The 72089-nt window shown below is 38.0% G+C and overlaps 2 protein-coding genes across 2 annotated transcripts; one reads left to right on the top strand and one right to left on the bottom strand.

Moving 5' to 3' along the window:
- The first annotated feature begins 21388 nt into the window (after positions 1 to 21388).
- On the top strand, positions 21389 to 34007 carry LOC104218296 (PH, RCC1 and FYVE domains-containing protein 1). Its single transcript, XM_009768752.2, has 9 exons — positions 21389 to 21997; positions 23063 to 23149; positions 24859 to 24948; positions 25475 to 25555; positions 25704 to 25898; positions 26024 to 28156; positions 31393 to 31539; positions 32643 to 33028; positions 33488 to 34007. The coding sequence occupies exons 1-9, from the start codon at positions 21944 to 21946 to the stop codon at positions 33618 to 33620; spliced, it is 3306 nt and encodes a 1101-aa protein (XP_009767054.1). The 5' UTR covers positions 21389 to 21943; the 3' UTR covers positions 33621 to 34007.
- A 1305-nt stretch (positions 34008 to 35312) lies between these two features.
- LOC104218297 (uncharacterized) lies at positions 35313 to 38325 on the bottom strand. The gene is made up of 3 exons (XM_009768753.2): positions 38171 to 38325; positions 36570 to 36607; positions 35313 to 35696 (listed from the first exon to the last, which is right to left on the bottom strand). The coding sequence occupies exons 1-3, from the start codon at positions 38241 to 38243 to the stop codon at positions 35583 to 35585; spliced, it is 225 nt and encodes a 74-aa protein (XP_009767055.1). The 5' UTR covers positions 38244 to 38325; the 3' UTR covers positions 35313 to 35582.
- Between the last annotated feature and the right edge of the window lie 33764 nt (positions 38326 to 72089).

The raw sequence follows: 72089 nt of genomic DNA, 5'->3' as shown, positions 1-72089 counted from the left end.
AGGGGTCTGTAAATTCAGATCGGATCCCCTCTTGGGCTTTTGGTTTTATCGAAGCCTCATTTCAAGCTTGAAAGCTTAGAGGCCTGTACCAGTTCGTTTACAGAGTCTTAAAGACTCGTGCAATTCTGGGCCCCAAGAAACTTAAAAAAATAGAAAACAAATACTAATTAAACAAGTTCTAAAACTAACATGCAAACACGAATGATTTGAAGAGATGAAAAAATAAAAATCAGAAAAATAAAAGAAATAGTAGAAGAAGATAAGAAGAGAAATAAAAATTAAATATTAAAAGGCAAAGAAAAGGAAAATACCTAAAAGAAAATCTCGGACCAGAACTGATGAATCTTCGAACAACTCCGATTTGACTCAAAACAAGTATTAACTGTATGTTCTCAACGAAAACAAACAATTAATACCTGCTTCAAGCCCTATCACTCAAAGAAATTGGAAAGCTTGACGGACTTCGTTTCTTTTTATTTCCAAATTCAAAACAGGCCGATTTGGTGAGGATTTAAGGAGAAATGGTGGTGGATTGGGGCTGAGGGAAGGCTTGTGGTTGCATGGGTAAGATTTGGGGTTGAACAGAGATGGCGCCGCCACCGGAGATAACAAGGGCGGCGCTAGGGTTTCCCTTTTAAATCAAGATTCGAGTCGTTTCGGACGGATTCGAAAGAAAAGAAGTGAGGATTCGGAACGGGGAGGTGAAGAGGAGTCTGGGGTGTTGATCTGGTATTGATTGGGATCGGCGCCGCCGGCCTGAGGCGGTGGGATTTCGGGGCGGCGTTAGGGTTTTAGGTAAGGGTCTCAAGAGAAGGGTGAGGTGAGGGAGATGAAACAAAGGGGGTAAGGGCGTTTGGACATATATATATGTTAATAGGCACCCAGTTCCGGACCGTTGGATTAAGGAGATCAACGGTCGTGATCAAAGGGTAATCAAACGACGTCGTTTTGGTTACTGGGGGGTGGACTAGTTGGACCCGGGTTTTTGGACGGGCTTGGGCCACTTTTGGATGGGTGCGGGGTGTTTAAGACTTGGGCCTGGGGGAAATTTAATTATAACAGCTCAAACTTGATTTTCTTTTATTTCTTTTCTTTTTTTTTTCAATTTCAAATCCTTTTTATTTTTAAATTAAAAATAACACCTAAATTAATTTCTAAACTAAATTAACCTACCCAATTAGGTTAATCATTCATCATAGTATTTACAATGATTAATTAAATCCAAAATTTAAAGAAAAACTATAAAAATTCAAAATTAAAGAGTTAAAATGCAAAAATAAACTATTTTTTTTTATTTTGTGATTTTCATATTTTATAAAACAAACTAATTTACTAATTAATCTAAAAAAATATAAAATTAAATACTAAATGCAATGCGTGATATTTTTGCTATTTTCACTAATTAAAATGCACAAACAAAATGCAAACATTTAATAGACAATGCCACAAAAATCCACAAAATTGCAAACACTGAAAGAAATTATTTTGTTTTGAATTTATGGGAGTAATTCATATAGGGCAAAAATCACTTGCTCACAATCATATCTTGCCAGACTTAGCAAATCATTAAAAAGCTTTAAGCTTTATTACTCATCAAAAAGCCTTAATATTTTACCTTATTTTTCAACATTGTCTTCATCACGAGAATGAGTTGAGTTATTTGACAATGTTGAACCGTCATTCATAACTTTGTTTGATCTCTCTGAACCTACCTCTTGGGATCTCCAGTCTGCTAGGTAGAGTTACCGCCATGATGACTTGTCTTAGGCCTTAACCCCATTCCCTTTGATGATCTTTCAACTGCCGCTCTAGATAGGCCTTTTGTAAATGGATCCGACACGTTATCTCTTGACTTTACGTAGTTAATTATGATAATACCACTAGAGAGTAGTTGTCTAACGGTATTGTGTCGCCGTCGTATATGATGAGATTTTCCGTTATACGTAACGCTCTCTGCCCTACCTATTGCCGTTTGGCTATCACAATGTATAAAAATAGATGCCAAAGATTTGGGCCAAAATGGAATAGCTTCCAAGAAATTTCGGAGCTATTCAGCTTCTTCACCGACCTTATCTAAAGTTATGGATTCATATTCCATTGTAGAACGAGCGATGCACGTTTGTTTGGATGATTTCCAAGACACTGCTCCACCCCAATTGTGAAAATATATCCACTCGTGGATTTAACTTCAGATGATCCGGTGATCCAATTTGCATCACTATATCCCTCGATCATGGAAGGATATTTGTTATAACGCAATGCATAATTTTGGGTATGTTTCAGATACCCCAAAACTCGTTTCATTGCCATTCAATGTATTTTATTTGGATTACTTGTAAACTGACACAATTTGCTAATAGAGCATGCTATATCTGGTCGCGTACATTTCATGATGTACATCAAACTTCCCAATACTCTTGCATAGTCCACCTGTGAGTCACTTTCACCTTCATTCTTTTGAAGTGCATAACTCACGTCAATTGGAGTCTTGGCAATTTTGAAATCCAAATACTTGAACTAGTCAAGTACCTTTTCAATGTAGTGAGACTGTGATAATGTTAGACCTTGTGGAGTCTTGTGAATTCTGATTCCCAAGATCACATCAGTAACTCCTAAGTCTTTCATGTCGAATTTGCTAGCCAACATGCGCTTTGTAGCATTTATATCTGCCATATTTTTGCTCATTATCAACATGTCATCAACATATAAATAAATAATAACTTCATGTCCTCGAGTGTTTTTAATGTAAACACATTTGTCACACTCGTTGATTTTAAATCCATTTGCCAACATTGTTTGGTCAAATTTTGCATGTCATTATTTGGGTGCTTGTTTAAGTCCATAAAGCGACTTAACAAATTTGCACACTTTTTTTTCTTTACCAGGAACCACAAAACCCTCAGGTTGTTCCATGTAAATCTCTTTCTCTAATTCTCTATTTAAGAAAGCTGTTTTAACATCCATTTGATGGATTTCAAGACCAAACACGGCCGCTAGTGCCACTAACACTCTAATAGATGTTATCCTTGTTACTGGCGAGTAAGTATCAAAGTAATCAAGGCCATCCTTTTGTCTATTGATAATAGGCTAGATTTATGTAATTTGGCGACTGCTTATTCCCCAGCTTGACTAGGTTTGACTGTTGTAGGATAGTTAAATGATGGTAAATTGTCTCTAATTGTGAATTTCATGATTTACAGGAGCGAGTTACGCATATGAGGACTTAGAACTATAATTGGATATAGATTGAAGCAAGGGAAGCCCTCGGAGCTGAGTACATGGGAAGAAGAGAGAATGAAGGGCTGAAATGAGAACCCAAACTAGTGCGCCCACTAGCGCGACCGCGCTAGCCCAGGAATTTGAGGCAGAATGGTAGGCCATATGCACGGCCTTTAGCGCGACCGCGCTAGTCCAGCTCCGGAAAAATGAATTTCAGGGGTAAACTTGGAAGTTCGGGGGCAATCCCACAAAACCTAAAAGAGGTCCAGTTCGCCCAGAGGAGGATTATCAAGATCTGGATAGCAAAGTTCAAGGGAGGAGAAGCAAGAGGCAAGGAGGAGACTTCAACATAGAGTTCTTTATTTCTTCCTTTTGTATTTTACTATTTGTGATGAATTTGACTATTGTTATGATGAACACTAGTATGAGTAGCTAAATATTTAGTCTAAGGTTTTGATGGACCCTATTGAAGGATGAACTTCTTGTTATGTTAATATAGATTGCTTGGTTTAATCTCTATTTGTTTCAACTACGTTCTTGTTGTAGTTAATTGATAGGATCCTCAATTAGTTGTGCCTATCTAGTATGCATAACTCGGTAGAGAGTGCATATTTAGGTAAGTGTTGAACAATACCACTCCCAGAGTATATGAGGGATCAATAACCGAGGGTTTAAAGGCGGGATTAGGGATAACGTAGCCTTGGGTACAATCTAAAGTTAGTTGTAATAAACAAAGCCAACTAGTGTAACTCGGGAGAATGCGTCTAGTAAATTATCGTGATTACTCGGGAGAAATTTACGGTAATAAGAGTACTCATGACTGATAGAGGCGATTAGGCGAATCTATGTGAAACATAACTGGAAGGGATTCCATCAATAGGGGAAATCATAACCTTAGATCCTTCTCTTTGTTGTTTACAACTTGATCATAGTTAGACTTTGTTTACTTAATTGCAGTCTGTCATAGTTAGTAAAAATATCCTTAATTGTTATTCAAAACGTTTGGGAAGTTGATTACGTATAATTAAGTGAGTCTGACAAGAGTAATTGATAGGTTAATTCTTTATGGGTTCGACTCTGGGCGAAATACTCCGATTATATTTGCAACGTCCATTTGTCCCTTTTTAATAAGGCATACTTGGGCGTGATTAAATTTTGGCTCTACTGTCGGGGACTTAATGGTGTTAGCAATTACAATTGAATGAAGTACAAAAATTCTTAGCGTGGTCAGCCTCTCTATATCCAATATATACATAGAAATTTTAACGTTTGTTGACTTGGTTGTATAGGTGCATGCCTAGAAACTCATCGAGAACTGATGAAATATTTGAAGCATTATCCGATGAATCGGGCCAATCAGAAAAACAAAAAACTGAACAATTCGAACCAGACATGGGGGATCACGAAGTAGACCCAGCTGCGCCATTAGCGCCCGTAGCACCTCTTGTGCCAGAGGCTGCGCTATATGACTGGGCACAACCCACAACAGAGAACTTAGCCACATCGATTTTAGTCCCGCAGATACAGGCTGAATCATTTCAAATCACGAATAACATGTTGCACCTGTTGCAAAACAAGGGACTATTTTCGGGGTCACAAATCGAAGACCCTCAACAGCACTTGAAGAATTTCCTGTCAATCTACAAAACTCAAAGGCAACCCAACGTAACTCAGGAAGCAATCAAACTGTTATTGTTTCCATTCTCAGTTACAGGAGCTGCCCAAACCCGGCTTAACTCACTCCTCATTAATTCCATAACAACTTGGGAGGAGTTAGTCAAGCAATTTGTGAACAAGTTTCCCCCACCCAACAAGACTGCTCAACAAATTGATGAAATTTTGAGTTTCAAATAGAGACTAATGGAGACACTGCAAGAGACATGGGAACTATTTAAAAGAATGTTGGTTATATGTCCGCACCACGGTATCCCAGATCAGATGTTGGGGCAGCGGTTTTACATGGGTTTGGCAGATGGTGTAAAAGGTAATGTTGATGCTTCAGCTGGTGGAGCATTTTTGAGCAAAACATGGAGAGAAAGCCAGAGTCTGCTTGACAAGATGACACAAAATTTGGGGTGGACAACCAGGAATGCACCTATCACTCTAGTAGTTCACTCAGTGCCTTTAGATCCATCCAACACTCTTGTTGAAAATATGGCCACGTTGATGACAATGAGCATACTCACCAAAAGAGTGGAAGAATCAAGGCAGAAGCAGCAGGTACATATTGTGGATACTACCAATGGGGCTTATGCACATCTTGCATTAATTAACCAATTGATAACTAGTGGAATGCAGAAAGTGATCATCATTACTATCATGAGGACATGAATTATGTGTCTAATTATGGAGGCCAGAGACAGGGTGGTCAAATTGGGGCCAACAAAATCTTCCGTACAGGCCAGTCCAGCCGCAACTCAACAATGGAAACATGGGAGGTATGAGACCTCACAATAGTATGACGCCTTACCAAAGGCCACAGGGATATAATAATCAAAATCAGCAGCAAGGGTATCGTCCTCCTCAACAGCAGCAGCATGGTGGAAGGCAGGAAGATGGGTTTGCTAGACTCGAGGCAATGATGCAACAGGTTATTGGGTCAAATGCAATCAATGAAAGAGTAGATACATATGAGTCAACTATTAAGAATATTGAAGTGCAAATGGGTTAGATTTTGATGTCTTTGAATAGTCGTCCTTATGGGACACTACCTGCAGACACTCAGATAAATCCAAAAGATCAAGGCCTAAAGTAGTTGATGGCAGTGAGTCTACGTAATGGCAGAGACTTAGACTTGGAGCAAGAGAGGATTCGAGAAAGCAGACAGGCTGAGACACTTGTACCAGTGCCCATTGAGCTAGATGAGTCAACGAGACTGACAGAGGTAACAATGCAACCTGCTAGGAAGTACATGACTCCCAGACTGAGGCTGAGAAAAAAAGCCGAGACAGCCCAGGAACTGGTAGTTGAGGTGGTAGTTGACAAAGAAAATACCCACATCATTTTAAAAAAGAGACCTCCCGCACCATTCCCACAGAGGCTGGCCAAATATCAAAAAGAGGAGCAATACAAGAAATTCTTGGAGATGCTGAAACAAATCCAGGTAAACATTCCATTGATTGATGCTTTGAAGGAGATGCCTGGTTATGAATAAATGATGAAAGACTTGATGTCCTAAAAATTCGATTTTCAAGACTTGGCCACGGTAACTCTTACTTAGACATAGTGCAGTGGTGACTAAACCAATTACTAAGAAGCTGTCTGACCCAAGGAGTTTCACAATTCCCTGCACTATTGGCAACTTTGCTTTCACCAAAGCACTTTGTGATTTGGGGGATAGCATAAATCTTATGCCTCTGGTGATCTATAAGAGGTTGGGGATTGGAAGAGCTAGACCCACTTCAATGTTGTTGCAACTAGCTGACAGGACCGTGAAAAGACCCTCTGGTATCTTAGATGATGTGTTGATCCAGGTAGGAAAATTTGTGTTCTCTACAGATTTTGTGATGCTAGACTGCAAGGTGGACGAAGAAATTCCCATAATTTTGGGAAGGCCGTTCTTGGCCACTGGGAGAGCTCTCATTGGTTGTGAGACTAGAGAGCTAAAGATGAGGTTGAACGATGAGGAGATAACATTCAATGTGCAGAAACCTATGAGGCGACCAAGTGAATTCACCAATTGTTCTCTTATTGATGTCGTGGATGTAATCGTAGAAGCTGATGATGAGATGCTAACAATTTAGGACTCCCTTGCTGCATGTTTGGTAATTTGGATGAGGTGATGGGGGAAGAACTGACAGAATGGGTGCTGGCTTTAGAGGGCAGAGGGTTTTGGGATAAAACTCTTGAATTCAAGCCCCTACATTTAGAAAATAGAGAAACTCCTCCAGCCAAGCCATCTATAGAAGAACCACCAAAGTTGGAACTGAAGCCACTGCCCACCCATCTCAGGTATGAGTTCCTAGGACCTAACTCCACACTACCTATAATTATCTCATCTAGTTTGTTAGATGTGCAGGCACAACAACTTTTGCAGGTGCTTAAGGAGTGTAAGACTTCCATTGGGTGGACCATGGCAGACATTTTGTATGCATACAATTCTACTGGAACAGGGACACAAACTTTCCAGGGAATATCAAAGAAGGCTGAACCCCAACATGAAGGAAGTGGTGAAGAAAGAAGTGATAAAGTGGTTGGATGCGGGAATCATTTTCCCAATCTCTAACAGCAACTGGGTTAACTCGGTGCAATGTGTGCCTAAAAAGGGTGGCATGACAGTGGTAAAAAACGATAACAATGAGTAGATCTCTACAAGAACCATCACAGGATGCAAAATTTGCATGGACTACAGAAAATTAAATCTAGCCACCCGGAAAGACCACTTCCCGCTTCCCTTTATTGATCAGATGCTAGACAAATTGGTAGGGAGGTCTCACTTCTGTTTTTTGGATGGGTACTCAGGGTACAATCAAATTTCCATTGCACTAGAAGACAGAGAGAAGACCTCCTTCACTTTCTCATATGGCATTTATGCTTTTCGGAGGATGCCCTTTGGCTTATGCAATGCACCCGCCACATTCCAAAGGTGCAGGATAGCCATATTCACTGACATGGTAGAAGACATAATGGAGGTATTCATGGATGATTTTTCAGTGGTAGGAAACTCATTTGAAGATTGCCTTATAAATCTGACCCGTGTACTGAAATGATGTATTGAGACTAACCTGGTTCTTAATTGGGAGAAGTGCCATATCATGGTACAAGAGGGAATAGTCTTGGGACGCCGTGTATCAAGTAAAGGAATCGATGTGGATCATGCCAAAGTTGACGTGATAGCAAAGCTGCCTCCTCCCACTTCAGTCAAGGCAATCAGGATCTTCCTCGGCCATGCCGGTTTCTACCGGAGATTCATAAGAGACTTTTCAAAAATTGTCAACCCTCTCTGTAAGTTGTTAGAAAAAAATCATCCCTTCTTGTTTTCTGATGATTGCAGGGTAGCATTCGAGGAGTTAAAAAAGAGGCTAGTCACAACACCCATCATTATTGCCCCCGACTAGGAGCAACTATTCGAACTTATGTGTGACGCTAGTGACTATGCAGTGGGGGCAGTGCTGGGACAGTGGAAACACAAGCTAATGCACCTGATCTACTATGTAAGTAGAACGCTGAGTGGAGCCCAACTAAACTACACTTTGACTGAAAAGGAGATGCTAGCTGTGGTGTTTGCATTTGACAAGTTCAGATCATATCTGATTGAATCTAAGGTAATAGTATATACTGATCATGCAGCTCTCGGGTACTTGATTGAGAAGGAGTCTAAACCACGCCTGATTCGTTGGGGCTGTTACTGCAAGAGTTTGACCTCGAAATTCGTGACTGTAAGGGCATAGAAAACCAAGTCGTTGATTATCTATCACGACTTGAGGGAGCCAAAAACGTAGTTGAGGTTGAGGATATTCTGGAAATCTTTCCAGATGAGCAGCTGCTCGCTACAAGTCTTGAGGAAGTGCCATGGTATGCAGACTTCGCAAATTACCTGGCAAGCAGTATAGTGCCTTATGACCTTTCTTCTGTACAAAATAAAAAGTTTTTTCGTGACTGCCGCATGTATTATTTGGATGAACCTTATCTGTTTCGAATATGTGTTGACAATATGATCCGGAGGTGTGTCCCCGAGATAGACCAATATTTGGTTTTGTGGGCATGTCATTCATCGGCTTATGGAAGGCATTTTGGAGGAGCCAGGACGGCCGCGAAAGTGCTAGAGGCCGGGTTCTATTGGCCAACAGTGTTCAAGGATGCTTACTAATGGGTGAAGGGCTGTAATGAATGTCAACGAGCCGGGAACATCTCCCATCGCCATGAGATGCCCATGAACCCAATTCAAGATGTTGAAGTGTTCGATGTCTGGGGGATTGATTTCATGGGCCCCTTCGTTAGCTCATTTGGCAATAAGTACATACTTGTTGCTGTAGATTACGTGTCCAAGTGGGTGGAAGCTGCATCACTTCCCACCAATGATGCAAGAGTGGTAGTAGGGTTTTTGAAAAAGAACATATTCACCCATTTTGGGACACCAAAAGCTATTATCAATGATGGAGGCACTCACTTCTGTAATCGAACTTTCGAGAACTTGCTGGCAAAGTACGATGTGTGCCACAAGGTGGCAACACCATATCATCCTCAAACCAATGGACAAGTCGAAGTGTCTAATAGAGAGATCAAGAGTGTATTGACTAAGACTGTAAATGCCACAAGAACTGATTGGGTGAAAAAGTTAGACGATGCACTCTGGGCCTATAGAACTACTTTTAAAACACCGATTGGTATGTCACCATATAAGTTGGTGTTCAGGAAGGCCTGCCACTTGCCAGTGGAACTTGAACATAGAGCTTGGTGGGCACTGAAACAGCTGAATCTAGACATTGAGGCTACGGGCGCAACGAGAATCACAGAACTGCATGAGCTCGACGAGTTTTGAAGTATGGATTTTGAAAGCACAAGGTTGTACAAGGAAAGGATGAAGAGGTTCCACGACCAGAATATTGTTGAGCAACATTTCAACCCTGGGGACATGGTATTGCTCTATAACTCAAGATTGAGGCTATTCCCGGGTAAGCTCAAGTCACGATGGTCTGGCCCATTTCGAGTGGTCGAAATATTCCCTTCAGGGGCTGTAGAGATTGCCTCAGAGAAAGACTCTCATACATTTAGAGTCAATAGGCAGAGATTGAAACTATATGTAGGCATGAATGAACCAAAGGAAGCGTCAGAGATCCACCTGACCGAACCTCAGAGGTCGAGCGAGCCTTAAAGATGCTTGTCTTCGTCGTGCCGCTATATTAAATCAGACGCTGAATGGGAGGCAACCCATTGATGGCAGTAGTTGTAATTTTGAGTTTAGGGAAATACTAACCAATGCAGGTGAGCTTGGGTAAGTTACAAGCCCATCGGCAGCGGAAATAACAAGTGAAAAATATGGGGAAAAAATTTATTCCCAGGAGCGCGCCCGCACTAGTGGTCGCACATATGGGCAAGTATTCTGCCTCAGCTCCAAAATATTAGCACGACCGCGCTACAGATCACACACATGACCGCGCTAGTGGCCGCGCATATCGCCTAGTCTTCTGCCTAGACTAGCGCGACCGCGCTAGTCCAGCGTAACTGATGCGTTTTTAGTATGTTATTTTAAGTTGCTATTACTTTCTTTTGTTATTTTAGTAAGTAGTTTTCCTTTAGTCTAAATAATCCCTAATATCTAATTCCCAATCCCTTCTCATTCCCAAATCCTCCCAACACTTAACAAAAACAAACGACCCTCAAAACCCTAAGCCCCCTTCTTCAAGAACTCCATCTTCTTCATCTCCCATCTTCTTCAGATTTCCAACCCACCTTCCCCAAACTTCAAGTCACGTTCTAACTTCTTTTCTCAATTCTCCTCCCATTCTTACTACAGGTATGTTATCTTTGTGCCATTTTTCTTTTTCTTTTATATATATATGTTTTCTGATTTCGTTTTCTTTTCATTTATGTTTCTTTTTGTTTCTTAGTAGAATTTGTAGCATATGTTGTTGTGATTGAGGGTGGTAAGGTTGGTGGAGTTGTAACTTGAGTTAGTTTCTGATTTTGGGAACATTGTGGTTGTTTTGGGGTGGTAACATGTTTGAAATGGGGTGTGAGTGTATAATGCCCACAAGGTGTTTGTGTAAATGCCTCAGTAAATGTAATTGTGTAATTGTGACCCATTGTGCGTGTGAAGTCTGAGTAACCGCATTGCGTCACAATTTTGTTTTGGGTCGTGCTAATGATGTTCCGTTTTTCAGGTATTATGGCTCCATTTAGGAAATGCCGCACCACGGGTACCTCTTCTAGCAGTCAAGCTGGATTGTCCAGGGGGCGCGGGTCAGCGCCTGCTCGTCCCTTCGATAGTAGTAGGTTTGTATCTGCCAAGGCTCAGGATCGTTTTGTGGATAAGGCGCCTAAAAAGTCGATCCCAAAAAGGGTCATTGATATAGGATCGGTCCAGCTAGGTTGCCCTCACATGTATACAAAGCTGGTGAGGCGGGGGTTACAAACTTTCATTGACGAGTCGGGCGAGTGAATGTGATGGTGATTAGAGAGTTTTATGCCAATGTGAAAGAGCATGTCGATGGCATAGACACTGTGTGCTGAAAGGCGGTGAATGCCTCTGTTGAGGCTATACGGACGATGTACCAGATGCACCCTCTTGTGGTTCCTTATGATGACTATTATGAGGGATATAGCCGATCACACATGCAGTGAGCGAGGTTCTTTGAAACAATTTGTATACCCGGAAAGGAGATAGTATGGATGAAGTATGGTCGGAAGTTTCATTCCTCGGTGCTAACCTTTGAAGGGAAGTGTTGGTTGTATATTATCAACAACCGTCTGATCCCATCCTGCAACACTATGGAGGTAAATGGACCTCGAGGGGCCCTGATTTGGTGCTTCATTAATGGTCACAACTTTGACGTGGCCAAAGTGATTTATGAGGAGATGTTCACCCGTTGCCCAATCAAAAGGTATGAGTTCTTCTTCCCTTCGTTGGTTACTAAACTTTGCAGGGCGTCTCGAGTGCCGAAAAATCTAGATGTCAATGGGAGAGTGCCAAGAGACCACAAGTTCCGAGCTGACCAGGTGACTACTGGTAAGGAGCCGATGGCAGGTGGTGGTGATGCTAGTGATGATTATGATGACTCTGAGGAAGTAGAGGCTGAGCAAGAGGAGGCGGAAGCCGAGCCATAAGCCCATGAGCAAAATGAGGCAGCTGCAACACAATCTGGGACAGCAACACTATCTAGAGCTGCTCGGGTTACACGGTTCACAGCTTTGGAGCAGGAGGTGTCTAGATTGTGTACCTCGGTCACTGACTTGGGTACCCCTGTTGATGCAGTGGCTGACAGGCAGGTGAAATCGGAGAAGAAAATATTGGGTTGGTTGAGAACTCTGGGTCGTGCTTGCAATTTGAACCCAGACACTATCACCGACCAAGAGTGATCCTTCAGGGAAGTTCCTTTACCTCACTATTCATTATTTTGTATGCCATGGGGACACGCCTTCATTTTGAGTGTGGGGTGGGGGTTACTTGAATGTATATATGTATATGTAATAATTTGACTGATTAATGTTCCTTCGTTTCTTCTTGATTGTTTTTGGTGTTTTGAGTAATAGTACATTGGTTAAGTTTAAGGTAGGTAAGTTAACTTAAAAAGATGAGAGGAATATGAGGACTCTTCCTGATGACGGATCTTTTAGATAGTCTTCTTGAGGGGAGTAAGTCAAAAGAAAATACCAAAAAAATTTCGTATTTTTCTTGTTTTGTTTTAGGTAGTGTAGCAACTCCCCCTTGATTTTTCTTTGGGTCACGGTTCTTTTCTAAGGGTTTATCTTGAACTAGGTGTAGTTACTTTTTGTTTATTTTAGTTTTTTTAGTTAGTATTGATGGGATACGAGTTGAAATAGAAAGAGAAACCCTTGGCGTTGATACACCTGAACACAGTAGACACTAGAGTGTAACGCTTAGTCTCAGTGGTTGACTCTTGCTAAAGTGCCTTAAATTGTACATTTCTAACTGACTTGAATACTCAAAAAAGAGTGTCTGGATAAGCCAATCTGAAGTGAGTCATATGCCATGTGTGTGTGAGTTGTACTGTATTCTATGTTTTACATTTGATGCCTAGAACTTGCCCCGTGTGTTTGCAAAGCGAAATAGTAGCTTCATTCAGTCTTAGAAGTAATATAGGCATTTCTTTGTTGAGCCAGATATATAAAGTAGACCCACCTAAATGTAATACATCGTAGTCAACCCCGTTGACTCTTTAAGCCTGTTTCTTTGGCAACCACATTGCAAACCTTACCCAATTGTTTGAATGGACATCTATTTGAACCTCGTTACCTCATGTAAGCACTTGAATGGTAGTGAAATATGCAAAAGCTAAAGTGTGGGGTGGTGGTTTGGTTTTTAAGTGAAATCGATGAAATAGAGGAAATGTGCAGTTATTTGGAAAAGTAAAAGAATAAGCACCATTAAAGAGTAATTGTAATAGTTGATAAGTGGTGATTTGATAAAATTGCACCTAATGGAATGAGATGTTATAAATAAAAATGTGGTGAATGTCTGGTTGACATAAATATGGTTTTGAAAGTTAATGTAATTGTATTAAAAGTTCTTAGGGAGGTTAGCCACTATATCCAAATATATCATACCCGTCCCTTAGCCTACATTACAACCAAGTGAAGTCCTAACTGATCTTTGACTGAATGGGTTCGATTAGTAGAGTAGTACACTACGGGCAAGCCTATGGTGCGTCTTTGTGGCATATGAATGTTCTTTTTTAGAGTGAGCGGATTTTTTTAATCTAAGCTCCTAAATGTTCTCAATATTAATATTTGCGGAACTACTCTCTTGTGTGATGTGAGGGAATGTGATTCACGAAGGAAAGGTAAGTCTTGACTGATGTATTGAGTAACTTGAGTAAGTATGAATATTGCACGGCACGTGAGAGTCAACTTTTGAGGCAAAGATTGTTCACTACGAGGTGTAACTTTGGTGATTTGTTCTTGGTATGATACGTTAGAGGAAAAGACTTAGCGAAGGGACCTTTATAGAGTGTGATGGATTGCTCGAGGACTAACAATGATTTAAGTGTAGGGTGTTGATAATAGGCTAGATTTATGTAATCTGGCGACTGCTTATGCCCCAGCTTGACTAGGTTTGACTGTTGTATGATAGTTAAATTATGGTAAATTGGCTCTAATTGTGAATTTCATGATTTGCACGAGCGAGTTATGCGTATGAGGACTTAGAACTGTAATTGGAGCTAGATTGAAGCAAGAGAAACCCTCGGAGCTGAGTACGTGGGAAGAAGAGAGAAAGAAGGGCTGAAATGAGAACCCAGACTAGCGCGACTGCGCTAGCCCAGGAATTCGAGGCAGAATGGTAGGCCATATGCGCGGCCTTTAGCGCGCCCGGGCGAGACCGCGCTAGTCCAACTCCAAAAAAATGAATTTCATGGGTAAACTTAGAAGTTCGGGGGCAATCCCACAAAACCTAAAAGAGGTCCAGCTCGCCTAGAGGAGGATTATCAAGATCTGGATAGCGAAGTTCAATGGAGGAGAAACAAGAGGCAAGGAGGAGACTTCAACATAGAGTTCTTCATTTCTTCCTTTTGTATTTTACTATTTGTGATGAATTTAGCTATTGTTATGATGAACACTAGTATGAGTAGCTAAATATTTAGTCTAAGTTTTTGATAGACCCTATTGAAGAATGAACTTATTTTTATGTTAATATAGATTGCTTGGTTTAATCTCTGTTTGTTTCAACTATGTTCTGTTGTAGTTAATTGGTAAGATCCTCAATTAGCTGTGCCTATTTAGTATGCATAACTCGGGAGAGAGTGCATATTTAGGTAAGTGCTGAACAACAACACCTCCAGAGTATATGAGGGATCAATAACCGAGGGTTTAAAGGTGGGATTAGGGATAACGTAGCCTTGGGTGCAATCTAAAGTGAGCTATAATAAACAAAGCCAGCTAGCATAACTCGGGAGAGTGCGTCTAGTAAATTGTCATGATTACTGGGAGAGATTTACGGTAATAAGAGTGCTCATGACTGATAGAGGAGATTAGGCGAATCTATGTGAAACATAACTGGAAGGGATTCCAACAAAAGAGGAAATCATAACCTTAGATCCTTCTCTTAATTGTTTACAACTTGATCATAGTTAGTCTTTGTTTACTTAATTGCAGTCCTTCATAGATAGTGAAAATATCCTCAATTGTTATTCAAAACGTTTGGGAAGTTGATTATGTAGGATTAAGTGAGTCTGACAAGAGTAATTGATAGGTTAATTCCTTGTGGGTTCGACTCTGGGCGAAATACTCATATTATATTTGCAACGTTCGTTTGTCCTTTTTTAATAAGGCATAGTTGGGCATGATCATCTATACCCTTTGACAACAAGTCTTGCCTTATATTTGTCAATAGTGCCATCAGCTTTAATTTTTCGCTTAAATATCCATTTCGAACCTAAAGGCTTATTTCCCGGAGGAAGATCAACCAATTCTCATGTATGGTTACCCAAAATTGATTGAATCTTACTATTGACTGCCTCTTTCCAAAACACTGACTCAGAAGAGGACATAGCTGCTTTAAAAGTTTGAGGCTCATTTTCAAGCAAAAATAACACAAAATTTGGTCCAAAGGAAGTAGATGTTATTTGACATTTACTACGCCTTGGATCTTCTATACTTTGAGTATTTTTCCTTTGGTTCTTCCCCAGGTCGTTTAGGTCTTTCACTTAACAACTCGCATTCAGTTTTATATGGATAGATGCTTTCAAAGAATTCAGTATTATCTGATTCCATTACCGTATTGAATCTCGGGATTATCGGATTTATGAACCAAAAATTGACATGCTTTACTGTTTGTAGCATATCCAATAAAAACGCAATCTACTATTTTTGGTCCGATTTTAACCCTTTTAGGTAAATTAACTTGTACCTATACTAGACACCCACACACTTTGAAATATTTCAAGCTGGGTTTTCTTCCTTTTCATTTTTCATATGGAATAGATTGTGTTTTGCTGTGGGTTACTCTGTTGAGTATTGGGTTACCTGCAAGGATAGCTTCCCTCCACAAACTCTGCGGTGATCCGGAAATTATTAATAAAGAATTCATCATTTCCTTTAATGTCTGATTTTTCCTTTTTGCAATTCCGTTGGATTGAGGTGTGTAAGGTGCAGTAGATTGATGGATAATTCTATATTTCGAACATATTCTACAAACGGAGATTCATATTTTCCACCTCTATCACTTCTAATCATTTTGATCTTTTCATTCAATTGATTCTCCACTTCTTTATTGTATTGCTTAAATGCTTCAATTGCTTCATCTTTACTATTAAGTAAATAAACATAACAATATCGAGTGCAATCGTCAATAAAAATAAAATATTTTTTCCCACCTCGATATGATGTCGACTTCATATCGCAAATGTCAGTATGAATTAAGTCTAAAGGATTTGAATTCCTTTCAACAGGCTTATAAGGATGTTTTACAAACTTAGATTCAATACATATTTGACATTTCGATTTATTACACTCGAATTTAGGCAATACTTCTAAATTAATTAACTTCTGCAAGGTTTTATAATTGACATGTCCTAAACGAATATGTCATAAATCATTTGACTCCAATAAATAAGAAGAAGCTGAAATTTTATTTATACTGCCAACAACCATTACATTGAGTTTGAAAAGGCCCTCCGTGAGGTGGCCTTTTCCAACATATATTTCATTCTTGTTTACAATAACTTTATTAGAAACAAATACACATTTAAATCCATTCTTTACAAGTAAAGAAGTAGAAACTAAATTCTTCCTAATAGTAGGAACATGAAGAACGTTGTTGAGCGTTAACACCTTGCCGAAAGTCATCTCCAGGAATATCTTTCCATAACCTCCAATCTTGGCCGTTGCATTATTTTCCATGGAAATCTCTTCTTCGGGACCAGCAGTAGAGTAAGTCGCAAATGCTTCTTTGACAGCACAAATATATCGAGTGGCTCTATAGTCAATCCACCACTCCTTCGGATTTTCAACTAGGTTGCATTCTGAAAGCATTGCACAAAGATCATCAATGTCATCATTCTTCTCTACTATGTTGACTTGTCCCTTTTTCTTATCCTTTTTCGGGAGATGACAATCAGGGGCTTTGTGACCAACTCTTCCACAATTGTAGCAGTTGCCCTTGAATTTCTTTTTGTTCTGCTCCTTAGTCTGTCCAGAAGACCTCTTCCCCTTCTTACTTTTTGGAGAAGTCTCCTCAACGATATTAGCTCCCATGATCGTTGAATTTCCACGAGACTTCTTCTCGGTTGTTTTGTTTTCTTCTTCAATCTTTAGACGTATCACAAGATCTTCCAACTTCATTTCTTTGCGCTTGTGCTTAAGATAGTTCTTGAAATCTCTCCACGAATGAGGTGATTTTTCAATCATTGCAACCACTTGAAATGCTTCATTCACGACCATACCTTCAGCAATAAGGTCGTGAAAAATAAGTTGAAGCTCCTAAACTTGGGTTCCCACAGTTTTGCTGTCTATTATTTTATAGTCTAGAAACTTGGCAATCACGAACTCCTTCAAGCATGCATCTTCCGTCTTGTACTTCTTCTCAAGTGCGTTCCATAATTCTTTCAAAGCATTCACCGCACTGTACACATTGTACAAGTCATCCTCTCAAGTGCTTAAGATATAGCCTTTGCAAAGAAAATCTGCCTACTTCCACGCCTCAACAATCATGAACTTCTCATTGTCCGGCATGTCCGCAGCAGGCACTGGAGGCTCTTCACTAGTGAATTTCTGCATACCAAGTGTGGTAAGCTAGAAGACTACTCTTTGCTGTCATCCTTTGAAGTTGGCTCCAGAAACTTTCTCCGGTTTCTCGGCCGGAGGAACAGTAGTGCGACTTGACGAGGCTATCGTCGTTGCAACAATAGTCACAGAAGAATTTCCATTATTAATTGCCATTTCTCACTGTCAACAATAGAAGAGTTCAATTAATGGCAAAACAAGAACAGTAAAAAAAATTGTAATCAATAAACAATACGTATGATAAATAAAAACTGAAGTTTATATATATATATATATATATATATATTGTTTCACAGAAAACAATGAAGTTTTTATGTTCTTCAAATCGTTTTCTAAATTTCAATACTGTGATGAAGTTTTTATATCATCAAATCAGAATAGTAAAATTCAGACGGAGTAGAAAATCACATAGGTTTTAATCTCCACAAACAGAATACAAAATATAACAAAATAATTTCCTTAAGATTGTTATTAAAATTGTATTGCTATAAAATCAATAAAACAATAAACTTTCTGAAAAAACAGAAACAGAAAGTTAATAGAACTAGAATGTCAAAATAAATTCTGAAAATAGTATAGGAACGTCAAATAAAATTTTGAAAACAGTATAGGAATAAATCGAGCTCACTGAATACACAGTGTGTCCTTATGGAAATTATTCCCCTCGAGTACCCAAGGTTCTGGAATATATCCTCCCAGGATAGAATGATTTAACTTACCGGAGTGTTGGTACCAAAAATGCCGATGAACAACGAACCACTCGAATGTTGTAAAACACATCGGATTTTTTATGTGCAAAAGAAGAAGAAGATCAGAAAATTTCGTAAGTAAAAATTCTGGGATTGAAGGAATATTTATAGCCAATTTGGCACTGCTTCTGAAAAGGTTTGCAACCTTTTAGAACAACTATAGCTGTTGGAACATGTGAGGAAAAATTGCGGGAAAAACAAATGGATTTAAAATTAATCCGGGAAAGAAAACGTGCTGGACCGGATCGCGGGTCATGGATTATTTCGGATTGAATTTTTGTTAATTAATTAATTAAATAATTGAAAAGAATTTTGTCCAAAAAGATTAATCAATCAATCTTTGACCAAATCCGAAGCCGAAGCCGAACGACGACGACGGCGCGAGGCTTGCCTTCTTCTTAACTCTTTAAGAGCTAAAAGATAAGCTTATCTATCAAAGATTTTCTTTCCTTCTACCAATGACGGACAAAGTGCATTAGTAAAGTAAACTAATTCAAACTTTCACTTCCCTTTATTTCTTTTTTCACCATTTTCCGTTCACACATCTTTTGTTATTAATAGCAAAACCCAACAAAGTTTAAATGCAATTTTCTTTTTGGAGGAAGTGTTTTAATCTCGAGTAGATTTTCCTTGACATAAATTTGGATAAGTCAGGCCAATAGATTTTAAATACTATACATCTAAACCTCCGAAGAAGAAAAAGAAGAAGAAATTACTTAAAATAAAAAATAATTAATGAGAAATGAGTCAAATGCAACAAGTACAATCTAGTGCTTATGTGATTTTTCTTTTTAAAAAATGTGCACTTTTGACTCAATAAATTCTAGCGGTGTGCTATTTAAAAGAAATCCTGAAGATATACAGAACGCATATGTAAAACGCGACTTAAGTATAAAGCATAAGAAAAATAGACCCAAATTTGTAGTTCTTACAAACCATATGTCGGATGTGTCAAATGAACTTTTTTATTTTATATCTCACACAATTACTATTAATTGTGTGAGGTTATGGTGCTTTTTCAAAAATAAATATGTAACTTGTATTTCTTTGTCATGTTGTGATCATACTTTCTTTGAGCTGGTCTATCGGAAACACCTTCTTTACTTTCACAAGGTAGGAATATTTGCATGCAGGGATCTTTATGCAAATAGTCATTCATATTTACTGTTTATTTTTTTTAGTCATATACATATATTATACATTAATTATATATAATTATACACATATAATATATAAATTGTGCGTATATTATACTGTAAGTGGTTGGGTGGACGGCTATTTGGATTAATTCTTCAAATAACCCGGACAACGTGAGAGAAGTGGAATGACTATGAGGCAGGGCCCACAAAAATCCAGATGTCAAAGATATGGCCTTACACAACTATGGTTAGTTATGTAAATGGCCAAATACATATACAACCCATTCAACTTGGCACCATTTTTCATTTGACACTTTATCTCTACCTTGTTTCATTTTGGCCCTCTAACTCTATTTTATATGTTCCATTTTGGCTCCCCAACTCTATTTCTTACGTTTCACTTTAACGCAAAAGCTGAAATCAGTGCAAAAAATATAGCGTGTGTGTATACACAAATATGAGGTGTAATAAATATCCAATTAAATATTGCCACCTGTTTTTTTATCCATGTCTAACGGGTCAATATTAAAATACTTGAACCCAACCGTATTTTTTCATCCATTGTTGCCCCATCTTCATACTAAGTTCCAAAGCTTTCATCTGCCGATTTCATACCTGGCCCGTTTAGATGAAATAAACCCACAAACAGGGGGTACGCAAGAATTTTTGTTAGCGGCGTCAAATTTATAGATGTACAGGAATTATAACTTCAAGTATCATACTTATAGACAAAAAATATTCTTAGTCTATCGGTTTTGTTGAATTCCAAGTTAGAAAAAGGTCCTGGATTCAATTCTAATTCATCACAATTTTTAACCATAAAGACTCTTTCAAATATTGGCAAAAAAAATATGCTAGTTGAGGTTCGAACTCTAAGTTTTTAGAGCAAAATCAAGCACATAACCAATGCACCAAGAGACAATTTATGTCAAGTGGTGTCATTTTTTACTACTTATCTGTTTCCTCACAGTATTAATACATATATTTAGTAAAAAATTTGACGAAGCGGTGTCGCGTGACACCGCTTCGCTAAGTGCATCCGCCTCTGCCAACAAAAAAGATGGTCGGGTTCAGGTATTCTAGTATTGACCTGTTTGACATTGATAAAAAAAATAAGTGGCAATTTTTAATTGGATATTTATTACACCTTAGATTTGTGCATACACACGAGCTATATTTTTTTGCACTGATTTCAGCTTTTGTGTTAAAATGAAACATAAGAAATAGTGTTGGAGGGCCAAAATGGAACATATAAAATAAAGTTGGAGGGTCAAAATGAAACAAGGTAGCGATAAAGTGCCAAAATAAAAAATGATGCAAGTTGGATGGATTGTAAATGTATTTGGCATAGAATAATAGCCTGTTTGGCCAAGATTTTTTTTGGGCCAAAAGTGTTTCTTTTTTGTCAAAAACACTTTTGCCCAAAAATTGAGTTGTTTGACCAAGCTTTTGAAAAGAAAAAAAATGCTTTTGAGGAGAAGCAGAAGCAGTTTTGGAGAAGTAGAAAAAAATAACTTTTCTCCAAAAGCACTTTTCTGAGAAGCACTTTAAGAAAAATAGACTTAGAAGCAGTTTTTAAAAACTTGGTCAAACACTAATTACTGCTTAAAAGTATTTTTCTAATTAATTAGCCAAACACAAACTATTTCTCGTCAAAAACACTTTTTTTAAAAGTACTTTGGAGAAAAACAAATAAGCTGATTTATAAGCTCCAGACGAGCTATAAATTTAGTTAAACAGATCGCTATGGTTCCAGCGACCTACAAGTTTCATTTTTTTTCAAAATTTTTTAATTAATAGGAGTAACTGCTATTTCCTCAATTTAAAGAAAGTAAAATTAATATTAATATTATATTCTATTCTCCTTAGTCCACCTTTCTTCTCCTCTCTCTCTCATCAGTCATCTTCTGTAGCACTTTTGTGTGTGCGTGTTTTTGCTGCTTCTCTGCACCCATTGCCCAAAACAAAAACAAATAATCAGATCAAACCTTAGATTCTATTGCTTCACTTTTATCAGCTGATCTCTCTCTCTATCAAATTCACAAGCAGTGACGTTTTTTTTTTCTTACTATAAAACTTTCATTTTCAATCGTTTTCACAGTTTCAGCTATCTGGGTCTTGCTAATTTTAGTTATTTCTTAATACCCACTTCAGTTCTTGAATTTTCAATTCACACCCAAAAAAAAAAGGTGACACCCAAAAAAAAAAAAGTTTCACCTTTTTTTTGAGTAGTTGCAAATTGCAATTTTTGGGGGGGCTATATATGATCATTGTAATCAGTAGTTTTCAGTTTTTTTTCCTAGGGCGTTTGGTGAATTTTGAATAGAGCTTGTATTCAATGTGATTGGAATTGAATTTTTTTATAAATGAATGGGAGGGTTTTAGAGATTTTAGGGCTAGTTTTGGAAGTGTCAGACTTTGGTGTCAATTGATAGAATGAATTCAGATGCCAACAGAGCTAGTGGACAAGTTGAAAGGGATATTGAGCAGGTACAAAATAGATTTTTATTTTTATATGCTATAGTAAACTTGCACTTTTTACCATTGTTTAAACAATTGGAGTTTTATTGAGTATTATTGTTTTTTGTTAATTTTGTGTTTTATTACTGATAAGCTGAGTCCAACTAGTTTGGGATTGAGGTATAGTTGATTGAATTGTATAGCAACTGAAGTTTGTTGGGTATTGTTGCTTTTGTGGATTCTATTTTATTTAGATAAGCTGACCCTAACTAGTTTGAGATAGAGGCGTTAGGCTTACAGTAGACAATTGAGGCATAGCTGATTGAATTATATTTTATTATTGATTAGCTGACCAGCTGGTTTAGAATTGAGTAGTAGTTGATTGAAATGTATTTAGTTATTGATAAGTCGGCTCCAACTAGTTTGGAATGGAAGAGCAGTTGATTGAATTGTATTTGGCTATTGATGAGAATCCTTATTAGTTCGGGTTCGCGATAGAAGCATAGTTTGATTTTATTGTATTTCATTATTGGCAATCTCTGGAAACTTGTCGAATGCCCTATTATTTTTAACCTATGTGACTACTTCTTTTTTTACTTATGAGAATGTGGCAATACTTTCTCCACTTCTCATTTTCTTTTTTCGTGGTTTCGTATTTTAATGTTGAGAATATTTGTTGGCATTCTGTGGTGAGAATTCGTAATCAACTTCCTCTTTATGGTTTTATGCAGATGAATCATAAAAGAAAGCATGTTTAATTGAGGCACAATAATTCTGTAATCATTTATACATAGAATAGGAATGGCAAGTAAGGTAATAATACTAGGATAGCATGTTTTACAAAGAATTAGCAATTGGCATGTCATAAAATTGTGTGAATATTGTTGCTGCTGTTGACGTGCCAAGTCATATAAACCTTGATTTTGGTAGCAAGAGCAATGAAGTCATTTTAAGTAATTTCAGTTACCACCTAAATATAACTACTTCTGAAAATTGGGCTATTAGTGTTGCTTGTTCTTTGTTTATTTGTTATGTTCAAAGTCTCTCGACCTTTTAAACTTCTTTTCAGCTTCTATTTCTTATGATTTTCATCAGGCAATAACTGCTCTAAAGAAGGGTGCATACTTGCTCAAGTATGGAAGAAGGGGGAAGCCAAAGTTTTGTCCCTTTCGGTTGTCAAACGTAAGTATCAGTTCATGTTTCTTTATCCTGTGTAAATTACTTTGTATTCTTACCCCAATTTTTTCTTTGTCATCTATGAATATTCTCGTAAGATATCATTTGTACTAGTCAAAATAAAAAGAAAAAATATTTCTCTCTTTATTGTTGAGTGTAGCATGAGGTTGAGATGCAATTTACTCTTCTTTTCCCAATCATGTAGTTTAATATCTATGCTGGCCTTTGCTTTTGTCAATTATGCTACAAAACCGTGATATTTGACACTTGACGTGTAACTCCTTTATTCTATAATTTATTGGGCAAGAATAAGAACTTCTAGGGTCTATCAAGCAGCAGCTAGTAGTCTATCGGGTTCATTTTTTGATTGCCTTAAAAAATCAAATAAATTAATCTGTCAGGTTCTGCCGGAGATGTTTGATAATTGTCTAATTTTTGAGTTAATGTGCTTGATGTGACCCTTGTTTGTATAATACCCCAGTGTAAAATTGGATCAAGGAAGGGCAAGAGAAGGGTTTTAGTATCGTGTAATAGTATAAGCAGTAATAGAGAGAATATTACTATAAAAGGGGTTAGCAAACTATGCATTTCCTATTGTAATTTCCCTCTACATTCTCCGGTTGATTTTACAGCTGCTCTGAAGTTTGCGGAATCTTCAGTTTTGTGTCTTACTGTACATCGGTTACCCAAAATGTGTGTTGCAGCCTATCTACTTGAGAAACCCTTTTAGGTTCTGATCGAATTACCTAATGTTCACTTCACAAATGCTTACTGTATCAGTTCCTTTTACTTTCTATTTCTTCAGAATTGATGTACGTGCGTGTGTGGTGTGTCCATATGAGTTTTGTATTTCAGATAGGAGGATCATCATTCAAACGATAGAAATACTACATGACATAAGGAAAATGTGCATTATCAAGCATGAAAAGTAAGCATCAGTTAGTCCAGGCTCCTTAATCTTTCTGCTACTATGAAAACAATACGTGATATCTGAACTACCTCATACCAAAGACAAGCAAAAGTAGCATTTTATCTATGCAGAATAATATTTAAAGTTGAGTTACAAGCGAAATGCAGCAAAAGTTGGTAATCATATTGTCTTCCGAAGTTCTATCCTGTCATGTTATCCAACAACCAAAACTTTGAAACCATTCATTTATGCTGAAACAAAATGGATAATTTCCACAAACACATACACCTAGAGTGGTTCTTTATTCAGATATGCTGTTTTTCTCATACCTGAGAGAGAATCAACCATTTTTTAGAACGGTACTTTTTACTGTTTAAGGGTGCAGCATGTAGTTCAATGTCATTGAATCCATTTATTCTCTGTTTCCTTCTTCCGCTCTGTCCCAATAGTTGAGCTTCAGTCTCTTGTTAAGGTTTAACGCTTGATGCTGGCCATTTCTGTCTGTCTTTGCTGATGACTTTGGTTGTAACAAAACCTGTGGTTTCATAAGAAGAGTTCTTTCATGCTGCACAGATTGTCTGTCTATACCTTTACTAGAAATTGGATTTGCTGTTGTATCTCAGTTAAACGGAATTTCTTTTCTTTATTAAGTTGAAGTTTGGACTTTACCTATCAAAAGAAGTTCTATCAAAAAAAAAAAAGAAAAAAAATCTGAAGTCTGGACTACTTTGTGTCCTTTGAAATCTAGCTCTAATTGAGAATTAATGCTTTAGTATCTAAAAATTAATTCTGATTGTGGTTGCAGGATGAGTCTGCTTTAATATGGTTTTCAGGTAAAGAGGAGAAACACCTGAAGCTAAGTCATGTGTCAAGAATAATATCTGGGCAGCGCACTGTAAGTTCTCCCCATGGTGAAAAGCCTGTTTCTGTCCTGAAACTTTTTTGATTGGTTTCTCCATAATACGAACAAATCCGTCTCTGTATCTTTTTGTGTGGTATCAGTACTCATGATTGAAGAGTCTATACACTAGAAGGGGAACTTAAGTGATATCTGATGAAGTCACAGAGAACCTTAACACTGTTTGTGAATATATTTATGAACTTGCTAGAAGTTTTGGCTCTCGGCACGCTTCTCTTGGCATAATATTTTATGTCTTCTGTTTGATGTAATAATTTAATTTTGTTAATAAAAACACTTGAGAGTAGATGAAAGATGAGGAAAAAGTAGATGGGTGAAGAATGAATAGGACCAAGGTCCAAACACTGCTAAAAGAAGGTTGCTCAATCCATAGTTGATTTGATTAATTGTGCTGTATGAATCTGTCAGTTTTTGTCTTTCTTGCCTTCCCCCCCCCCCACATCTTACTATAACTGTCAACCATAACAAGGCATCACTGATCTGAATTATTGCTCTATTCCAGCCAATTTTTCAAAGGTACCCACGACCCGAGAAGGAGTATCAGTCATTTTCACTTATATACAATGACAGATCACTGGATTTGGTAAGACTTTCATTAGTAACAGCTGTGTCTTTCATTTAGAGAAAAAAATTTATTGTGATTTTTGTTGCTTTGTATTATCCCCTTTTTGTCAGATAATGGTTCTTGCACCAAATTCATCACACCTTTGCTTGTCCCTTTCTCTTTTTAGATATGTAAAGATAAAGATGAAGCGGAGGTTTGGTTTAGTGGTTTGAAGGCCTTAATTTCTCGTGGGCACCAGAGAAAATGGAGAACAGAATCAAGGAGCGATGGAATTTCTTCTGGTGCTACTAGTCCTCGAACATATACACGAAGGAGCTCTCCTCTGCATTCTCCATTTAGTAGCGGTGACAGCTTGCAGAAGGTACCATAGCATCCACATGTCTACTTATGCATATGCAGATGAAATGTATCCGTAAATTTTTCATGTTTATATTTTGTTTGATTTCCCTCTCTGAGATTTTGAATGAGATCCTACATGTCCTTCAGGATGGTGGTGATCAGCTTCGGCTTCATAGTCCATATGAAAGCCCTCCTAAAAACGGTCTAGATAAGGCGTTTTCTGATGTAATTTTGTATGCTGTACCACCCAAAGGGTTTTTCCCTTCAGATTCTGCTAGTGCTTCTGTTCATTCCTTGTCTTCTGGAGGTTCAGATAGCATGCATGGTCAGATGAAGGGAATAGGGATGGATAATTTTAGAGTAAGCCTTTCAAGTGCAGTTAGCTCATCAAGTCAAGGTTCTGGTCATGATGATGGTGATGCTTTGGGGGATGTTTTTATATGGGGAGAAGGCACTGGGGATGGTGTCCTAGGTGGTGGACCTCATAGAGTTGGCAGTTCTTTTGGTGCAAAATTAGATTCTCTGTTTCCCAAAGCTTTAGAGTCTGCAGTGGTATTGGATGTTCAAAATATAGCTTGTGGTGGCCGACATGCAGCACTTGTGACAAAGCAGGGCGAGATTTTCTCCTGGGGTGAGGAATCAGGAGGTAGGCTTGGTCATGGTATTGATTCTGATGTTCTGCATCCGAAGCTTATAGATTCACTCAGCCATTCGAACATTGAGCTTGTTGCAAGTGGTGAGAATCATACTTGTGCCGTAACACTCTCCGGTGATTTGTACACATGGGGTGATGGTGATTTTGGTCTTCTTGGGCATGGAAATGAAGTTAGTCATTGGGTCCCCAAAAGAGTAAATGGACCCTTAGAGGGCATACACGTTTCCTATATCTCGTGTGGGCCCTGGCATACTGCGGTGGTGACCTCTGCTGGTCAATTATTTACTTTCGGCGATGGTACTTTTGGTGTTCTTGGTCATGGAGAGAGAAAAAGTGTTTCTAAACCTAGGGAAGTGGAGTCTTTAAAGGGGCTTCGAACTGTACGAGCAGCTTGTGGGGTTTGGCATACTGCAGCGGTTGTTGAAGTCATGGTCGGAAGCTCAAGTTCAAGTAATTGTTCATCAGGAAAACTTTTTACTTGGGGAGATGGTGATAAAGGTAGGCTTGGGCATGGTGATAAGGAGTCAAAACTTGTACCTACATGTGTTGCAGCTCTTGTTGAACCAAACTTTTGCCAGGTTGCTTGTGGACACAGCTTGACAGTTGCATTGACGACTTCTGGTCATGTATATACAATGGGGAGTCCTGTATATGGGCAATTAGGTCATCACCAAGCTGATGGGAAGCTGCCCCGTCGTGTTGAAGGCAAGCTGGCAAAGAGTTTTGTGGAGGAGATTGCTTGTGGTGCTTATCATGTTGCTGTCTTGACTTCTCGAACTGAAGTTTACACATGGGGAAAGGGGGCAAACGGAAGATTGGGTCATGGGGATACTGATGACAGAAATTCTCCAACTCTAGTGGAAGCTTTAAAAGACAAGCAAGTCAAAAGTATTGCTTGTGGTACTAATTTTACTGCTGCTATTTGCCTTCATAAATGGGTATCAGGGGTCGACCAATCCATGTGTTCTGGCTGTCGTCTTCCTTTTAACTTTAAAAGGAAACGCCACAACTGTTATAACTGTGGGCTTGTCTTTTGTCATTCATGTAGCAGCAAGAAATCACTGAGGGCATCAATGGCACCGAATCCCAATAAACCCTATCGTGTCTGTGACAATTGCTTCAGTAAATTGAAAAAAGCTATTGAAACCGATGCTTCTTCTCAGTCTTCTATGAGTCGACGAGGAAGCATGCATCAGGCATCAACTGATATAACAGACAAGGACACTAAGTCGGAAACAAGGTCTCGACCTCAACTAGCTAGATTTTCTTCAATGGAATCCTTCAAACAAGTAGAAAACCGTTCTTCCAAACAGAAGAAAAAACTTGAATTTAACAGCAGCCGTGTGTCACCTATTCCAAATGGTACCTCTCAGTGGGGAGCTCTCAACATTTCCAAGTCTTTTAATCCAGTATTTGGCTCGTCGAAGAAATTCTTTTCAGCTTCAGTTCCTGGATCAAGAATTGTTTCTCGAGCAACATCACCAATATCTAGACGGCCCAGTCCACCTCGTTCTACTACGCCAACTCCAACATTGGGTGGACTCACATCTCCAAAGATTGTTTTGGACGATGCTAAAAGGACAAATGATGGCCTTAGCCAAGAGGTTATCAAATTAAGAGCACAGGTATGTCATTTGTATTTGTGTAAGGAGCAGTCATCTACTTGTGACGCATTTTCCTCAGTTTGCTCCACATATTATCCGTGTTGCTGATGTGAGTTCAAAAACAAAGATTTAAGCTTCTCTATGATTCTAAGAATTTTTGGACACTTTCTGTAATGTGAAGTGTCAAACATGAGATGTGGGGCAAGAAATCCTCTAGAGTTTCTAGAGAACACCATATTCATAGCATCCGGCTGTCTGCTGGGCTTGAGATAACTTTTCAGATACTGTTTTAGTACTTGTGGTCAAAGATAAATGGTTATGCATGTCTATCGTACAATGCTGAGAAACTTCATCCAAGTTTATAAGAAGTATTACTTTATTGGTCGGTTCATTAGAGGTGTCATAAGACATGATAGTGTAACTAAATGGACAGTGAATCAGAGAATTTATTTGAGAGGTAAAATCAGAGAATTATTAGTAATATGTCATCTTGTACTGAATTTTTAACAATCTTTTGCGCCTCCAGGTCACTGATGTATCTTCTTTTAGGCACTATCTTGTGGAATGATCCCCTGGTTGCTGCTTTTCCCTGTTCATTGTATCTGACAGGCTAAAAACCTAACCTAAAGGACAATCAACTGATCAAAATTGCAATCCATCTAGAGATTAAAATAGATCGTTATTTGCAAGAGTGCATGGCTGAATGTGGGAATCTCTTCACTCTTAATAATGACTCTACTAGTCTGCTTCATTGTAGATTGTGGAGGATTACCTTTTAGAAGTTCACACCTGCATAGAAGTAGTATCTACATTTGAACGTGAAACTTAAGTTGCTGTCAAGGCTTGTCTTCTCTGTAAAATCATAGAACAACTAAGATTATCCATCGGCATCTGGCATCCTATCATTTCCCAAAGATGCCTATAAGTGCATCTCTGTGGCATCCTTGCCCAACAGCGGATCCATGGTTCTTTTACATCAATGCAACGTGTATTGCGCAGATCAACTTGACCTTAAAGAGTAACGCTATCATAGAAACTACCTTTTAGGACTTGTGATTGTAGTAGTGAGAGGACAAAAAAAAAGGAGTTAGAAAAACATACTTCAGATCCTTGTATTTGGGCAAGTAGCTTTATTTGGTAAATGCCAGTTGTGGTGAAGAATGGTCGAATACAGTAATTAAACCCAATATATACCTGTTTCTGTACCATCTTGGTACGAGTTCAATAAAAGATCTTACCTACCCAAAAAAAGTAAGTAAAGCCAATTCGTTAGCTTGTGCGGAAACATGTCTCTCATTCATTTGCTTATTTTAAAGAAATATATCTCATCCCAAGAGTAATTAAACTAAAAAAGAAACTCGCTATCCAAAAAACAAAAATAGTAAACTAAAAAAGACATAAAAGAAAGTGTCTCTCATGCCTGTATATATTAGAATACAAAAAAGTTTAAGTAAAGAAAGCCTGTCTCTTTCCTATTCCGAAACGGAAAAAGGTGCAATATCTTGCATCAAGATCTTAATATGATTTCTCAAGCACATCATTTACAATGTAATAGATATGCATTTTATTCTACTAGTCTTTATTTACGTGCGCTGCATGTATATCCCATGATAATTCGTACAAAATTAATTCAAAGATTTAGAAAGGCGAGGAAGTGTATATTTTGAAATGCTTCTTGTGGAAATCGGGAAAAAAAACTTAAAAACTTTGAAAGTAAGTTTATTAGCTCTATAACAATCAAAATTAGTTTTTACTATTTTTATTATGTCACTGTAAAATGAAATGGTGAAGTTTTTTTGCCTTTTTAAGTTGTGGAAGGATGGGTTTATCAATGGATGTTTGGCTTTGCTTTGGAAGGAAAATACTCACGTTAATTTTGACTTAATATTTTACCTTATTTTTACTTTTTCAAAGAAAGAACGAAAAGGGATCTCCACGGGAAGCAAATTTGGGGTCTTGGGGCCAACATCGTGTCACTACGAAACTGAGTTATTTATTTAATCTTTTAGCTTGGAAAAAAGAACAAGAATAGGAACTCCAGAAAAAGAAAAGTTAGGGTCTCTAGGCCAACACCATGTAAGAATGTAATTAATTTTGCTTTAAGAATGATAATAGGTGCATGATGTCTAAATAATGAAGTTTTCGTATTAATTAAAAAGGTCAAATAATGAATATAAGGAGATACTGAAGTTTTTAAATGAATTCTATTTACAAGTCTATCCAAAATGGAATGCACTTATGAAAGATTAAAAAAGGTCTATTGACATGTGTTAGAGTAGTAAAGATAGACACTAGACCTTTGTTTCTTTTTTGCCTTTCTGCGTTCCTCTTTGTCTTTTTGTGTGTTCTGGGAGGAATAGGCAGAGGGGGCAAGAAGGGAATAATTGAGTCATCTACCAGATCAAGGCTTATCCCCATATAAAATGCAATTGGTTACACTAAAAATGTAAGCCTGCTGGAAAGTTGTGAATTATAGTCCATCAATGATCTCCTATTTTGACCGATTTTAATCTCCCGATCAGATACCCTTTTGTATAGAACCATGTACTTTATGATGTTCTCCAGTTTTGCTTAAGTACATCTCGTATGTAAAGATTTTAGGTTCGGATAAATATCAACCAATCATCTTCATGTAAATCCAAATCCAAGTGGAGTCGGCTAGTGAATCTTCTATATCCATTTTGTTCTATTCTAATTTATTACATTCCAATACCGGAGAATTTGCCTCTTTAGGCAAATCAGCGGTGTGGGGACCTTTTTTCCCATTTGGTCCTTCAATTGTGCTAGTTACCCCTTCGGTTGGATATGATCATTTCTAATCTTCTCTTTCTTTTTTTTAAATAAAGATGAATTTTTGTATTCTTGTCCATATTCAGCCTAATATCTTGCATATTCTTGTCCGTATTCATCTTAATATCTTGCATACTTATGGCATTCATCCATGGATATGTTGGGCTTTAAGCCTCAATATTTACTCCTAGATAATATGCATGTCTCAACCATCCTATAAAACTTACTGTTCACCTTTTAGTTATCTTTTTGTCCATGGCATTATCGCACTTTCCATTTCAGGCATCCTTTTTTAAATGCTGTGTTACATCTTATCTATAATGTCATTCTCATATAAGAGTGAGACTAGGATCTAAATTGTTTGTATGTATTTAAGCATCACGATTTTTTTTTAAATTGAATCATCCAAATCAAATGGATGTATTATTCATTAAAAAAAGCACTGTGTTGAACGATCTTCATCATAGGTGGAAAATCTCACGCGGAAGGCTCAACTTCAAGAGATAGAACTGGAAAGATCTGGTAAGCAGCTAAAGGAGGCAATAGCCATTGCTGGAGAAGAGACTGCCAAATGCAAAGCAGCAAAAGAAGTTATCAAGTCACTTACTGCTCAGGTAAGCTGCTTTAGTTTTTATGTCAAAAAGTTGCGCGCGCTCATGATGAAATGTTTCTCAGCGCAAATTTTTTCTGTTTTGAGTTAATGAAATGGGGCAACTCTTATAAATAAGAATGTGTTCCACTTAAAAATTTAATGCTGGAATAGGAGAATAAAGCTTTCATTTACTGTACTAAATTATTACTGCTTAATTTATTAAACAGTCTTTCAAGTAAGATGGTCTAACAACATTTAGATACATATACATATAGGTGTATGACATTTATGCAGTCGTTTGATATAGACACAAATTAATTTCTGTCCAACGAAGTATGTGGTTGTCATTACTCAGAGTATTTCTCTGTTTTGGTCTAGATGCGAGTGTGCACTTTCTTTTGTCATTGTGTTATCAGTTGTGCTAAAACACTTAATAATGCATACTTTTTCTTTTGTGTCTTTAGGTCATAAGTTTTTGTACATCTTGAATGACTACAATCTTATGGCATTTCTCGAATATGCATCTTGGAGTTGTCTTTTTGTTATGTCAAAGTAATTGCATGTGATTTTGGTTCAACAATCGTATTCGATCAACAATCTACTTCATCCTTTTCAAATAGAATATCATTTATTTCTCTCCCAAAACTATTGGGATTTCTTTCGTACCAATGTCCAGCTTCATGAAATCCGAGTTCCAACATTTTTTGTATACCTGCAAAAGTTAAGTGGACCCAAATTTTATATGTGATAAAATTGCAATTCTACTTTTTCTATTGGCAGTTAACCTTTTAAGTTCACATGGAATATAGCTTGCGTGTAAAAGGATGAAGGCACTCAGTCTGTAAAACAACAGAAGGAAAAAAAAAAGTTTCTTTATAATTTGCCGTTCATTTTTTTTTTGGATTTGTTTTAACAGTTCAAGCTTATCATAGTTTAGCTTGTTTTCCCTAGTGGTCAGATTATGTGCGATTGTTCATCAATATCCTTTTAGTGTAGTATTTTTGTTGCCCTTCTATTGAAGATAGAGATGATTTGTAAAGTTATTGAAAACATAATTTTCAGTTGACCTGCCTTTCATTAGCTTCTTTTGCTGATAATCTGTTTTGTCATCTTTATCTTTCATAGCTGAAGGAGATGGCTGAGAGGTTACCAGTAGGTGCTTCCCGGAACATCAAATCTCCTACATCTTTTTCCTTGGCTTCCAATCTTACCACTGGTGATATGCCAAATGGCTGTATTGACCGAGTTCATAGTCAACTAACTTTCCAAGATGTGGAGTCAAATGTATCTAACAGCCAACTACTTTCTAACGGATCAAGCAATGCCAGTAATCGCAATGCTGTTCAAAACAGGCAAGGGTTTCCAGAACCAACCCCAAGAAATGGGGCCAGAACAAAAGAAGGTGATTCTCGTAATGAGAATGAATGGGTCGAACAAGATGAACCAGGTGTATATATTACACTTACCTCCCTACCTGGAGGTGTCAAAGATCTTAAACGTGTTCGCTTCAGGTACGTTAACTATGGCTTAAGGTCATTAAATTTGATGGAATTAATCCTCTGCATTATTCTTGTCAAAATAAATGATCTCCGGTAATTATTCATTTGTTATTTCTGCGGGTAATTACTTTTTCAATTTCTCTGAGCACATTTCAAGGAATATGGTTTGAGCCTGGCCATGCTCTCTCTGTTAAAGTGATCCATCTCTCTTTAGTAGAAATGAGAAAAATATCCTCGTTAGGAATGGCTAGATGATCCCTAATTTTCCTTAAAATGGAAATTATTTAGGATCAGAGTGATATTAATCCAACTAAGTAGAATGCATTCAGTCCTACAAAAAAAAAATGTTGTGTTTGTGTGCTTTTAAACATTTGATGGGTTGATTACGATGACATTCTTTGTGTGAATGCTTTAAGTTGCATATAGCCACTTCTCCATTGGAATCAAAAGACTGATGTGTCCTAAATGCAGTCGAAAACGATTTAGCGAGAAACAAGCTGAACAGTGGTGGGCAGAGAACCGCGCAAGAGTTTATGAGCAATATAACGTCCGCATGGGGGACAAGTCAAGTGTTGGCAGTGTAAGCGAGGACTTACCACATTGAAACATGCTAATAAATTTGTAAGTGATTTTTTCTTTTCTTGACCTCTTCTTTTTCTTCTTCCCTGTCGGAAAATCTCTGCTTTACGGGGAAGATCATATTCATCGCTTAGTTTGGCTTCTCAAATCTGTGGGGTGGTATCGGGGGTTGTCATAAAAAAGAACTAGGAGTAGAGGTTTGCTTCTAAGTTTTCATTAGATTTTTCTTTATCTTCTTATGGCTTGACCTGTTATTTTTCCTTCTTCTTTTTTTTTTCCATTTTTCCCCTCCATAATGGTGTTTGTGGGGAATTGAGGGTGAGAGATGTAAAGTTTTAACTGCTTGCTCTTATTGAGAGTAGCTTCCTTGTAAATTTCTCAAGTAAATGCATCTTCTGGTTTCAAATCCCAACCCTCTTTCTACATTTCCATTTTTGCTGCAAGTGGTTCTGGTTATACAATTACTTAGTACTTGTTTGTCTCTCTTCCTCTCAACTTGTTGAAGCTTGCAGATTTGTTCAGTAATTTATTTATTTTTTGGATAACCTTGATGTCCGGTGCAGCTTGCACGCACCTCCACTAATTCCACGGGATACTGATTTGTTCAATATTTTGTAAATGCAAACTGACTGCTGCTTGTTTGAATCACTCTGCGCATCATTGTTTGAAGCACAGGCTTCACCCATGAAGCGACAACCCCTAGCTTCTCATCGCTTCGTCGTTTTAAGCAACGAAACGATGGCTTTTAATTGTACTGGTTGTATGGCAATGCTACTGTTCGTCCAAAAGTAACTAGTACTATGTAGTAACTCGTGTATGTTAAGTGGCAGGATGATGTTTTCCTATTAATAAAACCTAGAGGTGACTATTTTATTAAGCAAACAAAGGACAATCTTGAGGAGATTCAGACCTGCAAATTATGTTTGGGAGAAAGATAATATGCGTGCAAATTTTGTTTCACATAAAGAGAGAAACTTACCAGTCCATGCGGTGACATTTTCGCTATAAAGAAGTTGCAACTCAGGACACAACTCGCAATTCGGATCACAGTTGGGTGGCAAACAAGGGGATCAGGTCCGATATGAGCGGGTCGAAAATAGATAATACAAAAATGGATAAAATATCTAACCTGGATAAAAAATGGGTTAATCAGGGGATACTATGGATATCCATATTATTTATGGCTTCTTGAATGTGATGGAAGATCATCTTTCAGATAATTCTTACTCTTCCAAACTTGATAAATTACCAATTCGAGTCTTTACAAACGTAAAAGTTAAATCCATTAGTTGACCATTTTTAAGTGGATGATATGAACTTCATCGATATTTAATTCATATCTAAAAAGTTCACTTTTAGTAGAAGTAATCTCCGTAAGCGTTAAAGGGGTTGGCGCTTGAGTAGATGAAAAACGCAAATTTAAGCAAAGTTAAAATGTGAACGTCTACGCTGCTCTCTTAACATATGTCAATAATCATTTAAAAGGAAACAAAACATTATGGCATTACTCATTCAAGGTTTAGCCACGGCTTAGCTCAGGACCTCACTACGCGTCGTAGACTTAACTTCTTACCAACCCACAAAGGGTTGTGAAGCTGGAACAAGTACGAAGAATGAATCTATATCTGTGCACCATTGCATACAAGGTTTTACCTATATCTGTGCACACAATGAAAATGTATCAAACTGCAAATCTGGAGTTACCATTCCAACGCGCTATAAAACTTTTTCCCTTCTCTTTACCTTGTTATCTTTTTGATGTTTATTGTTACATGACGGAAAAAGCGGAACGAGGTAACACCATAGCCTACCAACTGAGCCATAAACTGCAGCTGAAATGTTAGAGAAAAGCTCGATTATGAATCACCAACTTAAACATCATCACTTAACTGAAATACACAAAAAAAATATTGGAATTGCACAGGCACACTAGTCTGATAACGACTCGGATAATCAGAAATTTTAACTGCAGCTAGCAAAGATATGCTTAGTAAGACTTTCCACAGTGTATCAAGCTTCCAGCACCCAAGAAGAGACCAAAAATGGCTGCACTGCCCAAAGTAGTTTGTCCTATGTATCTGATTTTCATAAGGCCAGGCACCTGCAATTTCCATTAAAGTTAACTGGTATCATTAGGCTAATACATCGAAGCAAATTGCATTTAGCAGCAACACTTTCGAATCACATTCTCCACAATAATAAGTCTTAAACTTTTTTCCAAAATGGCAATATGGGCCAATTCATGTGCACCTCGACTATTCCACCGAGTACCTGTTACTTCCCACCACCATAAGCATCAAATAGTTTTCCCTCCAAAGCTTAGGCAGATGGAACGAAATCAGTGTTTTTTTCCTCTATACTGTGACAGTAACTTTATGCTCGCTAAAATGTTCATAACGGACCTCTCTCTCATTTACCAGATCCTTCTGATCTTTCTGTAATGTGTTAAATCTTGCCAACTTTCCAGAAATGAACTAACATCAGAGGAAATTACCAACGGATGCCAATAAAACAAAGATTACAAGTCTGTATGCTTTTACTTGTCATATTTCAGCATCTTAATCATAAATTCTAAAAGATCCATCTCTGTCATCGTCTACTTATCTGCCATTGCCAATTATAAGTTGCTTATAAGATGATATTAGATAAGAATGAGGCTTATGTCCAAAGAGAAAGTTAAACTTATAATTCAAACTGACTAACACATTGGTCAATAAAGATGAACTTTGGATGGAAAAGGGTAAGATGACGAGAACTTTGCATACTCTAGATCAGTAACACTTTGTAATGTGTTTGCTAAACAACACCAGGCATTGAGATCAGACACCCAAAGCGCAAGCTAGCTGATCACTGCGCATATACTGCAATGCATATAGCTATTTCTATACTGTTATAAATTCAACAATGACATAACAAAGGCCCTAATAGTAATTTGTTATCATCGGATCAGAGAGAGAGAGAGAAAGAACTTTACCCTGTATCTAATAGCCTCATAAGTCCCATAAACAGCACCTACAAGTAAATAAATACATGCATCAGATGCAATGTCAATATATTAAATACATTGCTAACATTCAATCTAGTCATTAATGTCGACCTCACTATTTTTCAGATTGAAATCATCAGAGTCAAATACTACTGATATCATTTCTAACAGAGACAAATGTGCTGAGAGTGATGATATGACAAAGTAGTTAATAAAGAATCTGTCACTGATGGCATCACAAAATCAAAATGGTTCTTCAGACACGCCCCAAAAAGGTCAGAACAGATTCCAAGTTCTAAAACCTCAAACCTCCCTATCACAGGATTACCAATCAGCCAAAATAAAGTTGGCAACTGTATACTGTCAACAACTCAGTCAAGAAAGACAGGGCTGTTTAGGAGCTTGGAATTTGGATACACAGCATTTAGTGGGGCTTCAAAATACTCTAGTAGACTTGGATATAACCGTTGCATATAATCCATTGGATGTGGGAAAAAATTGAAATTACTTGTTAAAATGCCTCTACTATAGCATAAGCCCAGACCTCAGCTCACCAAGAACCCAGTTAAATTAGAGCTGATCTTTCTCCTTTTTCAGCTAAAGCCAAAAAACTGGAAGTTCTTTGTTAAAGGGTCTCTACTATAAAATTTACCCAGTGCACTAATAACTTAAAGAAATGACCTCTACACTTAAAGGTGCCGAGCTACAGCATTTCCATTCATTCGTTGCCATACCAAAAAAGAAAGAGCCATGTCCAACGGATAATAAATAGAATAAATAACCCATCAAGCATTTCTCATATAAACAAGAACAAAATTTGAGGTACAAATAGAATCAACATGTAAATTTAAAAAGAAAAAAAGAAATGGAAGTTATTTAAAAAGGGGTCTGAATCTATATTACAACACTTGCCCAATTCACCAAAAACTGAAAAGATATGATCTTTACACATAAAGATGCCTAACTACGGTATTTTCTTTCATTCTTTGCTTAAAAAAAACAAGAAACAGATATATCTAACACATGATAAATTGAAGAAATAACCCATCAAACATTTCTCATACAATAAAGAACAAGACTTTAGAAATAAAAAGAATCATTGACAGGGGCAGAGCCATAGTGTTTGTTGCCAGTTCGACCGAACCAAGTAGCTTTTGTTCAAACCTTGTATTTGTATTAAAAAATCCAATGAATATGTACAAATTAATAATTCAGAACTCAGTAACGTAAAAGGATTATAATCCCAAACCCATAAGTTCAAATCCTAGCTCCCGCCTCTGATCATCGAGCAAATTTAATAATAAAAAAATAACACTTACCCAGTTCCCCGAAAACTGAAAATATATGATTTTTACACTTAAAGGTGCTTAACTACAACTTTTTGATTAATTCTTTGCTCCAAAACATAAAAGAAACAGATATATCTAACCAACAATAAACAGAAATAACCCATCAAATATTTCTCGTATAATAAATACAAATTCGAAGATTAAACAGAATCAACAAGTATTGAGAAATAAAAAAGGGGGTAGTAGGGTTTTTTTTTTTGAAAAAAAAAAATATTGAAAAGGGGTTTTAGGGTTTATTACCAACAGCGCCACCAACTGCACCGCCTACAGCAACCCCAGCAGTTATTCTCGCTAGACAACTATCTTTTGCCATCTCTCTCTCTCTCACACACACACACAGTGACTTTGGTTCTACTTCTCAGAGGGTTTTTGAGAGTTTCGATAAATAAGTCCAATTGGTTATGATATGCAAGTTGCAACCTTATATTCTCAAATTACTCCCTAATTAAGTTTATTTGTTGGAAAAGTTAAGTTAATTTATTTAAAGTGATACCACTTTTATAAATTTTACTATATTAGTATCTATAAACGTGTGTTGCACGTTAATAATGACACATGATGGTTTAAATATTTATTTATATGAAGGAATAATAAATTTAATTAATAAGAAAAATTTTATATATCATACTATAACAATCATCTAAATGGCGAAAAATATTATTACATTACCATAATACGTGAATTCAAAATGAAAGGATATCATCAGAACTTACATAAATGATCAATTTTAGTCATATTAAGTAGATAATTATGTAATGTAGTTTAAAGGTATTTAATGCGATGATATCTTACCGAATACTTCTTTATAGACGGTGTTTGTTTTGTATATATTTCCTTCATGCTTTGATTACTCTGTCATAATCAGAACTCTTGTTGTTGATATTGATATCTCTCTTGAAAGCGCAACATATAGTTATTCGTGTAAGAAAATATATTGTGGTAAATATAGTTCAATATTTAGGATGTTTGTCCTTGTGTTTTATTTATTATAACTACAAAATATAAACAAACTGAAACTTATTTTCACACAAATTTAAAAGGATATTCTTTAGTTTCGGAAGACGAAAATTGAATTCGGAGATAAATTTATACTTAGAAGCATATTGACCAGTATTATAAGTTCTGCATGTATGACGTTATTGTCAAAACTTCTATATACCATATGTGTACTATTACATAAGCTATTCAACGGATCTAAGTTTTCAGTAGCATGACAGATATACTTTTCTTCAAAATCAACCTATATGCAATGGAAGATTAATTTTAACTTAGTCTATTATATATATATGGTGACACTAACATACATAATAAATAATAAATTTGAGAACAAACATGTACGGTAGAAGGTCATTTGGTATTAAAATATTTAAGTATCCTTCTTAGTAGTTATTGTTGGCATGAGTCAAAACTGAAAAATATTTTATTTTTACCATAAAACTTAGCAATCAACCTTTTATTTAGTTAATCAACATATCCAGTTCTGCTAGCTAAGATAGCTTTTTAAATTCTACCATATAATTTGCACAAATTGTGTTCTAATTTAATGATGAAAATATATATTTTCCTTATTAAATGCACTACTATTACTATTGGGGTTATAGCCAAGTGTTCTAGAAGAATCAAATCATCTTTTATTGGATGCTCTTCTTTGTTTTTGACGAATCAATAAGTCACTAAATGTTGCATTTGTTCTTACTTTTATATTTCTTGTCATTTGAATATTTTTCATTTGAGGTCATAAGTATAATTTTGGCAAGCTAGCTTTTACAGTTTCTGCTTTGGTCAATTTTGGAACTACTAATCGTACTTGACAGAAATCACCTCCCAAACTATTACTTTTTCACCAAACGATTCATCGATATCCAATATATCTCTAAAATTCTAGGCGATTGTTTCGATCGTTTTACGTTTAGCCAAAAGTGCTTCATTCCATATTATCACTTTTGTTTTCCTTATAAATTTACCACTATTGCTCTGATTTGATATATTTGTGATGATTATTTAAGTTATTTAAAGAGGCATATCAAATCTGAATTGAGTTATACGTCCTCGTACTAAAATCGTTGCTAGTACACCACTTGTTCTTATTATTAACAATATCATGCCTCTTGATATGACATTTGCAGGTAATGCATGACATAAGAATATTATTTCGATTCCGTCGGAGACATCCATAAAGGATAATCCCGCTATACCAGAGTCGATTATTTATAATATAGTCTTGAAAGCTTATTCTTGTTTAGGATTTAGCTTTGACTGTGCCTACTCAAACACTTGTATGACCTTTTTAATATTATATTAATCTTTTTTACTTTGTGATCTATTTTTTTTAAAAAAAAATTCTAACACTCTTTTTATGGAATAAATTTATGTACTCTAAGATTTGTTTTAACTTGAAAAATAATTTTACTCATATGATGAATTTAAAAAATAATTTAATTGGATTCTCTTGCAAATAATTAATTAGAAGATCTGATTATTTGATTTTAACATAAAATATAATTTATTTTCTGTTGATTTAGATTCTTAATATTAATTCATCTCATGTTTGAATATTTAACCGTGATTATAACTTTTTCCACCATAATTTTTTTTAAAGAGTAAAAAGATCGATGACATTCCACTTTTAGATCTTTATGTTTGCAAAATCATTAGTGGTATTGACTCTTACCAACCTTTTTCTTTCTTTTCTCACACATTTATATTCTTAAAAATTTTCTTAGCTGTTCTTTAATAATTGGGTATATTTTTCTATATTACACGAAAAATTAATAATAAAAAATATTATTTGAGGAAAGCAGTTCAAATATAATATAATAATATATTGTTGTGAATTTTTTTCTCAATTTCAACGCTTTATGCAGTCCGTTTAGCATTACTTTTATTTTTTTTGGTATTGAATATTATAGAGTGGTAATATATTATTGATATGGAGGATTTTTATGAAATATATTTTATTAAACCTTCCTACATATTTTAATAAGAATTGAATAGACAAGATTGTATTAATTTTAAAATATTAAATATTAAAAAAATTAACATAGAAGTTATTGTAGTTCAAAAAAATAAGTTACTACAGCTATGTTATTTCCCTATGAGTTCTTATGTTTAATATTTTAGGGCTATTTTGGTCTGTCAATATTATATTCGTGCTTTTATAATAATATAGACTCTCATATTTTTAAATGGTTTTGGACAATATAATATATTTTCAAATTGAATTAGTAATAGGAATTTTTTAAGAAGTATATCCTAGAAGTAATAGGATATCAAGGCTAATATATATTCCCAAAAATAATTATACTAATAGGATTCCTAAAGGTAATCATGTAGGATTTCTAATGTGTAGTATTATGTCCTAAAACTAATAGGATTACAAGGCTAATGTCTAGAATTCCGATTATGTTCTTTTATTATGAGTTATTATGCTTAATATTAAAAGATTATTTTTGTAAACCAATATTTTATTCATGCTTTTATAATAATATAGATTAAAGTTACAAGTAAAAAAAACATTTAAATTGCTTGGTATAAGGAAACATGACAACCATTTAATGATGGATATATTATTTATGTTTTTTAATTCGACCTTTTCTACAAAGAAAAACTCCAGAATTTATTTTTGTAGTATCTAAATTACTTACTTTGTGATGTAGCAAAATGTCTCGTATGTCTGGTGACTTTCTATTCAAATTATTCGAAAAATATTCAATTTTACTTCCTCACCTTTGATTATGTGTAAAGTTATTTTTAAGGTCAGTGCAAAATGAGATTTTTTTCCTAACGATGTAATATTAGACCAAAAGTTAAATGGATGGCAAAATTATTCAATTTTAGATGCCCCCTCCCCTCCTTTTGTATTATGTTTTTGTATGGACTTGCAATAACCAATTCTATCAAGACAGACAACTCATATAGGGAAGCTTGAGGATCACCCATTGTGAAAGACAATCGCATTTGGACAATATGTATGTAATCTAATGTCTTGACACATCAGTTGAGTCGGTCATTGGCCCATCATCCGTTCATAACGAGTTTGGCATAAAGAAAATTCAAATAACCATCACGTTTTTACTAAATTCCGTTGATATATAAGTCATAATGAGTGACATTGGCAAGTCATCCATCTTATTTCAATGTTAATATATAAACAATCATATTACGGTCAATTAGCACCTAAGTATTTTTTTCTCAATGATAGGACTACTTTGGTCTCATTTATGTAAATGGTTGTTCTACATAACCAACTTCGAGGTATCAGATATTAATTTTCAAAATGAGTTAGTTTTTTCTACAAACTGCTGAAATAAGAAATCGATCAATAATTGTACATAATAAACATTTGTTACAATACCATTTTATAATCAATCTATCAAGTTGAAAAAAAGGTGAGGAATTTACTGTAACTACACCAATAATATATTCATATGCTCAACTTTCATACACAATCAAATGTCAAAAAAGATTAAAAAAAAATTACCTCGAACATTCACACATAACGAACAAAACAACATAGGTAAATAAGGGCCCGCAATTAACAAATAGTTAAATATCTTCCAAGGATTACTTCTAATCATAGGCCTTTATTGTTAGAATGTGGTGACTCGGAAGCCAATCCCTCTTATTTCAAGTTTGAAAATATGTGGCTTCAAGTAGTGTGAGCACGTCATTTTTGTCCTATATGAATTACTCCCATAAATTCAAAACAAAATAATTTCTTTCAGTGTTTGTAATTTTGTGAATTTTCGTGGCATTTTCTGTTAATTGTTTGTATTTTGTTTGTGCATTTTAATTAGTGAAAAATACAAAAAAAAATATGTTGCATTTGCATTTAAGATTTAATTCTACATTTTAGGATTAATTAACAAATTAGTTATTTTATAAAAATGGGAAAAATCACAAAAAATAGCTTATTTTGCACTTTTTAATTTTAATCTCGAATTTTGGTAATTTTTCCTTGAATTTGGTTTTTAATTAGTTGTGGTAATTATTTAGAGTTAGTTAATTTAATTTGATAGGATAATTTGGTTTGGGATTTAATTTAGGTTTTATTTTTAATTTTTAATTTTGAAAAAAAAACTTGAAATTGAAAAAAGAGAAAAAAGGTTTTAAAACAAGAGAATTTGAATTTTGGGCTTATCAATTGAATTTCCCCCCAGGCCCAAACAATATTCCGCTAATACCCGGCCCAAACCCGTTACTGCACCCAGTCCAAGCCAGCCTAACCAAACGACGTAGTATGGGGGCGTTACTACGTCGTTTCGAGTTCACCAGTGTCAATTAATCCTGTCCCTCCATCCCCGGCTCATCCAACGGTTGGGAAGTGGTGTCGTTTGAGTATTTAAATATCTGAACAGCCCCCTACCCCTCACTCATCGTCCCTCTCTCACCTCTCAGAGCCCCCTTATCGCTGATAAACCCTAGCGACGCCGCCCTAATTCCCACCGCCTTAGCCCGGCGGCGCCAATGCCATGCACCACCAAAATAACACCTCTGAACCCCCGTCTCACCCTCATTCCAGAAATCCACTCTGTTTCCTTCGAATATTAGTGAAGCTCATCGAATCTGGATTTGAAGGGACAACCTTAAAAGTCCAAAGGTCAGAATCGGCGAGGGTTAAAAGATTTTAGGCCTAAATAGATATTACTCGTGTGTTCTTGATATTAAGAACCTACGATTAACTTCGGATCGGGCCGGAATCGATGAGTTGAAGGATGTTCCTTAGGCCCTTTTGTCCGAGTCCTCTTGGGTATGTCTCTTTTCTTCTCCTCAGTTCTTTTCCTTCTCTACTCCTGCGTTTCTTCTATTATTTGTTGTCCCGTTAGGTCTTTTGTGCTTGTTTATGGGTTGTTTATTATGTATGCTATTTTAAAATATTAGGTCACTTAGCTTGATTAATGAGGTTGGTTTTTATCTGGTAATTTCTTTAATTTTAGCCCAGTACTTGATTTTTGTTTTTGAAGTTGTTCAGACTCGTCTCTATAATGAACATTTGTTTCAATCAATTCGACTTGATTTGGGTTTGGGTTTATGCCTCTAATCTTTTGATTTACTGGTTTGGGCCGAACCTGAATTAATTTAATTGGGTCGAATCGACCCATGCTCTGTCCGATTCCTTCAGGTAATAACAGGGTCATTAAGGGGTAATTTGGGTAGTCTAGGCTTGGGAATCTCTTTGTAACTGGCTGGGGAAGCTTCTAGGAAGCTGGGGTGGGGGCTAATCGGTAAATCTAATTTTTAAACTAAGGTTTCCTGAGCAAAAATGAAAATGTAAAAAGGGTTGAAGTGTAAAAATTGACTCCTGGAGTCTGCCCTAGTAGCTTGCCTATAAAGGCATCCAAAACTTGCCATTCAAGGTAGACCCAAGAGCTGAAGAGATAAGAAATCCCCAGAAAAACAAAAGCGGCTAAAAAAAACTGGAGGAGAACACTGTTTTATAGAGCTTTTCCTGCTTAAATTTCGGGATCCTCGATTTGCTGAAGCAATGTACGCTTTATTTGGGTGTGAAATGGTTTGAGATCGAGATTGGTTGAAAGATTTCTGGTTTATTATTTGACTGAAGTTAGTTTCTGGGCTATTGTACCTCATTGCTGGGTTTCAAAAATTGGTTTTCTAGTTCATTTCTTGTTGCTGAGTTCTGCTGCTATGGTTGTTTCGTGCTTTCACCCCTTCTCCTTTTGGCAATCTCCAGGTATGCCCTTAAAAACTTGCCATGGAACTGAATATTGACTAGCATGTATGAAGATCTGGAAATTCAAGTTGAAGCTTAAATGGAAACATTGAATTTTTGATGTAATTACTATTGGTTACTACCATTATGTGCAATTAAATGCTTCAGTTTTGTGGCAGTTCAGTTTCTGATTCATGTTGGTTTGTTTACTCATGATAGAAGCTTAGAATGGTTTAGTTGTTTAGATTAAATGTGTAATTTCAGAGTATGGGGGTACTGTGATAGTGTTTGAATCCTATTTGTATGAACGAACTGTTAAACTTTTTTGTAAGGGGAAACTGCTTGAAGGTGTCAGATTGTTGTCTTGGTTTGAAATCAAGGTTTGTTGTATTGAGTGGTGTCCATGACTCTGTTTTGCACTCTGAAAGGCGTCATGGTATTGTATTTAGTTAAAGTAGTTTCATAGTCTATGTCAATTCTAATTCCATATGTTTGTTTGTAGGAAGTTAGTTTAAGAAAATTTAAAATGCAAGCATAAGCATTTCGTCAATTATGGTATCAACATGGTTTCAGTAAAAAGGGTAATATGTTACAGGTTCTCGGGCTTGTCTTATGAGCCCAATGACTTGGGTTGTTATCGTAAGGTCTTTTACTTAGTAAATTTGACCCAAAAATGCAGGCTGGGATAAAATTGCAAGTTCATGTCAGTTGACTTGTACTTGCATATTGGAATTTAGAGATGGAATCGTTAATACAATAGCGTGTCTCGATTAGATTTGCATTTTGATAATGTTTATGCCAGCAATTGTTTTTGCCTGAAATCGGGGCTTAAGTAAGTCCAGTAAGGGAATTAACATTTGTTTTGACTGCATGGCCTAAACCAGAAGACATGGGCCAGTGGGGTTATATGCTCTTGCATTCTTGACTCCTTCTTTGCAATTGATACTTGGGCCTCAATTTAGGCCCAAGCTTTGAAATATGAAGTACAGATAGCCTTATAATTAATATGTTGGGTTTGAGCATTGACTTAAAAGCATCCAATAGTATTCTTCAAATTTCATTTGGTTGGTTTGGTTAGTGAGAGTGCTCCATCTTAAACAAGAATAGCTTATGGCCCACATGTACTAGTTTATAGACGCTTTAATTAGAATAGATTGAGGTGTGTCATGCTTAACAAAAGTGATAATTGCATGGCCCTCATTTTAACTAACTTCGTTTTGATCCTTAGAATTCGAGGTGCGCCATTTAGCAAATTTCCATGGCCCTCGCAAAGTTGCAAATTTGTAATTGCTTTAGGCGCGTTATTTTAATATATTACCTTCCTAAACTCGGGTGCACATTTATGTGACCCAAATCCAAATCTCAACAATGTTAGATAAAATATGTCGAGAGCCGCGGGTGCATTTATGTGACGTGGTTCAAGACGTAGTTTAAATGACGCTGTAATCTTCCTTAAAAGTAATTCAAAGCGGCATAAAGTTAAAATTTGCACATAGGTTCATAATTGTTTAAAATCAGATAATTAAGCTGAATATAACAGTTGAGCGACCGTGCTAGAACCACAGAACTCGGGAATGCCTAACACCTTCTCCCGGGTTAACAGAATTCCTTACCCGGATTTTTGATTCGCGGACTGTTAAATAGAGTCAATCTTTCCTCGACTCGGGATTTTAAACCGGTGACTTGGGACACCTTAGACTATCCCAAGTGGCGACTCTGAATTCTTAATAAAAATAATCTCGTTTCGACTGTCACTTTAAGTTGGAAAAAACTCCTTTATACACCCTTCCGGGGGTGTAAGCAAAAAGGAGGTGTGACAGCTCTGGAGACTCTGCTGGGGATCGAACCCAGAATCTCTGGTTCAGGGTTCAGAATTCGAGCTTAGATAAATTGTTATATTTGGCTTTAGCTGATTTTTGTTACATGTCTGGGCCTAATGTGCTAAGTGATGCTTTTTACCGCTTTGATATTATCTGAACTGTATATAAACTGCTACGAAACCCTTCTCTTCTCATCTTTGGGAATGTGCTCGCTGGTCGAGACTCCCTATTCTGTTAGTATCATACCTTGAAATAAGAAAAAAGCTCGAACAAGTTACAAAGTCGGATGGCCTTTTGGTTCCCGGTACGTAGCCCCCTCCTCGGCTCGAGTTGTCCGCTCGGGTACACAAGTCTAAAACAATATACCCAGGTTTTTAACTTAGAATAACTCAGCCTCATGCCGGATCCCTAGTAGGCATGTTTGTTTGCATCATGTGCATTTGAATTTGGAGACTCAACACAGAGGTTGGGTCTGTCTAGGACAGGTGTACCCGAAATCTAAAGACCATTATGATGCATCTTACTTGCTACTTACGCATTCATTTGCTTTGGATTTTCATGTTGACCGGCTTACAAGGAAAATTTAGATGGTTGAGAGGGATAAGCGCCTGTTTTGAAAAATCAATGTCCCAAACATACCGAAACTCTGCCGAAATTTTGAAAAAAAAAAAGAAGAAGAGAATTTTGTAGTTTTCAAAGAAAAGAAAAAAAAAGAGGGAAAATCTTTGTGTTTTAGAAAGGTAAAATAATTGGTTTTATTTTGACAAATTTGTCCGAACTACGCCAGTTTGATTCTCATAGGGTGTGAGATACGTAGGCAACCCTCATCGGGTCCAACTTCTTTTTGCAAAAATAGCCCAAAGGAAACAAAAATTTTACTTTTATTTGAAAATAATTAGGGTAATGTCATTCTTGTCAAAAATAGCCGAAAGTCCCTAAAAGGGCACCGGAAGGCTGCTTTTGCAAGAACAGCCACATGTGGCCATTTTTCAAGGTTTTCACTGGTTAGCCAACACAGCCTTAAAATCCTCGTCTCCGAGGTGCTGAAAGGCCGTATTTGCAAAACCGGATTTTATTTAATTTGAAAAAAAAGTGTCAATTTGTTTTTGAGTCAATTGAATCGTGATTTTTGCTTAACCACCCTAATAAATGTGCAGAATGAGCACAAGTCAGAATTTGCCAATAACAATCGTGAACAAGATCCCTTTGGAGTTGCATATGTGGTGGGATGATCTGGGTAAATCGGGACAAGACACGGTCAATCTATACTTGGGAGGCCTCACTGGGTTGTTGAAGATTAACCATAGGGGAGACATCATAAAGGCGTTGGTTACATTTTGGGACCCGGCCGACAACGTATTTCATTTCTCAGATTTTGAACTTACCCCAACATTGGAAGAAATAGCCGGATATATCGGGAATCCCAAAGTTCCCCTAAGACACCAGTACCTAATTGCTCCAAGGGTCGTAGCCGTACACAGGTTCTTAGACTTTTTGAAAATAAGCAGGGGGTCCACAACCCAGACTTGGCAGCTGGTTTTGTTACTTTGCAGTTTATATACAACAGATATGGTCATGTAGGAGGGTTCAAAAAGCTGGAAAATAAAATTTGCAGCAAAGGAAACCGCCTTAAGTGGGAAGAACACAGGTGTTTCGCATTTATGGTGGTATTTTTGGGACTTTTGGTGTTTCCTAGAAAAGATGGGAATATTGACATACGAGTAGCCGGAGTTGTCAGCACTTTGCTTACTCAGGCCAACAACACCCTCGCACCCATGATAGTAGCTGAAATCTTTCGCGCTCTCACAGCCTGCAAAGCCAGAGGAGACTTTTTCGAGGGGTGCAACGTGTTGTTGCAGATAAGGATAATTGAACACTTATGCCATTGTCCTCAATTTATGAGCTATGGGTCGATAGAGAAAACATGCGTAGAAGAATTTTACACAAGGGTTAACGGGATCAGCCTGCTGGAGGGGGTCACAGAGTGGGTAGCGCGCCTCCGTTCCATCACTGCAAACCAAATATAGTGGATATTTAGATGGCTGTCTGTGGATGAGGTCATATACATGCCAGCCACCGGGCCTCATTTCCTCTTGATGGGACTCAGGAGTATCCAACCTTATGCTCCATATCGGGTTTTGAGGTAGCTGGGGAGATGCCAGATAGTTCCGAGAGATGAAGATCTTAGTGCCTAAGTAGTCGAGATCGGACCTAACGGCCAGTTTCATGAAGCAACAGTCCGCCAAATTAGGAGCGAATGTCAATACTTAACAGCCAATACCTGTGTACGTGATCGATCCAAAGGTGAGGTTTCACTAGGGTACCTTACTTGGTATAGGAGAGAAAGTGAGTTTGGGAGGCCGGCTAAAAGACCCCATCTTCAGGAATTCGTCGAGGCGTCACAGGAACAATGGGCTTGGTTGACTAAGAAGAATGAGTACAGGGCCACAATAGGAAGGTTGGAAAAATAAGTTAAAGAACTTCAATTCGAGAATAGCTTGCAAGCAGCGGCGGACGAAGGTGAAAAGAAAAGGCTAGCCAAAGAAAATAAGGCCCTTCGAACCCAAATTCAGAAAATGAAAATAGCGGCAGAAAACCCCGCCCGAAGTGCCAAAGATGAAAAACTCATAAATAACCTGAGGCAGAAAGTAAGTGACTATATTTTTGATTTGAACAAGGCAGAAAGTGAACTAGCCAGGGTTCGAAAGCAATTGGCTAAAAACACAGATGAACGAGCACGCCTGGTTAAGCAGTTGAAAGAGAAGTACGACAATGAGGTCGCGGGATTAAAGAAAAGGGTCATCGCCACGGAAAACAAAATGATCAAATAGGCGAAAGACTTCAAGGTTGAAAGGGAACATTGCTATCCAGCATTGGCAAAATTAGAAATAGAATTGCAACAACTTCAGGAGCAGAATCATGCGACCGATCAAACTTTGGAAGCCAGAACCCAGCAGATCGGGTGCTTGTTGCAAGAAAAAGGTGTCATAAGAGAAAGAATTAGAACCATCATCAATTACATTGTTGTGAAGTGCCAAGACTGTGAGGATATGACTCGCACTACCTTCTTCGCAGCAGTGATGACATTTGTTAAACAGATAATGAGTGACTTGGATCGACTTCAAAGGGATCTTGCTTATAGGCCCACGGCGAGACCGAATGATGTCCCGCGGGCACCAGGAGCATTAATGTATTCATAATTTCTCATTTGAGTCTGTATTTCCTTTTCTGTTAGAGTCTGTCAGTTGTGTTGAGTTTGTATTTTTTTTTTGCTGGAGTCTGTCAATTGTGTTCGAGTCTGTATTTTCTTTTGTTGGAGTATGATAGTTTATTTTTGGAGTCTATATTTCGTCTCTTCATCCACGTCTGTTAGTTTCTCTTGGAGTCTGTTAGTTTGGAGTCTTTGTAATCAAAGCATTTGCTTTTATGAAAATTGAAAATCCCAGGAAATGTTTACTTTCACACTTATCTCCCAGAACTACGCTCGGTCTGATTCATGCGGGGTCATGATACGTAGGTAATCTCCATAGGATTCGACCATAACCAAAAAAAAATAAGAAAGAAAAGAGAAAAGAAGAAAAACGAAAAGATAGAGGAAAAACAAGAGAGGAAAAGAAAGGAAAAAGAAGAATAAAAAAATCAAGAGAAAGAAGCAATAGCAAAACAAGAGGGAAATGAGAAAATAAAAACAAAGAGAAAGCAAGGGCAAGAGTGAAAACATAAAAAGAAAAAAAGAGAAGAAAAGTCGGGATGACGCAAGCAACCGATCAAATGCATGATAGAAATGGTTAACTGCTTAGGTGCATTCATTCCCCAAGTGTGCGGTTACCAATCTGTTAAAGCCCTAACCACTAACAAAGTTGATGTTGATGTATTGAGTTCATGCAGGTGGTTAGTTGATTGACATTCTGGCAACTCACTCATACAATACCCGATCAAAAGACAAGCTGAACATGACCAACCAAGAATTGGAGGCAAGTATTGTCGACCCATCAAAAGAGGTGGAAGAATTGGATGTTAATGCGATGAAGGAAGACAGGTATAAGTTAAAACAACAAATGGCTGAAATGTACCAGGCCTGGGCAAAGGGTCATCCACCACCGGTTTATCTCGCCAACCCCACTTATATCCCACCATTGGCTCAACCTCAGGAACCTCCCACTGTGAACTCATCTCCAACCTTTCCCCTCTACCAATAATGCCACATCACCACTTCCCATACATCACAAGCTCCTCCACCCAGACAAGTCCCGCACCCTCATCCACCAATCACACCTATTTTTGTGGCACCTCCACCTACTGCTTTATACCGACCTTCCAGTGAACCTCTGTTATAAACTCACGACAACCAGTATTATCCCCCTAAACCCACCTTCAAAGTTCCGGAACCATATTCTTACACCCCTTATCTTTATCTCCCGACATAGACCGAGAAGCCACCCAAAAATCCCGAGCATAAAGAGATGATCAGAAAGGTGAAAAACTTAAAACAATCATTCAGAGATATGAGGGGTTTGAGGGGTCAAGTAAGTGTGGCCTATAAAGATTTATGTCTGTTCCCAGATGTTCAGTTACCAGCAGGGTTCAAAATGCCCAAGTTTGATCTGTACGACGGGCATGGTGACCCAGTAGCACACTTAAGAGGATTTTGTAGCAAGATGAGAGGAGAAGGCGGAAGAGATAAATTGTTGATGGCATATTTCAGCCAAAGTTTGAGTGGATCGCATTAGAATAGTATACCATACAAGATCACAACAGGTGGTACACATGGGACGATTTGGCCCAAGCCTTTGCCTGCCATTTTCAGTACAATTTTGAAATTATCCCAGACCGTCTGTCATTAACAAAGATTGAGAAGAAGCCCGGTGAGAGTTTCAGGGAATATGGATTTCGGTGGAGAGAGCAAGCAGCGAGGGTTGACCCTCTGATGAAAGAAAGTGAGATGGTTGATTATTTCTTGCAGGCTTTGGAACCCACTTATTTTGGTCACTTGGTATCAGCAGTGGGCAAGTCCTTTAATGAGGTTGTAAAAATGGGAGGCATGGTTGAGGAGGGACTCAAGTCCAACAAGATCATGAGTTATTCAGCAATCAAAGCGACCACCCAGGCCATTCAAAACAGTACTCGAGGTGTACTCGGGAAGAAGAAGAAAGAGGACGTTACGACAATTGAGTCGGGAGCTTGGGTCGGATCCAGGAACCTTCCACGTTACTACAACCCATCTAGATCCTATCACCAAACTTACCCCCACACTCCGTATAGCCCACCATAACACTACTACCCACCGCCAGATCCCCATTTTTCCGTCCATCACGCACAAACCTATACCCAACCTTCTGCTCACGCACAATGGCATGCGCCAGCTCCACAAAGTCCAACCCAGCTCCACAAAATACCTACCCCCCAAGAGCCTACAGAAATCCCCCTGGAACAGGTTTTCGTCCAAATCAAGCCTTTAAGAATGAGAGGTTACAGAAGTAGAAGACTTTCATTCCGTTGGGAAAATCATATACTAGTCTATTCCATAGATTGAGATAGTTGGGTATGTTGAATCCGATCGAGGCTAAACTGCCAAATCCCCCTCCCAGAAATCTTGACCGCTCGGTGAGTTGTGAGTATTGTTCAGGGATCCCGGGTCATGACACAGAGAAATGTTGGAAATTGAAAACAGCTATTCAAGAGCTCATTGATACTAATCGGATTGAGGTCCAAGCCCCGGAGGCACCCAACATCAACTAGAACCCATTGTCAGTCCATCATGAGGCAAATATGATTGAGATTGTGCATAAGAGAGGGGAGCCTAAGAAGCCTTAGCAAACCTTCATGATGATTCGGGCTAGTGAAGCCAAGCCGTTTGAAAAGTCAATAAGTGAGAAGTCTATTATCAAGTTGAACGGGGCAAATAATGAACCATTTGTGGAGGTCAAGAAGGGGTCCTCAAGTGACGTTGCAGGAAAACATGAAAGAGCAAAAATGGTTGTGCCAGGAGTGACGAACAAGCCTGTAGTAATTGTGAAGGGCGCCCGCACAGATCCTGTCATTATCAAACCGGTAACTCAATTACCGATAGTCAACAGCAAGGCAGTCCCATGGAATTATGAACGAGTGACAGTGACTTACGAGGGGAAAGAGGTTAAAGAAGAAGTGTGTGAGACCCATGGTTTGACTCGATCGGGGAGATACTTTGCCCCCGAAGAGTTTAGAAAAACTAAGATCTCCAAAGATAACCCGGTGTTGGTGAAGAAAGCTTTGACCGAGGAAGAAGTAGAGGAATTTTTGAGAAAGATAAAAGTGCAGGACTATTCCATTGTGGAGCAGTTAAGGAAGACACCGGCTCAGATCTCGCTATTGTCATTATTGATCCATTCAGACGAGCACCGTCGGGCTTTGATGAAGATCTTGAACGAAGCCCATGTTCCAGACAAAATATCAGTAAACCACTTGGAAAAGATAGCTAACAAGATATTTGAGGTAAACAGAGTCATTTTTTCTGATGATGAGCTGCCCGTTGAGGGTACTGAGCACAATAGAGCCCTCTATCTAACGGTGAAATGTGAAGATTCCGTGGTTGCTCGGGTACTGGTTGACAATGGCTCCAGTGCAAATATTTGCCCTCTTTCCACTCTGAACAAGTTGAAGGTGGATGATGAAAGAATTCACAAGAACAGTATCTGCATTCGGGGATTCGACGGTGGAGGGAAAGATTCAATCGGGGACACAGTGCTCGAGCTTACAATAGGGCTAGTTGAATTTACTATGGAATTCCAGGTGCTCGATGTGGCTGTTTCTTACAATTTGTTATTAGGTCGACCCTGGATTCATGCTGGCAAAGCAGTCCCGTCCACTTTATATCAAATGGTTAAGTTTGAATGGGATAGACAGGAAATTTTTGTGCATGGCGAAGACAATTTGTGTGTTCCTAGTGATGCTGTTGTTCTGTTCATAGAGTTTGAAGATGACAAGGGGCCATGGGTTTATCAGGTTTTTGACACGGTATCGGTAGAGAAAATTCCTGAAGGGAAGTGCGTGCCGACTCCAAGGGTAGCTGTTGTATCAGTCATGGTAGCCGTTGAAATATTGAAAAATGGTTTTGTACCGGGCAAGGGTTTGGGTGCATCTCTGCAAGGTATCGTACAACCGGTTTCTCTTCCTAAAAACTTGGATACATTTGGCCTGGGGTTCAAGCCCATAGTCGTAGACGTGAGAAGAGCCAGAAAAATGAAACAGAGAGCATGGGCCCTTCTGAAGCCAGTCCCGCGTCTTTCCAGATCATTTGTGAGGCCTGGTACCAGAAAATGCCTAGTAACGATAGTCCCCAGTTCGGTGGTTGATAAGGATGGAGATTTGATGGAAAAGTTTGAGAGGATATTCGACGAAGTGAACACGGTGGAAGCTAGAGAGGGTTCTAGCATGGCGGATGTGCAATTTGTTAGACCCAGTGCAAAGATTAACAATTGAGAAGCTACTCCTCTCCCCACCAGGAAGGAGTTTTGATAGTTTGCTATGATTTTCTTTCAGTTTACCTGGATTATCCCAGGGTTGCAGTTCAGATTCTATGTTCCGTACGTTTGGATGTATAACCCTTGTTATCTCTAATTTCAATGAAATGCAATTTTCCTTTTTCTCCCTTCCCCATAGTTTTATTTTTGTTTTTCTTTCCTTCCTTGTACAGTTCTTTTTATGTTAGCTTCAATGATATGACATGCATGCGGAATCTCCGGCTCAATCTTAAAAGCCAATCTAATTCTAAAATAGTAATTCAAGAAATGGAGTGTGATGTTGAATCGGAATATGACGAAGATGAAGCCTTTGAAGAGATTAGTAAAGAATTAAGCCATTTTGAAGAAAAACCCAAGCCTAACCTGAGTGATACAGAAGCAATCAATTTAGGAGACCAAGATAATGTTTGGGAAACTAAAATAAGTGTCCATCTTGAACCACAACTCAGAGAGGAGATAATTAAAACACTATTCGAGTATAAAGATGTTTTTGAATGGTCCTATGACAACATTCCAGGTCTAAGCATTGGCTTAGTGGTTCACAAATTGCCCACTGATCCGGCATTCCTCCTTGTCAAATAGAAGTTGAGGAAATTTAAAACTGATATGAGTGTGAAAATTAAGGAAAAGGTCACCAAAACAGTTTGAGGCCAAAGTCATTCGGGTCACCCGGTATCCCACCTGGTTAGCCAATGTTGTGCATGTGCCGAAGAAGGATGGTAAGACCAGGGTGTGTGTTGATTATCGAGATCTCAACAAGGCAAGTCCTAAGGATAACTTCCCATTGTCGAACATCCATATATTGATCGATAATTGTGCCAAACATGAAATTGGTTCTTTTGTGGATTGTTATGTGGGTTACCACCAGATCTTAATGGATGAGGAGTATGCAGAAAAGACAACATTCATCACGTCATGGGGAACGTACTGTTATCGGGTCATGACATTCGGTCTAAAAAATGCCGGGGCAACCTATATGAGGGCAATGATGACCATATTCCACAACATGATACATAGGGAGATCGAGGTTTAGGTGGATGATGTGATTGTAAAGTCTAGAAAGCAGTTTGACCATGTCAAAGACCTGAGAAAGTTCTTCCAAAGGCTTCGTAGGTACAATCTCAAGCTTAATCCTGCAAAGTGCGCATTCGGTGTTCCGTCTGGAAAGTTGTTGGGATTCATAGTCAGCCGCTGAGGTATTGAATTAGACCCGTCAAAAATCAAAGCTATCCAGGAGTTGCCACCCCAAAAGAACAAGACTGAGGTGATGAGTCTGTTGGGGAGATTGAATTACATCAACCGGTTTATCACTCAGCTCACGACAACTTGTGAGCCTATTTTCAAACTGTTAAAGAAAGATGTTGTAGGCTAGTGGACAGACGAATGTCAGGAGGCATTTAATAAGATAAAGGGATACTTGTCAAACCCACCTATGTTGGTCCCGCCGGAACCAAGGAGACCTTTGATTCTGTATTTTACAGTCTTGGACAATTCATTTGGATGCATGCTGGGAAAGCATGACATCACTAGCAGAAAGGAGCAGGCCATATATTATCTCAGCAAGAAGTTCACATCTTACGAGGTTAAGTACACTCATCTTGAGAGGACGTGTTGCGCCCTAACTTGGGTAGCCCAGAAACTGAAACATTATTTGTCATTTTATACTACTTACCTTATCTCTTGCTTGGATCCGTTGAAGTATATCTTCCAGAAGCCTATGCCCACGGGAAGGCTCGCAAAGTGGCAGATCTTGCTCACAGAATTTGACATTGTCTACGTGACCCGGACTGCGATGAAAGCACAAGCATTGGTCGACCATTTGGTTGAGAATCCCGTGGATGAAGAATACGAACCTTTGAAGACGTATTTCCTTGATGAAGAGGTAATGCGCATTAAAGAGTTGGAATAAAGTGAAAGGACAGTATGGAAACTTTTCTTTGATGGGGCCGCTAACATGAAAGGCATTGGGATAGGAGCGGTACTTGTTTCTGAAATAGGGCATCATTAGCTTCGGTTCTACTGTACTAACAACATGGATGAGTACGAGGCATGCATTTTGGGTTTAAGGATGGCTGTGGATATGGGTATCCAGGAAGTCTTGGTCTTGGGTGACTCAGACCTGCTGGTGCACCAGATTCAAGGAGAATGGGAAACTAGGGATTTAAAACTCATACCGTACCAGTAATGTTTGCATGATCTTTGTCAGCGTTTCCAATCAATAGATTTTAGGCATATTCCGAGGATTCATAATGAGGTCGTTGATGTTTTGGATACTTTGGCGTCTATGTTACATCATCCAGATAAGGCTTATGTAGACCCGTTGCATATTCAGGTCCGCGATCAGCATGCTTATTGTAACGTGGTGGAAGAAGAATCGATGGCAAACCGTGGTTCCACGATATCAAGGAATACATCCGGATGAGAGTATATCCAATACAAGCTACAGGTGATCAGAAGAGAACAATTCATCGTTTGGCAAGCGGATTTTTCTTCAGTGGGGGAGTTTTGTACAAAAGGACTCCAGATCTAGGACTGCTGAGATGCATAGATGCTAGACAGGCCACAACTATTATGACCGAAGTACATTCTGGAGTCTGTGGACCGCACATGAGTGGGTACGTGTTGGCAAAGAAGATTCTCCGAGCAGGTTATTATTGGCTCACTATGGAGCGAGACTGTATCAGTTTCGTGCGTAAATGTCATCAGTGCCAAGTGCATGGAGATTTGATTCATTCTCCACCATCTGAATTACATACAATGTCTACACCATGGCCTTTTGTTGCTTGGGGAATGGATGTCATTGGACCAATCAAGCCAGCAGCGTCCAACGGGAACAGGTTTATTCTGGTGGACATTGATTATTTCACCAAGTGGGTAGAGGCTAAAACATTCAAGTCTGTAACCAAGAAGGCGGTGGTTGATTTTGTGCATTCAAATATCATTTGCCAGTTCGGGATACCGAAGGTGATCATTACAGACAAGGGGCTAATCTTAATAGTCATCTGATGAAAGATTTATGTCAGCAGTTCAAGATTACACATCGCAATTCTACCCCATACCGCCCTAAGGCAAACAGAGCAGTTGAGGCAGCCAACAAGAATATAAAGAAGATACTTCGAAAAATGGTGGAAGGTTCTAGGCAGTGGTATGAAAAGCTGTCGTTTGCATTGTTAGGTTACCACACTACTGTCCGTACTTCAGTAGGGGCGACTCCTTATTTATTGGTGTATGGCACCGAAGCAGTGATACCCGCAGAAGTGGAAATTCCATCCCTTCGAATTGCCGCGAAGGCTGAGATCGATGATGATGAGTGGGTCAAAACCCGCTTAGAACAATTGAGTTTGATCGATGAGAAGAGACTGGCAGCAGTGTGTCATGGCCAGTTGTATCGACATAGAATAGCAAGAGCATACAATAAGAAGGTGCGTCCACGGAGGTTTGAAGTGGGTCAGTTAGTAGTGAAACACATTCTTCCTCATCAGGTTGAAGCAAAAGGAAAATTCGCCCCAAATTGGCAGGGGCCGTTCGTTGTAACTAGAGTGTTATCCAGTGGTGCATTGTATTTGACAGATGTAGAAGGAAAATGTGTAGAAATGACTATCAATTCTGATGCAGTCAAGAGATACTATGTTTGATTTCTTTCTTTGATTGTACTTGTTTGTAGTTGGCATATCTCGAATATTGAAATGATGAAGGCATTTTGTTCTGCTATCTAAACACTTTATCCCTTGTCACCCCTTTTGAGCCTTATTTGTTTTCTTTAAAACTCTCTTTCGGAATCAGTAACAAATATCAGAAACACAAGCGTAAAAGATAAGTAAAGGAAGGATATAAAAATAGAAAGAAAAGAAAAGAGAAAGAAAAGAATAAAAAGAAAAAAGAGAGGAAGAAAAACAACAAAAGTGAAAAAGAAAGCAAAAGAGAGAGTAAAGAAAGAGAAAAAGAAAAATCACAACAACAAAGTAATTTCTATGACATAAACTACGTTCGACCTGATTCCTTTTAAGGATACGTAGGCAGCCTCACGGTTTGGTCTCATCAAAACAAAAATTTAAAAGTCCCCAAGCAAGAAACTGGGGCAGAAGTTGTGATTGTTGTAAGAAATCTGGTTCCAAGAGTTGTAATTTTGAACCCATGATGAGTTGTTTTGAGACTTTTTATACCCTTTCTTTTTAACCCCATCCAAAAGCCCACATTATTGTCCAATGAAAGACCTTCCGATCAGTCTTCAAGAAATGCCAAGGCGAGCAGGTAGAGGCGATTCATATCAGGGGCAACACTCTGGTCCAAATAGGAAAAGAAATAAAAAATGAGAGTCTTATTGGTGAAAACCCTCACGGGCACTGTAAGGCGACGAGAGCAGAGAGAAATAAAAATGAGAAAGTCTTATTGGTGAAAACCCTCATGGGCACCGTAAGGCAACGGTAAGTTGACAGATGAACGGATGAGAGAGGTCTGCTGGTAAAAATTTTTTAAGGCACCGCAGGATGAACAAGGTCGGGATCTGGATGAAGAAATCGGGTTATGGAAATTTCGGGGCAACAAAGTGTGGCAACTGGAAGTTGTTTGGTTGGACATATTGAGCCGATTAATCTAAAATGCATGTCATGATCATTGGTGCCAGCTGCTCCACCCAGATAAGTCCTTTTTTCTTTTTCCTCTTCAGATAGTCTTCCAGTTTTGGATTTTCTTATCCTTAACCCTGAAAGTCATGCATTTCATTTCTTTCGGGTTTATTTCTCTAAGATGTTCCCAATGTCAGTTCTGTTTAAGCAAATAAGAAGGAATTTCAAAGTTTACTACCAGCTTCAAGATTGCAAAGTACAGTGTGGTAAGAGCATACCAAAGATAGCATGGTGTAAGGTGGGATAAAGTGCCGACAAAAGTTCCATCGGCAGAATGATTTAGTAATTTCATGGGAAATGCAGAGTTTCAGTTAAAGGGGTCAGAGGTGTGAAACAACGGTTTGGGTATAGAACACTCGGGTCATCCAAAGTCATGGGGTTTTGAAAGTCAGTCAGAAAGTCAAGTGGTTCAGGGCCAGTTCGGGGAAGCCAGTCAAAGCAAAACAATGCAGCGGAAGGACCTTCAGCAAAGAATGTCATCAACTAACCACCACATTTTAAACTGACGAGTTTTTCTTTGATTAAACAGGGGCAGAAAATTTCGTTTGTTTCGGAGAAACCCTCCGTGGAGAAAGGCAGTTACCAAACAAGTTTGATTTTTGATTTTCAGGACCCTCCTGGAAAATGGGACCTAGTTTAAAGTTCAGAAATAGCATGATTTAGCATAAATGTATCCCAAAAGAATATAAGTTAGCTAAAATTTGCATGTTCGAGACAGGATTCAATTAGGAGTTTTCAGGACCCTCATGAATAATGAGACTTAGCTTTAAGATTTCGATTAGATAACAATATGTAGTGTAAACTCTGTTGTAGGTTAGTATAATGCAGCCATAAAAGTTGTCACCCTTGAGATAAAATTTGACCTTTGATTTTCAGGACCCTCCTGGATAATGGAGAGTAGTTTAAAGATCCTCTTAGATAGCAAGATTTAACAGAAGTCACATCTTTAGAAGATATAACTTAGATTTAAAATTGTCGGTTAATTAAGAGTTGTCAGGACCCCCTGGATAATGGGACCTAGCTTTCAAATTCTTAATAATACTTGGTAATATGATTTAGTTTTACACTCACAACTGTGCCCAGCCACCAAACTGGGGAAAAAATTTTTCTTTGTTTTTGTCTATTTCGTTGAAGTCAGGAGCCCACCTGGAGAACATGGAATACATTCAAGTTTAGCAGTCAGGAGCCCGCCTGGAGAGCAGGGAATACATTCAAGTTTAACAGTCAGGAGACCGCCTAGAGAGCAGGGAATACATTCAAAGTTAGCAATCAGGAGCCCGCCTGGAGAGCAGGGAATACATTTCAAGTTAGAAGTCAGGAACCCACCTAGAGAGCAGGGAATGCATTCAAAGTTTAGCAGTCAGGAGCCCGCCTGGAGAGCAGGGAATACATTTCAAGGCAATAGTCAAGAGCCCGCGTGAAGAACAAGGGAGTACAATTTAAAGTTTTAGCTTTCAAGTTCTTATTGATATTTGGTAATGTGATCCGTCTTACACTTACATCTGTGCCCAACCTCCAAACTGGGGCAGAAAATTTTCTTTGTTTTGTCTATTTCATTGAAGTCAGGAGCCCGCCTGAAGAGCAGGGAATATATTTCAAGACAGCGGTTAGGAGCCCGCTGGAGAGCAGAGAATACATTAAAGTTTAGCAATCAGGAGCACGCCTGGAGAGCAGGGAATACATTCAAGTTCAGCAATTAGGAGCCCTCCTGGAGAGCAAGGAATACATTTCAAGTTCAGCAATCAGGAGCCCGCCTGGAGAGCAGGGAATACATTTCAAGTTAAGTAATCAGGAGCCCGCCTGGAGAGCAGGGAATACATTCAAGTTCAGCAGTCAAGCGTCCATCTGGAGAGAAGAAAAAACATCTCAACGTGCAGCTGGCAGTCAGGCATCCACCTGGAGAAATGGAAAACATCTCAGATTACAATGCAAGGCGGCAACAAGGGGATTCCACCAGGAGAGTACAAGTCAACAAGGCAACAAGAACCACAAGAGCAAGTCTGAAGTTACATATAGGATTTTGTAATGCATAGATCATAGCATAGTCTAGGTTCTTTTTATTTTATCGTGGTGTAATAAGGGGATGCAGTAAGCAGTAGCAGCAGCAACAACAATAGTGAAATCACAGCTTCATGGTAGTCCCAGCTACCAAACATTCCTAAATTACACTGACCTGATTCCTTTTTAGCCAAGGATATGTAGGCAACCTCGGAAGCAGGGTGCGGTCAAATCTTTCAAAAAATGCTTCCCACGGAGTATTCAAATGGGCAAAAATACTCGTATCCGCTCGCTTTATCTTTGCACGAAAACTCTTCGTGTTTCTGAGCAAAGAGGGGCAGCTGTGAGCACGTGATTTTTTGCCCTATATGATTTACTCCCATAAATTCAAAACAAAATAATTTCTTTCAGTGTTTGCAATTTTGTGGATTTTCGTGGCATTTTCTGTTAATTGTTTGCATTTTGTTTGTGCATTTTAATTAGTGAAAAATACAAAAAAATATGTTGCATTTGAATTTAGAATTTAATTCTATATTTTAGGATTAATTACCAAATTAGTTGTTTTATAAAAATGGAAAAAATCACAAAAAATAGTTTATTTTGCACTTTTTAATTTTAATCTCGAATTTTGGTAATTTTCCTTGAATTTGATTTTTAATTAGTTGTGGTAATTATTTAGAGTTAGTTAATTTAATTTGATAGGATAATTTGGTTTGGGATTTAATTTAGGTTTTATTTTTAATTTTTAATTTTGAAAAAAAGAAGAAAAAGAAAACTTGAAATTGAAAAAAGAGAAAAAAGATTTTGAAACAAGAGAATTTGAATTTTGGGCTTATCAATTTTCCTTCAAGCCCAAACAATATTCCGCTAATACCCGGCCCAAACAATATTCCGCTAATACCCGGCCCAAACCCGTTACTGCACCCAGTCCAATCCAGCCTGACCAAACGACGTAGTATGGGGACGTTACTACGTCGTTTCGAGTTCACCAGTGTCGAATTAATCCTGGCCCTCCATCCTCGGCTCATCCAACGGTTGGGAAGTGGGGTCGTTTGAGTATTTAAATGTCTGAACAGCCCCCCTACCCCTCACTCATCGTCCCTCTCTCACCTCTCAAAGCCCCTTTATCCCTGATAAATCCTAGCGACGCCGCCCTAATTCCCACCGCCTTAGCCCGGTGGCGCCAATGCCATGCACCACAAAAATAACACCCCTGAACCCCCGTCTCACCCTCATTCCAGAAATCCACTCCGTTTCCTTCGAATATTAGTGAAGCTCATCGAATCTGGATTTGAAGGGACAACCTTAAAAGTCCAAAGGTCAGAATCGGCGAGGGTTAAAAGATTTTAGGCTTAAAAGATTCGGGCCGGAATCGATGAGTTGCAGGCTGTTCCTTAGGCCCTTTTGTCTGGGTCCTCTTGGGTATGTCTCTTTTCTTCTCCTCAGTTCTTTTCCTTCTCTACTCCTTTGTTTCTTCTATTATTTGTTGTCCTGCTAAGTCTTTTGTGCTCGTTTATGGGTTGTTTATTATGTATGTTATTTTAAAATATTAGGTCACTTAGCTTGATTAATGAGGTTGGTTTTTATCTGGTAATTTCTTTAATTTTAGTCCAGTACTTGATTTCTGTTTTTGAAGTTGTTCAGACTCATCTCTGTTATGAACATTTGTTTCAATCAATTCGACTTGGTTTGGGTTTGGGTTTATGCCTCTGATCTTTTGATTTACTGGTTTGGGCCGAACTTGAATTAATTCAGTTGGGTCGAATCAACCCATGCTTTGTCTGGTTCCTTCAGGTAATAACAAGGTCATTAAGGGGTAATTTGGGTAGTCTAGGCTTGGGAATCTCTTTGTAACTGACTGGGGAAGCTTCTAGGAAGCTGGGGTGGGGGCTAATTGGTAAATCTAATTTTTAAACTAAGGTTTCCTGAGCAAAAATGAAAATATAGAAAGGGTTGAAGTGTAAAAATTGACTCCTGGAGTCTGCCCTAGTAGCTTGCCTATAAAGGCATCCAAAACTTGTCATTCAAGGCAGACCCAAGAGTTGAATAGATAAGAAATCCCCAGAAAAACAAAAAAGGCTAAAAAAAAACTGGAGGAGAACACTGTTTCATAGAGCTTTTCTTGCTAAAATTTCGGGATCCTCAATTTGCTGAAGCAATGTATGCTTTATTTGGGTGTGAAATGGTTTGAGATCGAGATTGGTTGAAAGATTTCTGGTTTATTATTCGACTGAAGTTAGTTTCTGGGCTATTGTACCTCATTGCTGGGTTTCAAAAATTGGTTTTCTAGTTCATTTCTTGTTGCTGAGTTTTGCTGCTATGGTTGTTTCGTGCTTTCACCCCTTCTCCTTTTGGAAATCTCCAGGTATGCCCTCAAAAACTTGCCATGGAACTAAATATTGACTAGCATGTATGAAGATCTGGAAATTCAAGTTGAAGCTTAAATGGAAACATTGAATTTTTTATGTAATTACTGTTGGTTACTACCATTATGTGCAATTAAATGCTTCAGTTTTGTAGCAGTCCAGTTTCTGATTCATGTTGGTTTATTTACTCATGATAGTAGCTTAGAATGGTTTAGTTGTTTAGATTAAATGTGTAATTTCAGAGTATGGGGGTACTATGATAGTGTTTGAATCCTATTTGTATGAACGAACTGTTAAACATTTTTGTAAGGGGAAACTGCTTGAAGGTGTCAGATTGTTGTCTTGGTTTGAAATCAAGGTTTGTTGTATTGAGTGGTGTCCATGACTCTGTTTTGCACTCTGAAAGGCGTCATGGTATTGTATTTAGTTAAAGTAGTTTCTTGGTCTATGTCAATTCTAATCCCATATGTTTGTTTGTAGGAAGTTAGTTTAAGAAAATTTAATATGCAAGCATGAGCATTTCGTCAATTATGGTATCAGCATGATTTCAGTAAAAAGGGTAATATGTTACAGGTTCTCGGGCTTGTCTCATGAGCCCAATGACTTGGGTTGTTATCGTAAGGCCTTTCACTTAGTAAATTTGACCCAAAAATGCAGGCTGGGATAAAATTGCAAGTTCATGTCAGTTAACTTGTACTTGCATATTGGAATTTAGAGATGGAATCGTTAATACAATAGCGTGTCTCGATTAGATTTGCATTTTGATAATGTTTATGCCAACAATTGCTTTTGTCTGAAATCGGGGCTTAAGTAAGTCCAGTAAGAGAATTAACATTTGTTTTGACTGCATGGCCTAAACCAGAAGACATGGGCTAGTGGGGTTATATGCTCTTGCTTTCTTGACTCCTTCTTTGCAATTGATACTTGGGCCTCAATATAGGCCCAAGCTTTGAAAGATGAAGTACAGATAGCCTTATAATTAATAAGTTGGGTTTGAGCATTGACTTAAAAGCAGCCAATAGTTTTCTTCAAATTTCATTTGGTTGGTTTGGTTAGTGAGAGTGCACCATCTTAAACAAGAATAGCTTATGGCCCACATGTACTAGTTTATAGACACTTTAATTAGAATAGATTGAGGTGTGTCATGCTTAACAAAAGTGATAATTGCATGACCCTCATTTTAACTAACTTCGTTTTGATCCTTAGAATTCGAGGTGCGCCATTTAGCAAATTTCTATGGCCCTCGCAAAGTTGCAAATTTGTAATTGCTTTAGGCGCGTTATTTTAATATATTACCTTCCTAAACTCGGGTGCACATTTATGTGACCCAAATCCAAATCTCAACAACATTAGATAAAATATGTCAAGAGTTGCGGATGCATTTATGTGACATGGTTCAAGACATATTTTAAATGACGCTGCAATCTTCCTTAAAAGTAATTCAAAGCGGCATAAAGTTAAAATTTGCACATAGGTTCATAATTATTTAAAATCAGATAATTAAGCTGAATATAATAGTTGAGCGACCATGCTAGAACCACGAAACTCGGGAATGCATAACACCTTCTCTCGGGTTAACAGAATTCTTTACCCGAATGTCTGGTTCGCGGACTGTTAAACAGAGTCAACCTTTCCTCGACTCGGGATTTTAAACCGGTGACTTGGGACACCTTAGACTATCCCAAGTGGCAACTCTGAATTTTTAATAAAAATAATCCCATTTCGATTGTCACTTTAAGTTGAAAAAAACTCCTTTATACACCCTTCCGGGGGTGTCAGCAAAAAGGAGGTGTGACAAGTAGTAGGTTTTATGGACAAGGTCAAAGGATGGTGGCACAGCTACACAATTGGGGGCAGTCATGATTTCATCCTAACACAATAAAAAAAGTTTGAAATAGAACATCATAGTTTGGAACAACGAGTCATTTGGCAGAGTGGAAGCACAGAGGAACAAACTGCTTGAGGACCTCGCATTATTAGAACTAGCAACTGGAACAAGACCTATTACCCAAACAGAAAATGAGAAATCCATGCAGCTGAAATTTGACCTTAAAAGAATGGCAAAGGCTGAGGAAGTCTCATGGAGACAAAAGTTCAGATATTTATGGCCCAAAGAAGGGGAAAAAATATCAGGTTCTTCCAAAGAATGTCAATCTCCAATAGAAGAAATAACAGCATGGATAAAGCTAATGATATGAGACGAGCTTAAAGACAAGGAAGTCATCAAAGCAGAAATTTTGAGTTTCTACCAAGACTTTTACACTGAAAATGAACAATGGGGGCCTGAATATAATTGTGCAAATCTTCTAAGTTTATCTCTCACAGAGAAGGCATGGTTAGAGAGAGAATTTCAGGAATATGAGGTGTTGGCTACAATCAACTCGCTCCAGACAAAAATCGAGACCCCGACGATTTTACAATGGTTTTTTTTCAAAGGTCATGGGACTTTATTAAACCAGATTTAATAGGAGCTCTTAATCATTTTCACCAACATTGTTATATGGTGAGGTCCAATAATATTTTTTTATTGCTCTAGGCCCTAATAGGAAAGATGCTATAGATCTTAGAGATTTCAGGCCCATAAGTCTTATTGGAAGTGTCTATGAGATAACAACTAAACTCCTAGCTGAGAGGATCAAGACAGTTATTGACAAGCTGATTACAAAAGAGCAAAATGCTTTTTTGAAAAATAGACAGATCACAAATGCATCGTTGATAGCTAATGAGCTGCTAGATGGGAGGTTGAAAAGTGGTGTTTTCGGTATCCTTTGCAAGCTGGACATAGAAAAAACCTTTGATCAAATTAATTAGTCATACCTTCTTTCTATTCTGAAAGGAATGGGGTTTGGTCACAAATAGATAAGATCAATCAAGGACAACCTTACTACTGTTAAGTATTCCATCTTGGTGAATAGAGTTCTAATTGTTATTTTTTCACCGCAGAAAAAAATTAGACAAGGAAATCCACTTTCTCCTTTTCTTTTTGTCCTTGCAATGGAGGGCTCGAGCAGAATGCTATATAAGGCAAAACAAATGCAGTGGATTGAAGGGTTCAAGAAGGGCAACAACATAGTTGACTCAGTAGTTGACTCAGTTACAATGTCATATTTACTATCTCATGATTACACATTAATATGCAAAAAAGTATGATTTACCCTATGAATACAGTGCATAACTTGGAAGAGTTGGTTAGAATTACCAGTTTTGTAATTGGCTCATTCCAGCAACATATTTAGGCCTTCCATTGGGAGATAAATACAAAGCAATAGGGGTTTGGAATAGAATTCTTGAGAAGGTGAAAAAAATTGGCAGCATGGCAAATGCAATACCTCTCAGTGGGAGGAAGATTGATACTGATCAATAATGTCTTGGACAACCTACCAACATGCATCATGTCCTTATTTCCTATGCCTATCAAGATCCAAAGACAATCGGACAAAATCAGAAGATCCTTTATTTGGAAAGAAAACAGTGAAGGCCACAAGTTTCATCTTGTAAAATGGTCTAAGGTAATTCAACTTAAGGACCAAGGTGGATTGGGTGTTAGAGACTTGGCCAAGCGCAATAAGAGTTTTCTTATAAACTGGTGGTGGAGATATGTCCAGGAAGGAACATGTTTATGAAAAATGTAGTGAATGCTAAGTACGGGAAGCTATACCACCGGAGTAGCAAACAGAGTATAGCCCCTCGTGGTGTTGGTCTTTGGAAATTTATCAACAGTCTGAAAGAGGAATTCTTTCGGGATATTTCATTTAGAGGTGGAGATGGTGCCTCAGTTAGATTTTGGAAGGATAGATGGCTTCACAATCAACCATTATAAAACACTCATCCAACCCTATACCAAATAATAGTTGATCCAGACTTTAAAATTGTCCAATGTAGATCAGGAAATATATGGGATCCCCTCTTCAGAAGACACATGCATAAATGGAAACTTGGGAAGCTTTTTCATCTTTTCTAGCTACTAGAAATCTTTCAAATGAATAGACAAGCTCAAGACAATTTAAGGTGAGGCAATCTGAACGGAGGTTGTTATTCAGTAAAGGCAGGATAAAAGAAATTGTATGCTAGCAATAAAGTAATTGAGCATTGACCATTGAAACTTATATGGAATACAAAACTCCCTACAAGGTCATGTGATTCACTTGGATAACTCTTAAAGGTGCTATTTTGACTCAAGACAATTTATGCATAAGGAATTTACAGCTGGTGAATAGATATTACATGTGTATATACAACTCAGAATCTATAATCTATTCGCTATTGCGCTGTAGAGTGGCTGCAAATTTGTGGCACATATTCCTTTCAATTTTTGGCATAAGTTGGACAACCTCACAAGGTATAAAAGAAGCAGTTGAAAGTTGGAGTTAATGGAAAATTGACATAACCATGTATGTCTTGGTATATTTGGAGAGAAAGGGATCGCAAATGCTTTGATGACATATCAACTCCCAACAGCTCCATGAAGGCAAAGTGCCTTAGGAATCTATATAGTTGGAGCAACCTTTTTCTTGTAAATGAGTTAATTCCATTTCTAGATTTTATTAGCTCTTTGTCTTTGGCTTGATTGCCAACCTTAGTTTTTTGGTGCTTTTGATTAGCTCCCTCACTAGAACTGTATTTTTGTGTTAATGGAGCTAACCAATCTCACTTGTATTGTGTTGCATCTTCTCGATGCTAGTAATATAACATCTTACTTCATCAAACAAAAATTACCTTAAGCATTATCTAGCGTTTTCAAAGGGTATGCTTTTAATTTATTTCAGAATGAACATCATTCATCTTGTTACCGTCGAATATTCTGATACTTATTGTCCACAAAAAATTGTCAAAATTATAAAATATTAATAGTAATACAATACAAAGATTGTATTGTATATTATAATGTGAAATGATTAGCATACAAATTCCAGTAATTATTAAAAAATAAGATTTCTATTACATGAAATCATTGATGAACCTTATGCATTTTAGATGGACAATAAATATTGAAATAGTGTAGGCATGTAAAATTTATTGAATTTAAATTCATAAATAATTTGGACTATATTTTAAATATGCTAGTCCAAATAAATATTATTGCGCTAATATAATTGAATTAATTATATAAGTCCAATATATATGGATTAAATAAATAAGTCTTAATCCATTGGGCTAGCCCATTTAATTGGGCTAAAGTGATGGGCCCACTTCATTAAGCTCAAGATGTCATCTTCCTAAAGGCCCAGTTTTGTGTCACGTGTCAAATGACATGGCGTTCCAAGTCAAGCGGAAGAGCCAATAGGACCATGCCACGTGTCAAAATGACAAGGCATGTCCAGTCGCGCTAAAAGGCCAATGAAATCGTGCCACATGTGCAAGTGACATCTTCAAATGCAGCCATGTCATACTTCAATTTGATTGGTTGAAAAGAGTTTGTTCTTATCACAACTCTTCCCTTCCACAACTATAAATAGGGGTCTTCATAACTCAGAAAAGATACCAGAAGTTATAACAAGATGCAAGAAAGAGCTCGTGAATCAGACGATACAAATTCCTCCACAAATTTCAAGCTTCAAGTTCAATTTCAAGAAATCAAGTTCAAGCTCAAGAATGAAGAACAAATTAAGTTCAAGCTCAAGAACGAAGACCAAATCAAGTTCAAGTCCAAGCAATCAAGCTCAGCTCAAGAACATGATCATCGTTCGTGGCAACAAATACATATTCAAGATCAAGCTCAAAGACCCTTGAATTTATTTAATATTGAAAAGAAGAATAAGAGGATTCATAGAGATTGTACACTCAAATATTTGAAATAAAATACTACGATTGTTGCGATATTTTTCGGTCTTGATTTTATTTTCTCGACTCAAATTTATTGTCTACAAATTCTGGCACGCCCAGTGGGACAATCTCTACCTCTCATCTCAACTTTTCAATCACCAAAGTTCAAGAACATTGAAATGGCTTCGAAGAAAATCAACTCCAAATTAACATCTACCAAGGCTGCTAACTCCAGGTTCTATGCTGATGTAGAAAACATCCTCGATATCACCTTTGGAAGCTTCGGACCAGTTACGAGGAGCAAAGCAAGCTCTTTAGGACAACAAACACCCCAAATGTCGTCCGCATCAACCCCTGTTTTCGGATCTTCATCCTCAAAAGGAGCAAGATCTTCCACAAATGCATCTGAAGGAGGAAGCGATGTTGCTGAAAAGATCAAGAAAACTCTTGCTCTGCTTGACCTCTCTGGCTCCAAGCCTCTGCTGTGAAGGAAGATGATGATGCTTCAAGCGATGGATCCTCCCCACTTACACCACATAAAGTGAGCCAGTCAAGGATCAATCTGTGTGAAAATCCATGCTACTCTCCGTTATCGACGACAATCATGCAAGCCGTGGTGACAAACACTTCATCTATGGAGGAGAAGTTGGCAAACTTGACGGAAACAATCACTGGCTTGAGCAAATGCATGCAAAATCAATAGGCTAGAATTGACAAGCTAACAGACAGAGTGAGAATCTTGATGGAAGAAGAATCTACCCATGCACCCGGCAAGCTCCCAGAAGTTCTAGAGAGTGACTCTCCCCCAAGACAAGCAGCATCCACTAAGGCTATCCCTGTCTCATCTGAAGGGATGATTCCAATCGATCAACTGAAGGAGTTCATCGAAGGAACCATTAAGAACAAATATGAAGTTGCTGCCAAATCCTCCCTTACATATGCAAAGCCGTACACTGCAAGGGTCGATATGTTGAAGATGCCTGCTGGCTATCAACCTCCGAAGTTTCAACAATTTGATGGTAAAGGTAACCCAAAGCAACATATTGCATACTTCGTTGAGACGTGCAACAATGGTGGGACTTATGGAGATTACCTCATCAAGCAGTTTGTTCGCTCACTAAAAGGAAATACTTTTGACGGGTGCACGGACCTCGAGGCTGGATTTATCGATAGCTGGGATCAACTAGAGCAAGAGTTCCTCAATCGCTTTTAAAGCACAAGATGCACGGTGAGTATGATAGAGCTTACAAATACTCGTCAACGAAAGGGGGAACCAGTTATCGAATTTATCAATCGTTGGAGGAATGCAAGCCTCAACTGCAAAGACAGGCTTAGTGAAGCTTCAGGCATAGAGATGTGCATCCAAGGCATGCATTGGGGATTGCGCTACATCTTGCAAGGTATCAAGCCTAGCACATTTGAAGAACTTGCAACTCGTACCCATGACATGGAATTGAGCATGACTTCCATTGGAAATGAAAGTCTACCCATCTATGAAACTCGCAAAGTGAATGACAAGCAAGAAGTCAGGAAATGGGGCAAGTTCGTACCCAAGTCTGAAAGCAAAGAAGCTATGAATGTCAATACGTCACTTGTGAAGTTCACGGCGAAGGAGAGCAAGAAGCAGAGTATGAAATCCATTTCATTTCAAGATAAGCCAAGTGGGAAGCTGACTCTAAAAAAAATGCAAGAGAAAGAGTACCCATTCCTGGATTCTGATGTGCCAGCCATTTTCGAAGAACTCTTCGAGTTAAATCTCATCAAGCTTCCGGAGATGAAGCGACCAAATGAAGTTGGGAAAACAAATGACCCAAACTACTGCAAATATCACCGACTTGTAAGCCACCCTCTAGAGAAGTGCTTTATCTTCAAGGATAAAGTCATGGACTTGGCTCGCGAAAAGAAGATCGTGCTTGAAGATGAGAAATCAAGCGCAAACCAAGTCTCTATCACCTTTGGCACATTCAGTCCCGATGAATTATGTAATTTTAAAGAAAGTAAAAATGAAGAATTACTGGAGAGCGACAAAGCTGAAGTCAACCAACCTGATGATGATGAAGGTTGGACGTTGGTGACTCGTCGTAGGCGCCACAAAAGGAGCCCACAAAAAGAATTAGTGGAACAACCAACAAGAAAAATGATGGTAAAAAGACCAATAAAAAAGAATCCAGTTAGACATTTGAAGAAAGCAAAAGTGGAGATGCACCACCCTCAAAAACCACGAAATCCAGTGACCTTGGAGGAGTTCTTACCAAGTTGGTTTCGCACGAAGATTTCCCATGAGGGCGTTCATGCCTCTTGTTGCCGCGCTGACAAAGAGGAAGAAAAGAGTGATGACCTACAGTTGGAACCATCTTTGGAAAAGCCCATCGAGTCCACTCCTCAAGAAGTTAATGTTTGTGAAAAAAAGGTCACATTCACAAATGATGATCTTTTGCTAGGTGACACTCCTCATAACCGCCCATTATACATGGTTGGCTATATGTGCGATGAAAGGGTAAATCGGATTTTGGTTGATGGAGGATCCTCAGTGAACATTTTGCCAATCCATACTGTGAAAAAACTTGGTATTCCCATGAACGAACTCTCAGAAAGTCGTGTGATGATCCAAGGATTTAACCAAGGGGGCAAAGATCCATAGGCGCAATCAAGCTAGGAATCACTATTGAAGATATGCAATCAAGTGCATGGCTGCATGTGATCGATGCGAAGACTTCATACAATGTTTTACTTGGGAGGCCTTGGATACATGAGAATAAAGTTATTCCATCTACCTACCATCAATGTTTAAAATACTACGAGGGTGAAGTCGAGAAGACGGTAGTTGCCGATGATGAGCCATTCACCGAGGCTGAGTCACACTTTGCCGATGCAAAGTTCTACTTGAAGAACCGTATTGTGAAGGAGCTAAAAGTTGATGATGGTACGAAAAGCAAGAATGACGAACCCATAACTAAAAGAGCTGATGTGACTATTGGTAAAGCCAAAACTGTTACTGAGGAGGTACCTGCCAACGTGAGTAAATCTCATAAAGGGGGTATTGCGTCTTATGGAAAGAAAGTAAGTCCCGCGCTCCAATATATCCCTAAAAGGAAGAAAGACAAGGGCGGATCACATAATCTCCAAACCAAGATTCAAAGGGAGTTAACTCTTCCGGTAAAACGAATTGAGGCAGTAAAGTTGTCCTCAAAGCCACTTGCAGGGTTTGTAGCCCAAAATCGTTTGCAGAATGTGGCACTCCCTACAAAACGAACAGATGAAGGTTTCGACGCTTACAAGCTATTTGCAAAAGCTGGATACAATCCCAACGAGCCGTCAAAGTTAGAGAAGCTCCCATTAGAAGCTGCAACGAGGCAACCCCGTGAAGGTCTGGGATACAAGCAACCGTCACCAATGCGCATCTCAATAAAAAGGGCAA

Source organism: Nicotiana sylvestris, chromosome 11 (genome assembly GCF_000393655.2).
Source record: "Nicotiana sylvestris chromosome 11, ASM39365v2, whole genome shotgun sequence".
NCBI lineage: Eukaryota > Viridiplantae > Streptophyta > Magnoliopsida > Solanales > Solanaceae > Nicotiana > Nicotiana sylvestris.
Note: the sequence above shows the minus strand (reverse complement) of the source record. Positions and strands in the feature narration are given on the sequence as shown.

Excerpts from the sequence above, each read along its gene's own strand:
- LOC104218296 (XM_009768752.2), top strand. The coding sequence starts at position 21,944 with ATGAATTCAGATGCCAACAGAGCTAGTGGACAAGTTGAAAGGGATATT. Across the intron at positions 23,150-24,858 it reads GTCCCTTTCGGTTGTCAAAC|GATGAGTCTGCTTTAATATG; the intron begins GTAAGTATCAGT and ends TTGTGGTTGCAG. Across the intron at positions 24,949-25,474 it reads TAATATCTGGGCAGCGCACT|CCAATTTTTCAAAGGTACCC; the intron begins GTAAGTTCTCCC and ends GCTCTATTCCAG.
- LOC104218297 (XM_009768753.2), bottom strand. The coding sequence starts at position 38,243 with ATGGCAAAAGATAGTTGTCTAGCGAGAATAACTGCTGGGGTTGCTGTA. Across the intron at positions 36,608-38,170 it reads TGCAGTTGGTGGCGCTGTTG|GTGCTGTTTATGGGACTTAT; the intron begins GTAATAAACCCT and ends ATTTACTTGTAG. Across the intron at positions 35,697-36,569 it reads ATGAGGCTATTAGATACAGG|GTGCCTGGCCTTATGAAAAT; the intron begins GTAAAGTTCTTT and ends TGGAAATTGCAG.